We start from the raw sequence: 72089 nt of genomic DNA on the forward strand, positions 1-72089 counted from the left end.
GCCAGGATGAAGTGGATCCGCTTCCTCCACTCATTCCTGATCTGATTCAAAACTTGTCCTGATTTATTCCTGGTCTGATTCAAAGTTATGTTCGGCTGGACAGGTTCACAGGAACCGAACCATTCCTGGTCTGATTACTATACCCTGTTCGGCATGACTTATTGCTGCTGCAGCTGATTTGTCGGGTTGATTTGCTGTGACAGAAAAATATTGTTCTATGACTAAAAAATTAGGTCTAATTCTGGCTGATAAGCTCAAGTGAACAGGGCCGTACGTAGAAGGAAAATAGGAAAAAAACTGCTACTTGCAGCTGCTAGTGCACCTGCTGTCACAGGACAAGTTCGCTACTTCACATGAAAATAGGAAACAAAACCTCACGAGCTCACGGTTGCAAGATTACATAGCACTGAAAATTTACATGAGAATAACATAGATGTCTAAAAAAAATTCAAATTACCATGCAAAGCAAACCCAACAGAATATCCAGATCCAAAACAAACATGAAGGCTGTTGAACATAAATAATAAGTTGTAAGTCTCATTTAACCAGGGTATATTGATGCCCATGGCATAAGATAAGCTTCTAAAACATGGAGAGTCAGCTATAAGTCACATGGAAGAACGTGCACCCTTCAGAACTCTCCCCATATACAGTCTATTGAAGAATCTATATGGTCCATACCACTGACCACCTAATAAACAAAAATCAAGGTACTGAAGCTTTGAAAGGAGTCTTCTACTTGTTGCATCTAGTAGTAATCTCTTGTTTCCATAAGATCATATTCGGCACAAATCTTAGATTAAATAGGTATAAAATGAAAGGGTTCTACGCAACAACTTGATAAACGTTCTGGGCAAACGAACCAAGCAAATTTATCCTTGTACTACCTCAGTATCCTTAAGTTCTCCAAAACCTGAAACATGAACATTGCACATGCAAGTGTTAATGAGCATGAAAAACTGAACCAAAGAGCCAAAAACTGAACTCTTCAGTTGGTTTACTGAACCAAATAATCTATTTACTTAGAAGTGACTAGATCAGTACTGAGAAGTATACGATGCATACTCCCTCCGTCCCAAAATAAGTGTACTTCTAGAGTGTAGGTAAAGAGATCAAGGTTAGTGAGAAATTACAAATATGCCCCTATAAAGATATAATCATTACACCTTGAAAAAAAGAGAAAGTAGAAAAAGATAAGTGAAGTTAGTTTGTTTTATATGTAGAGGTGCACTTATTTTGGAAAAAAATTTATACTCCAGAAGTACAATTATTATTGGACGGAGGGAGCAGTTAATAAGGCATTAGATTCTATATATGAATAGAAGAAAATAAAAGCCATAGCCTTGTTATTAAGGATGGCAGCCAAGGCCTATTAATAGATGCATCTTAAGGTACTTAGAAGTGACTAGCTCTACTAATGCAAATTTGCAAATATGTTGAGACAGATAAGGCCTATGACTGTCAAGTCCAGTTTTCCAAAGAAAACCAAGCTCGCCATATGTGTGCCCAGGAAGTTCACACATATAACAACATAATAGAAAATATCAGAAACAATGTTATTAAATAAAGTATACATAGCTATATTAACACTTACATCAGAGTATCGTAGAACGGTAACTAATCTTTAAGCTCCATTCTCCACAGGAACGACTGACTGGGGTAACGTATGCCAAGCACTTCAATATCCTAGGAACTCCTTCATTGTCTTCATCAATCTTCTGAGCATCTTTTCTATAGTATTGGGGTGTGGAGAAATACCAAGGGTGAGCACATGTCGTACTCAACAAATATAACATGGGGTTTATGAGGCTCAAAAGTTTGACACTGGTTTACTGCAATTAGCTTTTAATGAGTCACAGTTTTAAGCGATTGAGTAGCAACAAGTTTATCACAAGCCCACATAAACACATGATCAGGTAAACATGAATAGTAATGAATAGCATAAACAATTAACCATTAATGATTATCTATTCCATAAATGTTCTAAGACCGCTCGTGACCATCAGCACGGTAGATATATCAGTTTTACACTCTGCAGAGGTTGTACACTTTCACCATGAGCCATGATTTACCCTTTCGCTCGAGGTGATCAGCCTCTTGACCCACTACCAAGGAAGGTCGGCAGGGTTCACTATAAAGCCTTTCAAAAGCTCGTCTATCAAGTTAGGGCCGCTAGGTTTCTATGGCATGCAAATATAGAGCTCCCTTTTCCTAAGGCAGATTCCGTGCAGGCTATACACTTAAGAATAGAGGCCGCACTACACCCAACCTAGAACACACCCCTCTTGTACCATAAAGGTAACCACTAACAAGCTAGAAAAGATTCTCATACTTGATTAAAGTCAGAGCCATGTAACACTCATGGTTGTACTGTAAGCCCTGGTGGACCACTTACAGATAAGTCCTTAGGAGAGGAATCTAGAGCATCACAAAAACTATGCTCTAGCCCCCTTGTTCCTTGTTGCTAAAAAGCATCTTTTAGTGTTTATTGCATATTCTATTAGTCAAGTTATAAGATCATGGTCTTTAATTGAGCGCTAGCATTATACTACCCAATGCATAAACCCATAGGTGACAAGGCACAAGTACAAAGCTAGGAAATCCTTAGTGGTAAACAAGGTAGACATATGTAGTATGATTTGAATGATTAATAGTGAATAGGACAATAAGGATGATGCCATGCTATATTTGCCTTAACACTTGCTCATACTTCCTCATACTTTGCTTCTGGTCATCACCTTCTAATCTTCAGCGCTCACAAGCAGTTCTCGTTCGACTCATAGCAAGCACCACGCATAAGCAAACATATAAGCAACAAATAAAAGTATCTAAGAACAGTACACCACACAAGATAAAACAACGTACTAAAGGAAAGGGCTCGTAGGTACGGTCCGAGATCACAAAACATCAAAAACAGGTCTACGATTAAAAACAAACAAGTACCAGAGTTTTATATTATAAATAAAAGATAAAAGAAAAGACTATCCACATGTTTTATTTTTAATTGAACAAAATCATGTGAAGGATATTAACATAGTCAAATTATATTTTTAATTAAAATACCGAGTTTAATCTAGTCATATATTATTTATAAATGTTTAGATAATCATCTATAAGAAAATATATTTCTTTTATAAAAAGAAGGTAAACAAGTGAGCATCTAAACTAGTTTTATGTTTGAAACATGTTTAGACTAAGCAGATTACAAATTAAAAACATATTAATGTTGTAATTAATCAAGTTAACATTTGACATATAAAAGGCGGACATTTAAACTTGTATTGCTTTTAATTCGAAAGCCAATTGCATGCAAATATTGATTAAATTAAATATGTTATTTATAAAATTTACAAACATACCACACGATCAACGCCAATAACACATAAATTATGTCACTATGACCTCAACGTAACTTGAAAGAATTTGGCCCCGTTCGCTTCGCTGAAAAAATAAACCAAAACACTGTTTCGGCTGATTTGTTGGGAGAGAAAAACACTATTTTGACTGAAAAAACAAACTGAAAAAGACGGATTATAAGAGAAGCGAACATGGCCTTTAAGATGATGAAACAGCAGAAACCTTAGCGTGTAACGATTGACAACCTTTGTAGATTTGTCTTAAGTATCAGAAAGCTCTCGACACCAGGAAGTTGATGGCAGCAAATTTTTTTTATTTTTAACACTTTTTGTAAACTAATTTTAAATCTAACACTGTTTGTTTTTTCTCTCTAAAACTAACATTTTTGGCGGTGCCTATTGCCACGACGTGGCGAAACGCCTGTGCCGCGCCATGCATGGTGGTGCGACAGGAGGATGACGTGGCGTCATCGTGGCAGGGTCTGTCGCGCCACCCATCTTGGCGCGGCTGTGATACGCCATCGCTGGTGGCGTGGCAAGGCCCAATTAAAAGCCCGCGCGATGCCCCACTGAGACCGCCCTTGCCCTCAAACTTCGCTACCGCCTGCGCACCCGCCCGCCCAGCGTCGCCTCGCCTGCGCCCCCGCCCGCCCAGCCCCTGCCTACGCCCCCGTTTGCCCGGCCCCTACCAGCACCATCGCCTGTAAGCGCTGCCGCCTGCTAGCCCAGCGCCGCCGCTGCCTTCCAGCCTAGCGCCTCCTTGTCTGCGCCAGCCGCCGCCACCTCGCTTGCTAGCGTCGTCTCCTCTCCTTCGGCTCATATCAAGGTAGCTCTCTCTCTTGATTTCTTGTTATTATGAATGTTATTTTAGTTAGGGTTAGTGATTTAGGATAGTTAGGGTTAGTGATTTAGTATAGTTAGGTTAGTGAATTTGTTTATTTAGGTAGGTAGTTTTTAGGGTTTAGGTTGTGTGTTGTAGTATAGTTAATGTTTGGTTAGGTAGTTAGGGTTTAGGTTACTGTTAGTTAGGCCTTTGGGTTTAGGGATTGATTAGGTATTTATTATTTAGTTAGTTTATAGTAGTAAAGGTTGTCAGTATAGATACTAGTTTTCAGGGGTCGGTACTTAGTAGTACGTGATACGGCGATTTGGAATGGTTTGATGAACCTCCTAGCTTCAATGACCTTTGTGTCCGTTTAAATACATAGAAGTTGCTTATTTTCCTAGTGAAGTTGTTTAATATGTCTGTTAATGTTACTTTGAATATATACATGTGTTTTCATATTGTATTCCTATTGCATAACAAGTAGTTCAAATTTTGCAATGCTACATAATGTTAATTTGAATATTGTTAATTTGAATACTCTAACCCTTTGTTTATCAATTTACAATAGGATGGCCCCTCCCACGCAGCACCCATTGTACCCCCTTCTTGAGGTGGAGTACGACGAGCCGCACCGAGCACACATCTTGAGTGACACCGACGCAGAGGTGGCCTTGCCTCCTTTGAGGCCCTGCACGCACACTAGGGCGCACCAGTGGGACGAGCGTTACGCGCCGTACATACGGCGTGCCGGCTTCCTCGAGCTTGTCTGTGTTGTCAACTACGGTCTTTTGCCCCTTGACCCAACACTACTTACTGCAGCTGTAGATAGGTGCGAGTGCCTTCATTGTACATAAACATTCTTATAACAAATTTGAGGCAACTAACAGTCGTTCTATTCTTATAACAGGTGGGGGCCTGAGACCCACACGTTCCACCTACCTTGTGGCGAGATGACCTTGACCATGTAGGACGTGAAGGCTATCTTTGGCCTTCGATTGGGGGGACTTCTAGTGACAGGTGTAGTTGACAACGATCACTGGAGGGAGCTGGTGGCTTAGTTCACTAGCTTTCTTCCACCGGATGACGAGGTTTCCAAGAAAAAAAAGTGAGCAATTCAAGCCTACTTAATACTTGTATTGCTTTCCTACAGCCATTGGGTCTCATTTTCTTTGGTGAATTTTAGGAAAAGTTCCGGTGTTTCATCGTCGTGGATCACAGAGCGCTTTGATTACTTGGACCCATAGGCTGATGAGGTTCAGATCCATAGATTCACTAGAGTGTGGCTCTGGCACTTCTTTGGTGCTTTCCTCTTCTCAGACGCCTCGGGCAATACCATTAGCTGGATCTTTCTTGACATACTACGCTAGCCATGGGAGAACATAGTGGCATATAGCTGGGGAAGTGTAGTCCTAGCATGGACGTATCGATAGCTATGCATTTCCTGCCGTCGCACCTCAGGGTATGCGAACCTTGGGGGTTGCTCCTACCTACTCCAGGTTTGGTGTTGTGAACAATGGCCCATTGGGAGGGCCCTTGCTACTGGTTTACCGGTAAGTACTTCGGTGCACTATGGGGGTGATTGGTTGCCTGGCTCTCACCGTCTGGAGCCCCATCCGGCACCAAGTGGTGCACTATGGTCATGTTTGGTTCCCCTCCTCGCACGTTTTTGCCTGCTTCATTACATTCATCTGCCCCCCTCCATCCCGCATGCCTACGTCTTCTCAATTTCACCTTCCCTTGTGAGCCAGGATGGCTTCATACACGCATGGTGCAGGGGCCCATGTGTCAGACACTAAAAACTTTGATGCATGCGTGCAACCAAATACGATCTCATTTCGTACTGGACCAACAACAAAGACAACCAAACACAACAAAGTGCATAGTCTTATGATGACTGGAAAGAGCCTAGACAGCCACTCCATCCCGGCTCGCTGACCATTGAGCAACCAATCACCCCCTATATTCTTCGAGGCAGTTACATATGATGAAAATATTAATGGCTAATTCATTATTGTGTTCAATGCAGCAATGGAACAGGAAGGATACACTCCCTATAGCTCTGTATATCTGGACGCAAGCAGAGTTAGTTAGAGGGAATGCGAGGCACAAGTACAGGGAGTACACGGACGGTCTCGACATCCTGACATAGCACCAGGTTACACTCTCTTTACTATCATATATGTGTCTTGTTCGATGTACACTATATCACAACGTAACTCAATTATGAAATGTTCAGGTGCATTGGTGTCCTTGGGATGCTCTAGAGCTCGATTACTATCTGAGTCCTATCACTAGGGATGAGTCAGACGAGTATCGCTGCAACGTCCCTCTTATTTTCTTCCATGTGGTTGAGATTCACTTGCCCATCAGGGTTTGCAGGTAGTTTGGAAGAATGATAGGTTACCCACCACCGCTTTACTCCACCAACCAAGAATTGCATGAGTGCGTTATCGATTAATAACAAAGCTACAATTTAGAGGTGTGTATGGTACAACTAACAATCATTTTGTTGCAAGTATGACCGCAGGAAGAGGTACAAGACCAAGGATTGATGCGTGACACACAACGCGTACATCCAGTTGTGGCAGAATAGGGACTGGTAGCTGGTCAATGCGGGTCCCCCCACATGACCAGCACACCTTCGAAAGAGTACCTGCGGTGGCTTCACGGTCTACGAGAACACATATCAAGCCCCCATACGCTGAGGAGGCGATTGATGAAGACGACGAGGAAGATGTGATCAAAGATGTGTATGACGTTGCCGCTAGGGACGACACAGCTACAGAGAGTCCCGCTTCAAAGATACGTAGTAAGATACTCGAATGGTACAATTTGTTATCCATTTGGTATTAAGTATGTGTACTAAAACTGTCCAACTGTGTTTCTGTACCCAGTCGACACAATTGTCAAGGATGTCCAATGAAGCAGCGTTTTGGCTTCACGAGTCTAGAGGGTAGGGGCCAGGCATTCTCGAGGCTTTTGTGGAGGTAAACATAAACTTTTCCATTCCGAAAATATTTCTTTAGTGTATATGCATTTGGGAAATGCACTAACTTTAACGTCTATTTATGCAGAAGGTGAAGTGGAGCTACAGGAAGCTAGCTTAGAAGCTGAGCTGCATGGACACTCCTTGGGTGGAACCGGCAGTCCCAACGCGGTCAGGTGGCACATCTTCTGGCTCTTTAAGGACACCAGCTGGCTCTTCTTAGCCGGTGACAGGTGCCACTTCTGCAGTGTGTACACCACCACATCATAGCGCTGGGAAAGACCCTGCAAATGAGGACGACGAGGACTACGATGACGACGACGACGACCCCCCGGGCTTCCGCAGACAACACCACTAGTGGGACGATTGGCCATAGGATGAGATCGGCATGTCTCAGCTAGGTGGTGCCCTGCTTGGTACCCAAGGAGCCTCACAGGTAGTAACAAAGGTAGTCTCTTTTAATACGTAGGCTCCACGAACTAACGATAATAAAGATTATAAGCAATCATGCATATCATATACTTGTAGGGTATCAGCCGTACGCACCGGCAACGTGACCACACCGACGTTGGCTACACTCCTAATGTGTTGCCTACAAATCCGAAGAGACAGAGGCGTTCGAGGGATCCTTACACTCCTTGGACTTAGTTAGTTATGTCGAACTTATATCGAACAAATATTGTCATCCGAAACTTGCAGACTCATGAACCAATGACAATGTTATGTGGCAACTTGTCAACTTGTGCACGGACTCCATTTATTTGCTTCATATTCGTTTCAATGCGTCGCGGCAGCACTTGTAGTTGTTTACAGCACCGATAGCAGGCCGAGGAGGGAGGGAGGCGGTCGGGGAATGGAAGGGAAGGGAGGGAGGGAGGTGGCAACGGAGGGCCGGGCACCGACAGCACTTGGGAGTGGCAGGAGGGCGCGACGCGGTGGGCAGGCGGGTGTACGCGGCGCTGACACTGGTCTGGTTCTTCGCTGCGCTCCTCTTCTTCCTCATGCGTCCACGCTTGTTCGAGCAGCGTCGACCTTGTCCCATCCAAACCAAACACTACCTAGAGAAGAAATTGCTAGCAGTCACCCCTAGGATACACCAAGGGACAAGGAGACCTTACAGTGATTTTTACGAAGAGGAAGATGACCTTGTTCCCATTCGGCCGTTCCTCTTCGGGGAGAGACGGAAAGAATGGGAGACAGAGAGGGTACAATGGGTGCGCTTCCAAAATTTATCATGTTAAAAATTTGACAAGCTATAATTTTAATTGCTACTAAAACTTGTCAAACTAAATTCATTGGACTAGATTAGACTTACCAAATCTCTCACGCCTACATTTTTTTTTTGAAATAGTCTTTTCTAATTTCATCTTCATTATTCAAAATATTTTGGTAACAATTTAATAAAAGTTAAAAATAGTCTTCTCCAAGTGGTGGGCAGGCGAGGCGGCGGGCAGGCGCGGCGGGCAGGGGCGTGGACGCGGTGGGCACGGCAGGCAGGTAGGACTGGGCCGCGGGCCTTTTAGCCGGCTTTGCCGCGCCACCGGTCAGGGCGCGTCACTGCCGCGCCAAGGTCGGTGGCGCGGCAGACCCTGTCACATCACCGCTCAGCACCCCCGATCTTCGCCACGTCATCCTCCCGCCGCGTCACCATGCATGGCACGGCACAGGCGTTTCGCCGCGCCATGGCAATAGGCGCGGCCAAAAGTATTAATTTTGAAAATAAAAAACAAATAGTGTTAGATTTAAAATTAGTTTAAAAAGTGTTAAAAATAAAAAAAATCATGGCAGCCAAGGTTCTGGAGTTTTGGGAGCAGGCCAGCAGCTCAGCAGCTCGGTCAGGCATAGATGCAGCTAGTTTTTTCTGTTGGGAAAAGCTTAATCAAAGGCACGTGATGTCTAGGAGATAGAACATGCCAAGTTAGAGAGAGCAATTCAGGTTAGGTACGTAGGACATTTACCTTCCTAGGATGCTCGGTGCCTTGCAGCTTCATGGCAATGGCAATGAAGATCGAGCATCGGCAAAGGGTGCATCGAAGATCTGGTAGCTTGCTTCCGCAGATAGAGGCGTCCTGGTGCTAGTAGAGATCGAGACGCGGCTTTTGCATGACCTGGCTGGAGACGGACGGCACGAGGATGACGGAGGCGGGCCGGGTAAACCTTAGAGCTGCAGAACGGGTGGCTTGCCGGAGTTAGTCATCGGGATTGGCCGGCAGCGACACGGAGAGGAGAAAAATCTAATTTTGAGGAGTTTTCCAAACTAGGGGTTCCTATTATGGTAATTTTGGTGTGCTTTGCCAAGGGGTTGGTACATATATAAGGAGAAAAACTCCCCACCTCCACGTCAACTAGTGATATGGTACTAATTAACGTTGCACCATCCACTTACACTAATGGGCCTAAATAAACATTAAAGCTCATTAGTAAATAAATGACCTAAGAGATTTATAATAAGAATTATTGCACATGGGCTTTGAGGGTCGAAGGAAAATTGTGCTTGGATTTTTCTAATTTCAAAATTAATTAATTCATGAAATAAACATAATTCTAGAAAGTCTAGAATTACCATTTATATCACGAAAATTTCTCCGCATCTTAGAAAAATCCCTGGAAAAAAATCCTGGAGACAGATTGAAGGATGAAGAACTCAAATCAAACACTTGGAGCTATTGAAAAGATATTTTGGAGCATCTAAAAATTAGATTATGCTCGAAGAAAAGTGAGAAAAAGCTCTAGAAAATCTAGAAAAATTCTTGGAAAAACTGAAGAAGATACATTGATGATGGTTAAACTCAAAAGAAAAATTTTGAGCACCAGAAGAGGATCTTGAGAAACTCCGAATGAAAAGATTAGGATCGAGAAAGGAAGAGTTTGATTATTGGAAAAGACAGAGACGAACCAGAGACAGATAAATGACTTACTAAACACATTTTTTATAATTTTACTCATTCATAACACCAAATCAAGCAATAAGCAAACATCACATCATCCAAACGTCCGTCAAAAACTTTGAAAATTGATATTTTTCCTATAACTAAATTTGCGCTAACTCCAACTAAACTTGGTAAATTTTATATCAACATTGAAATCATTTTAATTTATTTAGTGTTTTCTATGCACAACCCAAATTTTGGGGTATGACAATGACACAAGTAAAATTAAACTGTATGCCACAAACAAAAACTGAATCTTCATGCTTACCACAAGTATAAACTGAAAGCTTGGTACTAACCGGCTATCTGCATTTTCAGCTAATGATTCTCAAAGACAGATGGGAAAATTGTACACTTGGCACTTTAACAGTTAAATCATTAAGCACTACAAAGCTCCCAGTTATGCATTGCTAGACGCAGAATAGTGAGCAGCGTACGAAATAAAAAACCAAGCTCTCAGTCTCAGTTGCTAGAATGCACATGGCCATCTATTTCCAAGAAATTTAAAGCCACACTATGTGCTAATAAGGCCGACAAGGATTAACAATGAACATGACCAGATGTGCTGCTCATTAGTTAGCAAATCTTTTCACCTCCTATACAATCGAGGAGTGAGATTTCTGACTGAGAGGTCTTGGAAATTAAAGCAGATATAAGTCAAGAACCCTAGAGGACTCTGAACTACCAGGACTCTCATCACCACCATCCTACTACCAGGACTCTCAACTAGAACTAGAGACAAGATCCAAGAACCCTAGAGGAGGGAGAGAGGACGAGGGCGAAGGGGAGAGCGAGGGAATCACCGGCGAGAAGGACGAGGAAGGGGGAGGATATAGGGTCGCCGTCGCCTCGCGCCGCCCCGTGGTCGCCCCGAGCTTCCCGCCATCGCCTGTGCTGCATCGTCGTATGCTCGCGTGCCTGCGTCATGGAGACAGGAGCCGGCACCAATTGGTAGGGTAGGAGGTCCGGTTCTGTTCCGGGCTATGGAGACAGGGAAAAGAGAAGGCAGTTTTGGTTCCAGGCCGGCCCAAAATGAACGCACATTCTAGTTTCCATCCGGATTGGAAACGGGCCACAACAATCCACCCAGAATGGGCCAATCCAGAAAAAAACGAATGAGGCCTTACTGGTGCCTTTATGTAACCCTGCTTTATCCTACTAGCTCTATTCGTGGCAATGTTTGGCAAATGGGATAGGGAAATCATATCCCACCCTCCAAAGGGTGATATTGTATCTTAGCCATCCATTCTTCACACCTTATTTAATCCTAGTCATTCATCCATTTTCCTTTCCCAATCTTTAAATATGGACACGGTCCCTAGTGTGCGACTTTATAAGAAATCGGATGTACAAATTTTAACATGATAAATCCAGTTACCTAAGTCAATTGTTAAAACTACAAAGTTGTTTGACTGTACCCACGGAACATTTTTTATACGTAATACAGAAGCAGACTGTGAGGGTCGCCGCCACAATTACGAGGCCCTCAGGAGAGTGCCACCCACACCTCCTCTTTAGGATCTTATGCGTTGAGTTATACAAACATACCCGATACAAAGTATACCAAACGGCTGAATTAGTAAGCATTCAAGCTTCCCTACCTCACTAGAAAGCCATAGGAACAAACCACACTTGATTTGGAGTCCGGATGCCCCAGGAACCATCTCCGATATTTTTGCACCTGAGCTGTTTGTCGTTTACCAGACTGTCCGCGGTTCTTGGCGGACTGTCCGCGGCGCCATTGTTCATCCCAGCTGAATGCCCTGCACGCACACATTCGTCCCAGCAGACTGTCCATGATGCACCATGGACTGTCCGTCAATTTATAGCAGCACAGCCCCAACTTGTAAAATTCATAGAAGTTGCATTTGAATTCCAAAAATTGTGAAACCAGTTTTATTGTGTTGCTTAGATTATTCTCTATCATCTAAGCATGAATTTTACACTAGAATTGCATTTTGATTTTTGCACTTAAAATATTGCATTTTAGTTTATAAAGTGCATACCTCATTCTCTCTGTCTCCAAAAATTATGAAACTTGTTTTGCTTTCTTCCTTTGAGCATGTGTGATTTATGAAACATGTTTTGTGCATCATCTCATTTCATTTGTGCACATGTCATGTCTATTTTGCCTCACATGTTCACTCAACAGTTGGAATTTCTTACTCATTGCACTTGGAGCGCAAGCCATTGCCTAGATATACTCCTACGCATCTTGGTAACACACCAACGCGATCTCATACACATTCAAACACTCTAGGTTGAGTTTCGGATTTCAAGTTGATAGAACAATGCACTGTTAGCCAGCTGACGGAGTGTCCGTCGCACCGGCGGAGGGCCCGCCAATTTACAAAGGTCACTTCCCAAGCAAACCTGAGCGTACCCAGTTACTACCAGAGTGACCGGAAATCCTACTGGAGCGTCCGTTGAATTATAAAGTTGTAACCCGAAGTTAGCAAGTCTCTGTCCAGCCTCTACGGAGTGTTCGTCACCCCTGATGGAGGGTCCGTGATGTCAGTCCACCACAAATTTCACTAAATACTAATACCCACGGACTGTCCGTACCTTCCGACGGATCATCCATCAACCCAGGTCAATAGCACATATATCCTATGCCACCTACACATAGCATATATGATTGAACCCTAACCAAGTAACAACAATGCATATCATCTCGTACCATTTACTTTATGCATTGTACTCACCCAGCATGAGCATCATTTTTATTTGTTGCACCTTGCACTCACCTAAGAGTTGAACCACACAAGCCCCTCTCATGTTGCACTCTCATCTCTCACTTGCATGTCTCATATAATGTCATGCATACATAGATATCTTATACATGTGCATACATATAGGTACACGACATCGGAGAGACGTCAAGTGGTGTTCCAAGCTATGGGAACTTTGCTCATCTAATAGGCAGGCACCCCACTACTATAAGCCCATTTTGAATACGAATTACTTGTCTCATTATGAGTCGTGCATTGCATCCAAACATTGTTTTATAACTCAACTAAAAATTGCCTCACCGCCTTGGACTCACACACTAGACAACTAGAAGCCTTTTATATCAACAATTGGGTTGGGAATGCGCTAATGCTATGCTTAGTTGTTACCTACGGTAGAAGATGAGTTTGAGAAGGGAACTCACTCTCGCGATTGTAGGAGCTTCACCAGGATAATTAATCACTTAAAATTTGGGCGGGCATTAACTTGATTCATAGGTATTCAAATATGACTAGGACAATTATAAATCCTTTCAGCAGGTCTTTCCCTATTCAAAAGAGAGTCTGAATTCTTTTCAAAAATCATTTTGTTTCCAAAATGAATTGCGAACGATTTATCAAATAAAATGCTTACAAAAAGATTTTGTTATTTAAAATCTTGATCTGTTCTAGTTTCAAAAGAGTCACTTTAAAAAGGTTTTGGGAAAACCAAATTTGTTTGCGAAAGCTTTACCTTTCACAAAGAGAAATGATTTCAAACCAATTTGTGAACAAGTATCAAAACCTTTTTGATATGGACTCATTTCTAGAAATGATTTGTTTTATTAAACAAAGGTTTTCCAAAAGACTTTGGTTTCCAAAACCTGCCTCAAAGGACCAACCCCAACTTGAGATATAACTCGATGGTCAACTTGTTACTTACTCTTTACTCGTGCGAGGGGTAAGGTCGCTGTGAGTGTGGGATCTCAAATGACATAGCTCATGGAGCAGTTAAGAACTGTTCATTGGGATAGTTAGTCCAAGTAACCACTCGTATAGACCACATATCACATATGGGGGTGGTCAGATGAGTAACTTATTGCGACTAGTTTGTTTATTGAGCTAGCACGAACGTGGCATTAGGTAGATCATGGTAGCATTACCTGGGAACCAATCAATCCCTCTGTGGACATTCTTGGCCGGATTAGGGAAAGGTTGGAGATGTGAGGCAACCCTTACTCGGGCATGGGTATGGTGGTTCATCCCATTCTCCATGTGGGTATAGTTGTACCCTCTACGCAGAGTCTTTCAAAAGCTTGAAGTCCCTCGGGACAGAATCTTACCGGTTGTTCTTACTTCTAGACCCATGGTAGTGTTGGGTATGGGAATACTTGCTTTGAGATGGATGGTGATGTTGATCACCTCGGTTATGCTTCATCACCTTTCATCACAAACTTATGATTGCAAATCTTAGAGATTGGTCACTTGCATTTCATCCTTTAACATACGCTATGCTTTTTCTACAAATGTACAAATTCCTATTAATCCCTTCTGCATCCACCAAATATATGTTGGAATTAAGTCTTACAAGTACGCAATGTACTCACGGTACTGCCGTTAAGTTGTTTTGAAGGTAAGGGACTGTTGGCGGTCCTTAAATCATATTTTCAACCACCAATCTTCGTATAAAATCCTAACATATAGACACCAAACCTAGAAATAGGGTTTTAGAACTAACACTTTCCACATATTTTGGTATTTGATCTTTTGCAGAAGGACATGTTGGAATTACACAAGAAATATACCTAAAGTATACAAAAAATACAATAATACAAATACCCAACATGAGCCCAAGGGGATAGAGGCCCACAACCAAGCAAATCAGGGCCCAGAACAAGTGGAGAACAAGCCCAAAATCCAACCAAACCAACTCAAATCTATGCAACACCACCATGGGCCAAGTACAAGAGATCACAAGAGGCAACCCAACAAAACTAGACTCAAGGTGGCCCACCTAGGGTGCGGCCACACCAATGGTGCGGGCGCACCCGTGGTGGCCTGCCTCGAGCCCAACCTTTCTAGGTCGGTTCATACCGCCTCTCCTAGGATGGTTCAGAGGGTGATGACCAGGTTCAATGTACCTAGAACATCGGTTTCCACTTTCCATGAGGAGAGGAAGCACTTTTCAAAGACCCCCTCACTCCACCTATAAAAGGAGGCCATCCCCTCCTCATTTCAACAACACACAAGAGAACACAACATATTTTCACCATGAAAATCACTCCTATCCAATACCAGTCCGCTTCAAAGGGTGAGTTCCCTAAGCCACCTCCAAACCTTTCATCTAGTAGTGAACTCTACCCTGGCTTAATAGCCATGGTTCAGGCACAACCCTTCTTAGGGCTTGATCATGAAAACCCTTGCCATCACCTATGGAAGTTCGAGGAAATGTGTTCGTGCCTAAGCATCTCGGGCATGACATAGGAAACTCTAAGGTGGAAATTGTTTCCTTTCTCTCTCATAGAGAAGGCAAAGCAATGGTACATATTTGTCGTAGAAAGTACGAATGGGGACTAGGATGAACTTAAACACAAGTTTTGTCTTGCATTTTCCCCCATGTCACTTATCGACTCTCTACCAAGGGCAATCCTCGACTTTGAATAGCGTGAGACGGAGTCTATAGGTGTAGCTTGGGCTAGGTTTTCAGCATTACTACACACTGGCCTAGACTTGTCTTTACCCGATAGCATATTGTTGCGACTCTTTTGTTTGGGTATTGACATGAAAGCTGACCTATGCCTAGACATGACTGCCGGAGGTAGATTTACACACAAAACTATGACAGAACAAGTTGAATTCCTTAAGCACTTCATAGCCAAACAAACTTCTTCTGTCATAAAACTTGTCTAGGCAAAAGTCATGTTAGGTGTTGAGGAGTCCTCATCAGTCGATTCCAAACCTTTAGCATCATTAGGTTCGACTCATGAGCCCTCATCCGAACCACGAACACCGAAGGAAAGAGTACTTCATCCTTTAGAGTTTCCTATCAAATTCAAGGATTTTGGCAATACCTTGAAACACTCCTGGCATGAAAAACACATAAAGGAAGTTTCCCCCAAGGTAGAACTATAGAAGGAATGGTTAATGGAAGTGAAACATTCTTCCAAAGCAATTCGGATTCTTTCACCTTCCACGACCATGACTTGTTCGTTAAGGGGAACAGTTGTGGATGCCCTACGTAACCCCATAGTCTAGGACTAGTATCATGTCAGAATTCCTTACGAAAAATCTTTTAGGCAATATACCGCTAGTCCTGACCAACAAGCTTTTCAAAAGTCCCTCGGGACTCATCTTTGAATGTTGTGGGATTGCTAGGGCCATGCCAGTCATAATTGATGAAATTGAGGTTTTCATAGATTTTCACATCTTTGCCATCCTTGAGTTTGAGCTTCTCATAGGCTACCCTCTTGAAAATCTTATTCAAGAAAAATATCCCCATGGGAGCTTTAGTGAAGAGTTTGGGAAAACTACCTCCGCCACTTATCTAGAAATCCTAATGGCAGAGCATCTTACCAATCATGATCCGTTCAATGAGGTGAAGTTCATATCCCCATTCATTTCACATAGGTTTCCTTGCGAAATAGAATGTCCTTCATCACCCTAGCTCAAACTTGAGCCATGTCCCTCTGGCCACCAGAACTGTTGTTCTCGATACTGGTTGACATTCAACGTTGCCCTTACATGATATATCTGGTAAGAAAGATGTAGGGGACCATGACGCCTAAGTGGGGGGCGGGGGTAAATTAGGCAACTTAAAAATCTACTTCTTAACTATGGCCTCTTGTTCTAACCCTAGCAAAACCTATGCAAAAAATAAACTATCTAAATGTGCAACTACGGTTTTGCTAGTGTGTTGCTATCTCTACCGCAAAAGGAGTAATACAATCAATGTAAATGCGGAAGCTAAAGAGCAAGGTAGAGATATGCAAACTCCCATCGATGACTCTGGTATTTTTACCAAGGTATCAAGAAGCGTGCAAGCTTCCCCCTAGTCCTCGTTGGAGCCCCTCACAAGGAATCCCTCGCAAGGGCCAAGCTCCTAGTCGGGTAACTCCGTGGATAGCCTCGAGCCTTCCCCATGCTCAAGTGGGTCTCCAACGTGCCTTCTGGCAAGGCTCTCCTGGATGCTCCTGACTGTCTTCACTATCAAGCTTCCGGCCAAAATGACGTGGCCTTGTTCCCTCCGGTACACGGTGGCGGCCACACCACAAATGCGGTTGGTGTGATCTCGCAAGACTACAAGCCCCTCCGATGTACAACAATAGTGCGCACAAGCACCGAGTGGTAAGAGGTATGCAAACATCACTAAACACTAGGCCTAAACCTAGAGCAAGAGCATAAGCGGTGGTCTAATCAACCTAAGCACTTCACAAAGCACCTATGCTAATCACCTAATGAATCACTAAGCACTATGCAAGTGGAGATCACTAAAATGGTGCATCAACACCCTTGGTATGTTTCCTTAGCTCCACACCTCTCAAATGGCCGGTTGGGGGTCTATTTATAAGCCTCGCTGAGAAAGTAGCCGTTCGGGACAAAATCCTGCTTTTCTGCTATTGACCGAACGCTGATCACGTCCTGACCAGACACGTCCGGTCGTCCCAACCGTTAGAGCCGCGATCAACTAATCGGATGCTGCCAGCGTTCGGTCACATGCCACCGGATGCGTCCGGTCGCAATTTCGCCGCTCTAGAACCTTTCTGTACTCGATCGGACGCTGCTGTTCTGCGTCCGGTCGATTTGCCACCAACGTCCGGTCAATGCTGAATGTGTTACCGGAACGATGAATAGTACTATTGGTGCATCTGGTTGATTTTAGTACTCAGCATCCGGTCGATGCTACTGACGCCTGTTGTTGCCTAGCCTCTTGATCGGAGCTTCTAGTCACCTTTGTGAGCTCGTTTCTTCATGATCTTGCATACGGCTTGGTTCCTATCTTCGTGCTTGGACCTTGCTTGATATCTTGGGTCTTCTCTTGTGCTCCTAGGGTTTTTCTTACGGTGTTGATCATCGAATCATCACGTCACCTTCATCCAAGTCATGTCTTGCACCCTATTGAACTACAAAACAATCACTTGCAAATTCATTAGTCTAACTTGGTTGTGTTGGTCATCAAACACCAATCCAAAGTAAATGGGCCTAGAGTCCAATTTCCTTACAATCTCTCCCTTTTTGGTGATTGATGACAACACGACCAAAGCAAGCAAATAATAGAATTTTGAAATTTGAAAACTACCTACTTGCTAGGATGCAATGCAAGGGGCAAGGTTGTATGATGCTAAAAGGTACTACTTGTAAAACTAAAGAATACCACATAAAAACTTATCTTGCCCTTGCAAATGTCCCCATGTGGCATTATGGATATAAGCCTTGCTTCCTACAAATTCTCCCCATTACATAGGATAATCCATAATCCACTATCCTCCCTTTCTCAGGACCATTACCACTTGTAGACCATTACCACTTGTAAATTATTATGATCTAGCTTTTGGTCCTACAAATTAATGCTTGCTTTTGGTCTTCTAAATTCTCCCCCTTTGGAATCAAACACCGAAAAGGAAGACATTAGTAGCATAAGGGAGGGTCAAACTTTGTGATCCTTTGTGTGTAGAGTGGAATAGGTCACAAAATTTGACTCTCAGATTATATAGATTAAGCTCCCCCTAAATATATACATACATATGGTAGAAGGCAAAACATATGCATAATTGGCAAATTATTGCACAAGGGAATTTAATCTATATAATGCATGGAGAAAGGATATAAATATCAAAATGAAATCAACATGATGATATTGGTTTAGAAATACCACATGTGGAAACCAATTTGATTTCTACCACTTGCAATAGGTGGTGGATATTTGAAGTATGATGCTTAACTCCGGGGACTCCATTTTCCTTGCAATGGGACTACTACACACATGATAAGCTTGAAAAGGTGTTAGTCTCAAAGCATCCAACTTGTAGAGTAACCTCCCCCTAAATTTGTGCACACAAGTATGGAATACTTGTAGGAAACATGCACATTGATTTTAGAATAAAAAATACCACTTGAAAGATGACATCACATGAATGTGAGAGTCATTTTCGAAGGCGATATTCGGGAGAAATTATCTACAATTTGGACTTTGGCACATATTAGATGAATAATCGAAAGACAAGCTATGTGCCGTGCTCCTAAACAATTTTAAACCATGTAGGATTGCTCCAAGGGATAGAGTGAAACCGAGCAAGCCTACCATATGATATACCTAGTGTATGAATGACAAAAGATATAAGTAAGCAAATGCAAACCTAGGCATGAAATGTAACTAGATGCTTAAAGATGCCACTTGTAGGAGATTAAATCTAGTACCAATTGAAGCAAATTGAATCTAGTTACCTAACATGGGAAGGGGAATTTGGGTTCATAGTATTCACTAACCCACTTGGCAATGATTTTGTCCATCATGATGCACCCCATGAAATTCATCCATACATTGCCAAGTCTCCAAATTCTCTGATGTCCATTGGACTTCTCACTTCCCTTTCGGGATCCAAACCTTCTGGGTGCTCTTCATGTTGGAAATGATTTCCTTTGGCACCCAAAAGCGTTTGATCCCTATTATTGACTTGCTTGTTCACCTTGATGGCCACCACCTTGTCATTTTTCTTCTTCTTTAACAAGTATGGTGTGGAGGCCTTCTTGTCCACCTTGTTGGTGTATGTGTTGGAGAGCTTGCTTGTTTGCTTTTTCTCTTTCTTCTTTGCTCCTCCCCCATTCTTCACCTTGCTCTCATAGGACTTGTGACCTTCCTTGTGGCACATGTAGCAAACCATAGTTTGTCCTTCATCAAGCTTCTTCACTCCCTTGATGGTGTTATCTTGATGAAGTTGGGCTTGCTTCACCTTGCCTTTCACTTGAGTCAAGTCCTTGGTGAGGTGAGCTACTTCTTGCTTGAGTTGCTCATTCTCCTTTGCAACCTCTTGTGTGCATATATCTACAACAACTTTCTCAACCCAAACTTGGTTGCACAAAGATGAGTCTAAACATAAATTATTACAAGAAGTAGAGGCATCCTTTTTAGACATGTTAAAGATAGAACTTTTCTTTTTATATGCCTTGGTGGGGGTTGTACTAATGGCTTCAACATTAGCAACTTTATTAGTTAGCTCATCACAATGTTTGCACATGGTTTCCATTTTAGCAAGCAAACTTTTATAAGCATCTTGTGAGCTAGCTAACTTTTCTTTTAATTTTTCATTTTTCTTTACAAGTTGATCATCATTGATTGTGCATGCATTTGTTGTTGCACTAGCCTCAAGTTGCTCAATTTTAGTAGATAGTTCAACATTGAGATTAGCAAAGTTCTCATATTGTTCAAGCAAGGTTTTGTATTGTTCAAGCAAAGTTCTCACTAGAGGATGAGCTTTCATTACCTCATGCCATAAGGCACACATGAGAAGAGCTTGATGATGAGTGCTTGCATCCTCGCCTCTTGTGATGGTCTTCTTCACTTAAAGAATCATCCCATGATCTTATTGATGTGAGGGCTTGGTTCTTGCATGCCCTCTTCTTTGTCTTGGGTGTGGGCTTGTTTGAACAAACTTCCACAAAGTGCCCTGACTCGCCGCATCCATAGCATCCTCTCTTTCTTTGCTCATTTCTTTGATTGGTGAAAATGAGATCTTGGATTTGGATGGACACACCCTTGACATTGAGCTTTTGGATCATCTTCTCCACCTTGTTGATTAGTTTGATTGATTCTTCATCAAGGTCGGAGGTGGAGGAGGAAGATTGATCATCATCACTTGAATCTTCATCATCATCATCATCATCCTCATCTTCTTCTTCATCTTCACTTGAGGAGCTTGAGCTTGAGCTTGTCTCAACTTGCTTGCCCTTCATTTTCTTTTTCTCGCTGCATGCGAGAGCTTTGCCTTTGCATGATGAAGAGGCTTCTTCTTGACCCATCTTGCGTGATATTTCAAATGCCACTATCTTGCCAATGACTATGGCCGGAGTCATGGTGCTCAAGTCCTCCATGTTGTGAAGGATGGTGATGATGCTTGCATATTTCTTTTGTGGTAGCACGGAGATGATCTTCCTCACGATGTCCACATCATCTAGCTTCGTTAGTCCTATTGAATGGAGCTCATTGATAATTAGATTCAAATGAGAATACATATCACGAATAGGCTCATCATCATTCATTGTAAAGGAATCATAATTTTGTTTAGTTAGACAATATTTTTGCTCACGGACATTAGATGAGCCATCATGGAGCTCTTGGAGTTTTAACCAAATTTCATGTGCCATATTTAAAGTGAACACTTGGTTAAACACATCCATCCTAAAAAATTCAAACAAGCAATTCTTAGCTCTAGCACTGAAATGTATTTCCTTCTCTTCACTCTTTATGGGTTTATCGAGATTTTTAATGGGTTTCATCCCATCATGAGTGACTCTCCAAACTCTCAAATCAACCTCCTCAAGGTAGCAAGCCATTCTAGCTCTATAGTAGGGGAGGTTAGTGTCGTCAAAGTGCAAAGGCCTAGAGGTATCCATCCCAACCACTCTAAATAGCGTCGGCTCAATGACGGTTAAGCCAAAGGTCTAAATTGAGCCAACCGTCTCTGATACCACTTGTAGGGGACCGTCATACCTAAGAGGGGGGGGGGGTGAATTAGGCAACTTAAAAATCTACTTCTTAAATATGGCCTCTTGTTCTAACCCTAGCAAAACCTATGCAAAAAATAAACTATCTAAATGTGCAACTACGGTTTTGCTAGTGTGTTGCTATATCTACCACAAAAGGAGTAATACAATCAATGTAAATGCGGAAACTAAAGAGCAAGGTAGAGATATGCAAACTCCTGTCGATGACTTTGGTATTTTTACTGAGGTATTGAGAAGCGCGCAAGCTTCCCCCTAGTCCTTGTTGGAGCCCCTCTCAAGGGCCAAGCTCCTAGTCGGGTAACTCCGTGGATAGCCTCAGGCCTTCCCCATGCGCAAGTGGGTCTTCGACATGCCTTCTAGCAAGCCTCTCCCTGGATGCTCCCCACCGTCTTCACTATCAAGCTTCTGGCCGAAACGCCATGGGCCTTGTTCCCTTCGGTACACGATGGCGGCCACACCACAAACACGGTTGGTGTGATCTCGCAAGACTACAAGCCCCTCTAATGTACAACAATGGTGCGTGCAAGCACCGAGTGGTAAGAGGTATGCAAACCTCACTAAACAAAAGGCCTAAACCTAGAGCAAGTGCATAAGCGGTGGTCTAATCAACCTAAGTACTTCATAAAGCACCTATGCTAATCACCTAATGAATCACTAAGCACTATGCAAGTGGAGATCACTAAAATGGTGTATCAACACCCTTGGTATGTTTCCCTAGCTCCACACCTCTCAAATGGCCGGTTGGGGGTCTATTTATAAGCCCACTGAGAAAGTAGCTGTTGGGGACGAAATCCTATTTTTCTGCTACTGACCGGACGCTAATCACGTCCTGATCGGACATGTTTGGTCGTCCCAACTGTTAGAGCTACGATCAACTGATTGGATGCTGCCAGCATCTGGTCGCAATTTCACTGCTCTGGAACTTTTCTGTACTCGATCGAACGCTGCTGTTCTACGTTCGGTTGATTTGCCACCACTGTTCGGTCAATGCTGAATGTGTTGCCGAAATGATGAACAGTACCATCGGTGCATCTGGTCGATTTCAGTACTCAGCATTCAATCGCTGCTACTGACGCCTACTGTTGTTGAGCCTCTTGATCGGAGCATCCAGTCACTTTCATCCAGCGTCTGGTCCAGTGTCTAGTCATCTCTATGAGCTCATTTCTTCATGATCTTCCGTACGGCTTGGTTCCTATCTTCGTGATTGGACTTTGCTTGATATCTTGGGTCTTCTCTTGTGCTCCTAGGGTTTTGCTTATGGTGTTGATCATTGGATCATCACGTCGCCTTCATCTAAGTTGCTCCCCACCGTCTTCACTATCAAGCTTCTGGCCGAAACGCCACGGGCCTTGTTCCCTTCGGTACACGATGGCAGCCACACCACAAACACGGTTGGTGTGATCTCACAAGACTACAAGCCCCTCTAATGTACAACAATGGTGCGTGCAAGCACCGAGTGGTAAGAGGTATGCAAACCTCACTAAACAAAAGGCCTAAACCTAGAGCAAGTGCATAAGCGGTGGTCTAATCAACCTAAGTACTTCATAAAGCACCTATGCTAATCACCTAATGAATCACTAAGCACTATGCAAGTGGAGATCACTAAAATGGTGTATCAACACCCTTGGTATGTTTCCCTAGCTCCACACCTCTCAAATGGCCGGTTGGGGGTCTATTTATAAGCCCATTGAGAAAGTAGCCGTTGGGGACGAAATCCTATTTTTCTGCTACTGACCGGACGCTAATCACGTCCTGACCGGACATGTCTGGTTGTCCCAACTGTTAGAGCTGCGATCAACTGATTGGACGCTTGCCAGTGTCTGGTCGCAATTTCACTGCTCTGGAACTTTTCTGTACTCGATCGAACGCTGTTGTTCTGCGTTCGGTCGATTTTCCACCACCGTTCGGTCAATGCTGAATGTGTTGCCGAAATGATGAACAGTACCATCGGTGCATCTGGTCGATTTCAGTACTCAGCATTTGATCGCTGCTACTGACGCCTACTATTGTCGAGCCTCTTGATCAGAGCATCCGGTCACTTTCATCCAGCGTCTGGTCCAGTGTCTAGTCATCTCTATGAGCTTATTTCTTCATGATCTTCCGTACGGCTTGGTTCCTATCTTCGTGATTGGACTTTGCTTGATATCTTGGGTCTTCTCTTGTGCTCCTAGGGTTTTGCTTATGGTGTTGATCATCGGATCTTCACGTCGCCTTCATCCAAGTCATGTCTTGCACCCTATTGAACTACAAAACAATCACTTGCAAATTCATTAGTCCAACTTGGTTATGTTGGTCACCAAACCCTAAAATCCAAAGTAAATGGGCCTAGGGTCCATTTTCCTTACAAAAGAAAACAATGCCATGGACATCCCTGTAGTACCAACTCTAGAGTCCAAAAGGAGGAATTCCATAAATGACCATGAAAGTTTCACTTTTGAGACCCCTCGCATTTTATGCTCACTGTCAAAGTCTCTAGAGTTTGTTTCACTTAGCGCCTATTGCTTCTACGAGGATTGCAACCAACTCTTGATCCTCGTCTCAAAACCTTTTAAGAGGATGGTTGTGGATGCTTTTGTTTATCACAAGTATTGCAAATTCTATAGTGGCATTGTGGTACGAACCCTATAGCTTGACCATTATTGCTAACTGTTTGGTGGTAAAGCTTGGAACTATACCACCATTGATAGCTGCAAGATAAAGTTCCCACGGTCAAGCTTAAGACCATAAATTAAGCACTACTAGGAGATACCCCAGATTATCATGAAAAAATATAATAATAATAAAAAACCTTTCTTATCAATAAAAGCAAGAACATGTTTTCAAGTTAGTATGCACATTCGGGTATTCTTGGTTGCTAACCCTTTCAGGTTGAGACTAAGAAGGACAAGGGGCATACCATATGTAATGTCCCGCCTTTATGAGGCCAGGCTCGCTTACATCTGGCAGCTTTCCTAGGACATAGACTACCCTCACAGACCCACACAAGTCTTTTCTATGCACTTTGTCCTCACTCGTGCGCACCCGGGAAAGATTTCCCAATCTGTCATCCATATTGAATTTGCTCTAGGCCAAGCACGCTTAACCTCAGAGTTCTTTAGAGATGGGCTTCCGAAAAAGAAGTTGCAACTTGTTGGTATGAGTATCCTATTAATCCTGTTAAGCCTTGGGCCAGGATGTTATATCCTCACCCCCTTAAGAGACCGACGTCCTCGTTGGTCAATCCCAAGCTAGGAATGTCCCTTCTTGGCCACATCCATGTGTCCAGTGCCAGCGCATGTGCCATGCTGTGTGACCACTCTAGGACCACTCCAGCCATGCGCACCATGCCTGCACAACTACGACACACGCGCCTGTGAAACCATGAGAGTCGGCTCTGATACCATTCTATAACGTCCTGCCTCTATGAGGCTGGGCCTGCTTACATCTTGCAGCTTTTCTAGGACATAGACTGCCCTCACAGACCCACATAAGTCTTTTCTGCACACTTTGTCCTCACTCGTGCGCATCCGAGAAAGATTTCCCGATCGGTCACCCATCTTGAAATTGCTCTAGGCCAAGCACACTTAACCTTAGAGTTCTTTAGAGATGGGATTCCGGAAAAGAAGTTGCAACTTGTTGGTATGAGTATCCTATTAATCCTGTTAAGCCCTGGGCTAGGATGTTTCACCATAGCAGAACCGATCAATTTATAAGAGTACAAGTACAATGATAGCTCGCAAGCGGTTGCACTGTCATACTTGAGCCCATATAAACCCGGTAGTCCGTCAAGTACCATGAAGATTCTCGATTCAACCAACATACAACCAAGATCATACATGATTCAACATACATGTCACATGTTACATAAAGTTCACAAATACAGTTCATCCATCAGAGTACGAATTAAAGTTACTACAAACCACATTCAGGTAAGATAGTAGCAGAAGCAAATTAAAAGTTTGAAACCAACATCTGCAACATTGTTTAAATATAGTGCTAGCTCATGATGACACTTCCACAAAAGCATAAGGGAGGGATTAATAAGAGATACCTGCCCAGGGCTTACTCCTTGTCCACGGTGGGACAGAATCAGTTCTTGTAATAGCCATGATAAACTATACCATCTTCAACAATGGGAATAAAACCCTGAGTACGAGAAGGTACTCAGCTAGGCTTACCCATCATAAACCAAAAATAAAGTGACTCCAAGGATCATGCAAGGCTTTATAAGTGGAGCTAGCTTAACAACATTTTGCATAAAAAGCTTACCAATTCAAGTATATAGTTATAATTCGGTTATCAAGTTAATTATAGCTATTTATCTCTAGATTAGCAACTAGCCTGTACCAAACATGTGGTATATCATTTAGTAGCATACAGTAGTAACCATAGCTAGTATAATAATTCCATGTTCATCATAACCATTATTCCATAATACAATTACTATGATATTGGGACTAGCCAAGTTTCTCACGGTCTGGGAGAGATGGCAATTCAAATCGATTTCAACCAGCTAGGAATTTATTCCTAACACAAACCTAGGCAGACCAGATCAATGGTCACCTTTGGTACAACTTAGGTCCACATTTCGTGGGTTCGCCAAGCACCGCACAATCTAGGACAACCAGCTGCCAGGACGTTCTGGCCTAGCCTACCATTAGGCTCACGTCTGGCTCCCCACACATCCTTACTACCATCCAGAGTGCGCACCTTTATAGAATGGGGCCTGGCCTGAGTTGAGCTACTCGGCTTCATGGTCGGAATGAGTTATCCGACCAGCTAAGTGAGAGGCATGTGTTCAATATCGACAAAAGTGCCAACAATGGTACGATCCTTAATCGGCACAAACAGAATCACATGAGTCAACCTACACATAGACTTTGCCTGGTCTCCAGTTACATTACCCAATGGTTCTATTCCACGATAGCAAATATAGCCAACCGTGCCTTGGTATCCACCTATATCTCGCAAGTGACAGGAAATCATTGGACTTCTACCGATCTAAGCATGGCTAAACATATATTCAATCCTAGACCTACACAGGGTTAAAGGTATATTTATCTGGACAAGGTAGTTCTATGCATCAAGTGTTTCCAATCAAATCTTATAACTTAATGCATTAAACATAAAGGACTCAAGTGAAGTTTTGTAAAACGTAGGAGACTTAGAATGCTCTAGGGCTTGCCTTTGAGGAAAGAGGTTGGCCTATGATCCGGGCACTTAGGGAGGTCCTCAAGAGTTTGCTCCTCTTCTTCTGGAGCTATGGCTTGAGGTGTTTCCTACTGTTCCTCCTCTTCTTCTTCATTGAACTCCAAAAGGGTTATCCCTTCGGACTATCCTATATGCATGAGCATGAAATAAGATATCATGAATGCATATATAATGACATGTATAATATGATATGATGTGATGAATGCATCCTCATAAGTGTTTTAAACAGCATTGCATTAAGGTGATAACAAGTTATATTTACTTTTACTGAGTAGGTGCATATCTCTTCTCTAATAACTTAAACAAACACTTATGTAAATCATTTTCTAGACTACAAGATATCAACCACTTTTTTTAATCATAACTATAGTTATGCACATCAAAATAATATGGTTGTGGACATTCTAGAAATATTATGAAATTTCCTACAACTTTATTTTAATCATCTCAAAGTGATTCAGCAGTTATCTAGATGAAACAATTCAATCCTTCAGATCTATCCAGAGAGCAAGCATTTCTGATAGCAGATTTCTAACAGCTATACTTATTAAACCATAAGTCCTATGACTATGAAAATTTAACACAAGGTAGATAAGTAAGTTATCTACAACTTTGTTATTAACTATCTTTATAGAAAAGATCATTATCATCATGAAATTATCAGCACAACAGAAACTATATATGCAGCCATCTAGTTAAATTATAAGGCAATAGTTAACTAGTTGCCTATAAACAAATACTTCTAAGCCTAACTAATAACACCAACAGATCATATGCATCACAAGCACCATAGAAAACATCATGGTTAAACATAAATAATTTATTTATATTCATTTATTAATTTCCTTAGATAACAAGATGATTTAAAGGATAAATATTTCCAGCTCTTATTAAATTCTGAAATAATTATAGTAGCCTACAAATGACCTTAGTAGTCCACTATAAAAATTTCATGACATTTCGATAAGTGTAGCTACCTCTACGAAAATGACAAGTTACATAGGCTTATTTTAGCAAAAATAGTTTAGCATAGTGAAAAGTGTCAGGCAATAGATTTAATATTTTTCTTACTTTTCTCCTAGCATGAGAATACTGTGTAAAAATTTGTATGCTCATACGTTATATATTTTTACCGCAATTAATTTCACTAGAAACTAGCAATTAATTAGGATTAAATATGAAGACCATATTACAAGTATGCTTATTGTAGGTTTAATATTTTTCGTAGCTAAATCATGTCAACACAAGACCAACAAAATTGGAATCATATTTTTATCACTTTCTTATCTCAAGTTATCCATTTTATAAGATATAAACTACTTTAAAAGCACTTATCTTGCTCAAATTAATTCATCAAGAAAATACCCTAAACAATATATTTCATATTTTTATCAAATAATACACTTCATTACGAATCCAATAAAATTTGGTTCACCCTATTTGGACAGTCCTAGCTCTAGATATGAATTTTTGAAGTTTGTAACTAAATCTATGAAAAAAAATTAATAAAGAAAAATCAAATTTCAAATCAGGCGTTATTGCTAGGTGCACCCGGTGTATACACCCCGCTATGACTGATGACTGGAACCTATAGGTCAATGGGACCCACACGATAGAGAGACAGAGTAGAGCATTGGCTTGACTGGCGGCGAACTCGCCGATGGCAAGGTCTCTAGCGGTGCGGTCGTCACTGACGTGTTCCCCATCACATTCCGCATCTAGTGAGCTAGATGGTCGAACCTCTAATGATGGTTGACTATGGTGATGATGCTAATGGTGGACAGCGGTGCTGCACTATGGCGGGCTCATTGTCTCCGGCGATGGCAAGCCAAGGTGAGCACTGCTATGACATCTATGAACCCTAGCGGAGCTCTATGATGCAGATCGAGCCACGATGAAGCGATGGTGAGCTTCGGCCATGTGCATGGTGGTACGGCGGCGCACAGAGCACGATGGTGGTGTCACCGTTCCAACGAGACAGTGGCTGAAGGTTGGTCTCCATCATCGGGGAAGGTGCAACACCTCTAGGCGACACGGTAACGGGTACCAGAGTGGGCTAAGGGCGGTCGGTGAAGTCGTCGGTGGCTAGCACGTGCTTGCAGCCATGGCGGACGTGCATGGCGACGTCGTGCGTTCCCGCGTGATGGTGGCGGTAGCGGTTAAATAAACAATGACATGGGCATCTATGACCTAAGGCGATAATAGAACTAGGGAGAAGGAGGTAAGAGGAGCAGTGGATAAGGCTGGCCACTGAGCTTAGAGCTTGGAGATGCTCTGTGGCCATCGTGGTAATGGTGACGTGTAATGTGTCCTTACCCTTGCTCGAATGGTGGTGCTAGCGGGTTGGGAAGGTGGAGGTGGTGTTGGTGGAGCTGTGCGTATGAGCTATTGGACAATGTCGTAGTGGCGGCAGTAAGCGAGCTCAGCGGAGGTGTGGTGGCGATGGCGACACTGTGGTTCTGCTTTGGCAAGCACGAGAGTGAGAGAGAGAAAGAGAGTGAGGGCGTGAGTGAGGGCAGGGACGCGTGGTAGCCTCTTCAGCGCACGCCTGGCCATAATGCGGCCTAGCCCTGGCACGTGTACGCCATGGGTGGCCATGCCCTATGGTCGATTGACCATGACGCCGCGCTGCTCCGAACGGTTTCAGGCCTGCAATAGACGATTGATAGAGCAAGTTCATGTACATGTAACTCCTAATCCGTGGTAAATCAATGAAAATGGTATTAGTGAAAGTTGTAGAGCTATGTGAGTACTACAACTTTGCTTTAATGATCGTGGTCTAATTCAAACTGGTTTCCAAACTACATTGCTCCAAATTGGGCTACATTGAAACTAAAAACCGGTTAAAGACAGCGAAATTTTAAGTTTTGAAAACAACATTTTGTTGATACTTGTGAGCTCTATTTGACCATGTTAGACACTGAATTAGCTCATGACCCTTAAATGAAGTTTGTTACCCATGACAATAACTACAACTTTTATTTAGGCCATATAGCCATGCAAACACTCTAAGCTATTATTCAACTTCAGTCAAACTAACATCATGAAAATGGCATTTCAAATGAAACCAACACTTAGAACCAAATTTGGTCTATGTCATGAATATAAACATTGTTCCATGTACCATTCTAGGTGTGTCTAAGGTGTTTTCATGACCTCACCACCATCTCATACATTGGTCATACATGATTGCAAGCATAAGCATATATATACAAAATCAACATTTCATGTGACAATGTATAAGAATGAGATGAAATTTCATATGCTCATGTTCATGAATGCTTGGATGATGCTTATGCTCATGAAATGCAAGTGCCAAATGCAAAGCTTAACATTGGGGTGTTACACATACGATGCTAGAAAACATGAGAGTTGCATCAAACTAAATGCCATGATTCCCTTTGGTGATGGAATACACTCAAGAGGAGACCCCGACACTACACACTTAACTTTTATGCAAAAGTCCAAGTGTGGGGGAGGATGTCTCACCAAAGATAGCCTTGGTTAAAAAGAGAAAAAAATGTCTACTCTACCTTCCTATAAAAAGAATATATTATGAAAAAAGAGAGGAAAGAAGAAGAAAAAAGATATATATATATATATAAGAGAAGGAGGATTCTCCTATTCTAGACCTTTGCTATCACTATGGCTCATGGTCCATACACCTTCGGATACGTGTATTGAGAGAGAGGAGGACAAGACACCTTCGGATATAGCCATTGATTATAAGGTGAGCTCGTTCCAATATTTGCATAGTGATTTTTGGTATAATTCACTTGCTTCCACATGTACATGTCATTATTTGCTTGTAGGTACAAATGTGTCTCAAAGTGCAAGTTCATCAAAGTTGAACTTCCAGTTCATCAGCGGCCCGGCAATGCTTCATTAGGAAGGTCATAACTCATCTATCCGGAGTGTGATTGCGGTGAATGAGCATTTGATGGAAAGCTTGTTTGATAAGCTTTCAAATAGATCTGGTCCCATCTCAATATCACATCAGCAAGGCCACCAAATCATCAAGACATGCTGCCATTGTTTCTGCCAGGAGCTACATCGTCACCATGGGCTTGTTATTCACGCTTGGGACCCTGGCCTAAGTTGGAGTATGCCCCAAGGAGATGGAGAACACATAAAGTAAGCCCTTGGACGTCCTCCCCCTTGGCCACCACCTTAGCAGGCAAGCAAGGGCATCCAAGCCAAGTTGGAGGCCCAATCCAAGTCAAGTTCAAGTCCATCTCGGGCTCCAGGAGCAGTCTATAGTAAAATGGACGCCCAGCTCACAAATGGACTCTATTTTCGATGATCCACATATGGATAGAAAGATAATTTGATAAGTGAACCAATGAAAGTTGTCCTACATAAAAATTCCTTTACAATCAACGAGAATCATCAAAACAATTTGATGTCCAAAATCTATCAGGGCGCTGCGTCGTCATCTTTTGGGCTGTTTGGACCTTGTAACGTGTTGGGACTTAGTGACGTGAATAGGGGTCCTTGGATGCCCCTTAGGCTATATAATAAGTAGTCACCACCTATATTAGGGTTTGCGTTTTGCTTTAGATCAATCTGTCTTTGAACAATCACCGTTATCGGTTTGTGAAACCCCACATTCGAGTGCTAATCATACATCCGCAATTGTCACTATACTTGAGTTGTGTTTATCTTTCTTGCATGTGTTCTTCGATTCGCAACAGGGATTAGCCTTCTTGGTGAGGTCAACCAGATCGTGACATGGTTGATAACTAGAGGAGACATGGTGCTAAGGTTGCAGGGTTCAGGGCTTTGTGATCTGAAGCCAGATCGGTGTGTCGCTCTTCGACCAAATTGATAGTTATGTTGAACCTAACAGAAGATCAGGAATCTCACTCCCATCACACTAGTTGTGTGTGTGCAGCCTAGCCATAGTGATAACTTGAGACAGACCATATACAATCCACTGCTGTATCAGCGTCAAAGCTTCCATCTAGAAAAGCTACTGGTAATAACACTCAGGTATACAAAGGTAAATAAAATGTTCACCAACTCCCTTACTTATATTTATCTTCATGTGAAAATAATTGCTCATACAAGTTCATGATTCTTTTGCTTATGATAAATGCTATAGTTTGGGTATTGTCGGTGTTTCAAACAAACACCGGCTAGTAAATTTGTAATTGTTGCACGTTAGGCTCGGATGGTGCACTAAAGGACACAAGGTTTATACTAGTTCAGGCTGAATGTCCCTATGTCTAGTCTGCTGCCTGCTCGTGTTATTAGTACCAAAAAAGGTTTGTAGTAGGGGGTACAAATAGCTGAGAGAGGGAGAGGTCCTAGGTCTCTGATGGAATGGTCGAAAGGGCGTCAAGAGCTTGGTCACTGCTTGGCTGTATGCGTGATGCGTTGTGTGTGCGGAACCGATCCATCAAGAGTTGGTCCCTTTGGCGTGGGGCCTTGCCCTCCCTTTTATAGACCAAGGGGGGAGCAGGGGTTATAGATGGGAGAAAGAGGAAAATGCCGAAGGTATCGAAGGTCCTTTGAGGGAGCCGGGTCCTCCTTTTTCTCTGTGCCTGCCCTGCTTAATACGGCTGGCCGTGTCAGAGGTGGTGTGTTCACTGATCTTCGTAGGCCATGCCCTGGCCTCATTTAGCAAGTGGGTGCATCCCATCCTATGCCGGCGGATGGTGCGGCATGCCGGAGAGCTGAGCTATGATCCCTCAGGGGGTAAAACGGGAAGTGACCATACGTCCATCACTGTAGATGATGTGATTTCTATCTTGGACCATAGTGGCTGTCGTATGCCTATGTTACTATCCACGCCCAAGGACTGAAGGCGGTGCCTACTACACTGTGGGATAAAAGTCAGTGCCTACAACACTATTCGAGCATTGTTACGTCGGAAAGGGCTTAAAGTGCCTGTCCCATCGTATCCTGATGGTACCTTCTTGTAGGCGTGCAGGGCATGGTCCTCGGTACTGTGTTTGACTTGAATGTCCTGTCATACCCTGTGCTTATCATCATGAAGGAGTAGGGTGTGATCATCAGGCAAGGTGGAGCCCATCCTCGGATGTTGAGCGAGGCAGAGCCAGCCCTAAGCCGTCGGATGAGGTGGAGGCCAACCCGAGGTAGAGGCCAGCCCTCGAGGGTCGGGCGAGGCAGAGCCCGCCTTGGGCGTCGGGTGAGGCGGAGCCAGCCCTTAGCCGACAAGCGAAGCAGAGGCTAGCCCTCGGGTGTTGGGCGAGGCAAAGCCTGCCCTCGGGCGTCGGTCAAGGCAGAGTCTGCCCTTAGCCATCGGGTGAGGTGGAGCCCACCCTCGGATGTCGGGTGAGGCAGAGCCAGCCCTTAGCCATCGGGCGAGGCGGGACTAATCTTCCATCGTTCGGGCAAGAACCATAGTAGTGTTCTTGTCTGACTAGAAGCATCAATGTTCGATGATTATTAGTTCCACCTCATTGGGTACCCCGGTATTAGGTCACTGACAGTAGCCCTCGAGCCCCTAGGTGATTCAGATAGAATCGCTCAGGCGGTATTTCGATTCACTAGAGGGTGCGTGCGAGCGCACCCAATGGGTGTAGCCACCGAGCCTCGAGTGATTCGGATAGAACTGCTCGGGGGGTAATTTCGAATCCTTCGTGGGTAAGGCTGTGGGATTCAGTTTTTGTTAGCTGGATAGTTTTAAGGGAACCCTGGTATCCTGTTCACGAGGATTTTGTCTAGGGTCAGCCTGGCTGGGACTCGATTGTGAATTGAGACCCCCCTACTGCTGGTGTACCTAAGTCCTGGTCACTTGCGGGCCCATCCCTCGTTGGGATGGCCATCGAGACTATTGGGCCAGCCCTTGTACCTATATTCCCTCGGTGGGAAAAAGAGTCCCGGTCTGTTTGGGGATGGCAAACCGTTCGACGCGATTTTGGTGGGAAAGGATAGGGATCGTGGGCGTGTATCCCACGACATGACACGGCAGTGTGTCATGGTAGGCTCAGAGATCAAGGTAGATGGTTGCCCTTCTCACATCTATCGCCCCTATAAAACCACGAGGTTCACCCCTAGGGTTCCGTACTTTGCCTTCGCATTGTCAGCCTCTGCCACCAATTGCTAGGGCCTCCCGCACTCGCATCGTGGCCGCCGTCAAGCTCACATCTGCATCACAACCACCATCAAACTCACATCCGGCCCCCTCCTAGTCATTTTATTGGAGTCGTGGAGCGGATCCAGCATCACCCCTCATCACTTGGAGGGCCTCATTCGCCGTGGCCTCCTTCGCCTACTGACCACCACCGAGGAGTGGCGGCTGCTCGGTAATGAGGATGCACCATCATCGCCCAAAGGGTATGTCATGTCCTTTGCTCACTTCCATGAGCGGGGATTCGCCATAGCCGCTCACAAGTTCCTTCGGGGGCTATTAGATTACTACCAGGTGGAGCTACAGCACCTTACCCCCAATGGGATCTAGCACATGGTGGCATTCATTGCCCTATGCGAGGGGTTCTTGGGGATTGATCCTCACTTTGACCTATGGCGGCATCTCTTCACCGTCAATCTTCTAAAGAAGTGGGTCGACAAGCAAGAGCTACGCGCGCTGGTGGGATGCGTCAGCATTCACCTCTGCAACAACCGAGCAGAAGCATACCTATTAATGCATCTATCGACCTCCAACAAGGGGTGGCATTTGCAATGGTTCTATGTCAAGGTTGACGCTGCCGCCCCCTGCCAGTTTTCTCTGGGCGCGTCATCGAGGAGACCCCAGGGTCGTGGAAGTGGGGTGTCCCGGTCAAGGAAAAGAAGAACCTGAACAACCTTCTCGCTGCCCTCCAAACTTTGAAGGACAGGGGTGTGAAGGGATCGGGGATCATTGGCACTTACCACATGAGGAGGGTGGCACCGCTGATGGCGTGTGTGCTTCCCCTACACCAAATGGCGCCTGGGGCATCGTTCGAAGGGACGACACTTGTTGGCGAAGCGCTCCCTCCCTTTGATGTAGCGCAGCACATCAAGGAGGCGATGGAGCCTTCGAAGGACACTGCTAGAAGTTGTCCTTAATTTTGTGTTTCCGATGTCGGGGCATCCCCCTAATGCATCTAGAACCGAGGTTTATTGATTTTGTAAGTATTCTTTCTCCATACTCCTTTTTACTTGAATTTCTAACCCCTTAAAGCTGACCTTGGGATGGTGGGACCAGCCAAGGTTACTGTTCTTCAAGGAAAGCCCAGCTCCATTGCCGAAGGATCGGACCCTAGCGAAAGCGAACCATATTGCGGCCAAGTGGGACAAAAGGATGAGGGAGCTCAGGAAGGAGCTGCTACGGAAGCAGCAAGCGCATGATCAAGGAGAGGAGATAGATAGTGATGACGACGATGATGAGGTAGCTGCCGACATGGATTGGGAAGTACTAGAGGACAAGGATACGCTAACAGACGCCCACCAGTCCATGCAGGGACCCTTCCCGTTCCACGCGGAGCGAAGCGAGTCCATGAGGTCAGTAGAGTCGAGCCTGTCCTTAGGTCCAGGTGGGAGTCGGTGGATCCGCCGCCACACCCAGGGTGCCAGTGGAGGATTGGTGGATGGGAGGGGGCGGATCTGCCACTGTCCTCGAGGTACTGATGGAGGGGGACGGCTCCATCGCTGTGCCTCAGAGATAAGGGAGATGAGCCCCCTGCTCGGGAGCAGGGGGTAGGCTCAAAATGGTCCCACCCCGACGAGTTGGGGTAGGGGTCTAGGGGTTCATCCCCAAAATGTTCCCACCACCCAAAGGCGTCAGAGTAGGTCATTGATTCCCCTATTTCCCCCCCTTTTATTCTTCTATTTTGACCAACTTGTACCTCTTGTAGGTTCTTGTGACGAGGCCACTTTCTGGGGGCTAGCACCCAAGAAGAGCCTTGCCCTTCACGGTGGGACGGACATCGTTGCCCTGATGTCGCTCCTGTTTCGGGCAGGAGCGGTGCTAATGCTGTGGCCTCATTGGCTGGTCTAGCGCTGCCTGTGGTGGCACCCGTGCCCTCAGTGGTTGTTGAGCAAGCGGCGGCAGAGGTGACTCCTCCATCTGCGTTGGAGTGAACGGAGCTGCCGTCCATGCCGGTGGCGTCCTCCATGGCGGGCGTGGCACCATAAGCCAAGGGTCTGACATCGCCAGTGGAGGTGGCCATGACTATGCCAAGGTAGGAGCCGCTGGACGCAGCCACGGTGGTGTTCGAGGGGGCGGCAGAATCTGTGCCACCGGAGGCCTAGGTGGAGGTGACCGCGATCGCGACAAGCCTTGCACCGCTGGATGTAGCGCAATCCGCGCCATCGGCGGCCCAGGCTATGGTGCATGAGGTAGGCCGGATGGTGGAGGACATGGCCGGAGGATCTCCGGACATCATGGTGGTGGTGGAGAGGCCTAGTAGGGGGTCACCCTTGGCCCTGGTGTTGGGGGGCAGCTGCTTGCCCATGTGGGGTGAGTCACCGCTCCACTAGATGGATCCCCAAGACACAATGTCGACTCCCTTCTTGCTCGATGATGCTGCCAAGAGCATAGAGTGGGGGAGTCTTGATGAAGGGATCTTGATGATGATGGGCATCCTGGATTAGGCCTAGGTCATCCTGCGCAATGTCATCATTCCGAATGGCTGGGTATCCGTTTGATCTTTCATCTCGTTTTCTTCTTGTCTTCATGTTTTTTGTATTTTTGACACTAAGTCTTCTTTTCAGTCCCTCATTGCTCATAGTTAGGAGAAATCCTGGTTCCTCTGTGAGCAGAAGGTGGAATGGGACCACCTCACCGAGGAGGCCCGGCTACACGGAGATTTGAGCACCCAGCTCACCGCTGCCTAGCAGCGGGAGACCAAAGTGCGTCGGGACATAGAGGAGATCCATGGGATGTTTGAGGACCTATTGGCGAGGGTGAAGCTGGACGAGGAGGTGGCACCAGGGTCTAGAAGGAGCGGGATGAGCTGCTCCAAAAGGAGGCCGATGCCCACCTAGCGGGCCATCGAGCTCCTAGAGGAGCTAGAGATGGAGCGGGATCTCAAGCTGAAAGCCGAGGATAGGTCCATAGTGCTGCAGCACAGAGCAAACTAGGATGCTAAGGTGATTGCCCAGCTACACAGGGAGCAGGACAAGCTGCTCTGGACTGAAGAAAGACTTCGCTCGGAGTGCAGCACGGCCCATGAGGAGCGCGACTAGGGCCGTCTGAGAGCGTGATGAGGCATGTTGGGAGGCCTAGGGCCCTCCGGGCGGATCTTGGGGACATGGTGGATCGAAGGCTAGAGGTTGAGGAAATTTATGCCGGGCTAGGCATGGAACTCGCCGAGGTGTGGGGGACCCTTCAGGTTGAAAGCGATTAGCATGATCTTCTGTGCTCTACCATCATGGTGGTCTACGACGACCTACAGGTGGTGCAAGAGGAGGGGACCAGCTCTTTTGCGACTCATGCCGCTGGTATCACGGCGCGGGTGGGCCAGCTTGAGGAGGATGTCTTTCATGCCAGGATCACCCAAGCCTTCACTGTTGCCCATTATCATTATGATTGGGAGATCAACTTGGAGGTAATGAGCCATGGCTTCGCGCCTGGCTATGAAGACCTCGAGCTAGATGAGATTGAGAAGGCGGTGACTCCCATTGCACGGAACCTGGTGGATAGGCCGAAAGACATGGTTCTCCCTTCGATGAAGTAGTTAGTTAAATAAGTTTGTTAAATATTTATCTGTAATATGTGGACAAGTGTCGGTACTTTCATGTCCAAAAATAGATTTGTGACTTTGTTTCGCAATTTCATTTCGTTTGTTTGATCTGACCATTTCCCTTTTTTGCGATGAAAAAAGATTTATGTGATCTGACCCTTACGCTCGTTAAGACTGCAGAGCCCGAGGTGTTCAGGGGAAATTTTGATTGTGCTGGTGAGCAAAATTATTGTAGCCATCTAGGGCGTGGGCTTTTTGCGGTCCTACCTATCTATTCCCCTGAACCTTGCCGCCAGTCTCGACACGAGGAAAAGGTCTGATGTAATGACTATTTCGAAAAAAGAAAGGAGGTACTCATACCTTTGTCAGTCCCCGAGTGAGATTCGACCCCTTGCGATCGCTGGGGCCTGAATGTTACTAGAGACCGGGGTGAGGGTAGGGAACTTAGTCTTGCATGTACCCTTTACTTGGGATTTTAGCGATCACTTGCGTGATCATGCAGTTTTGGTCTTATTACTGGCCCAACCTTCCCCGAGCCCTCACGCATGGTGGGGATTTGATCAAGGCCCGACTCATTTTGTGACTGTCGCCCCATCCATAGTTTCCATAACTAGAGGGGTCAAGGCAACATCACTTGCCTTGACGGCTTGAGTGACGCGCTTCATGAGCTCTGCTAACAGGGATGTTTGGATGGAATTCGATCCCATTTGCTTTGCGATAGGGTTGGCAAAGCCCTCAGGTGGTGTTCCGTTGCTCCTTGACCTACCTTCCAACAGATTCCCCCTCAATGGGGATTCTATGGGCTCGGCTAGAGGCTGGATTGAACTAGAAGGTTGAGATGACCCTTCCCACCTTAATGCAGGGTTGGGTAAGGGCCACTGAGGCTCATCTACATTTTTCTCCCCTGGCTCTTGTTGGACGCGAGGCAGCCTTAGACCCTTGATGGGTTAGCCTTCGAACCTTGGGCTCTCGATCATGGATCGAGCTGGCTTAAGCCCCCGGGCTCATTAGGGTCTATAAGGGGTCGGCTGTGTTTCACGCGTTACCCCATCCCTAGTTTCCGCAACCAGAGGGGTTGAGTTGATGACACTTGCCTCGATGGCTCAAGTGTTGTGCTCAATGAGCTCGCTAACTGGGCATGTTCATGTGAAATCCGGGTCCATCATTTGCTAACAGGGTTGGCAGAGCCCTCATGTGGCATTTCACTACTTCTTAACCCGCCTCCCGACAGATGCCCGAGCTGTTCAATAGGCTCAGGTGGCCCATTGGCCTCTCCTCGATGGAGATTCTATGGGTTTGGCTCGGGGCTAGAATCGAACGAGAAAGGTAAAGATGTCCCTATCCTCTCCTGAGCGGGGTCGGGCAAGGCCACTAGGGGCTCATCTCGGTTTTTCTCCCCTGGCTCTGTTTGACACGAGGTGACCTCGAGCCCTTCATGGGCCAGCCTTCGAACCTCAGTCAGTCGCTGCTCATATTGAATGAGGCGGCTACCGCCTCGTGACACAACACGAAGTGTTGGAATGCAGCGATTTGCATATGCAATGTTTGGATGTATGGATTCAATGTATAACTTAATTGAAATGAAGGCAGGGGGTCAGTAATGTTACCCTAGTGGTGTGAGCAATGGGAAGCTCTTACCAAATATGTCAGTGCGGGGTTTGGGTCCGACTGTTTGCGACGAGGTTCGGTGTAACCTGCATAAGCATTGCCATTTTTCATTTTTATCTCTCGGCGGTGATCCTGAGCCATTCGATTGATTTAGACGACCTAACAGCTTCTCCTCGAAGGAGATTCTATAGGAGGACCCCCCAAACCCTTCTCAGGAAGGCGGGAGCTAAAGCTTGTGGTGCGGGGAACTATAAATTCAGGTTATGCTAGGTGAACAAAAACACTATAGCCATCGGGGCGTAGGGTCTGGCGGTTCGTCCAGTTGTATTCAAATTTTTTATACCCACATGCCGTGCTTCCGGTTTTAGACGTAAGGAGGGGTCAGGCAAAGAGGATGTCTAAATAGGTAGACACCCTCAGCAGCCCCCGAGTGGTGTCCGTGCCCCTACTGTTGCTGGGGTCAGAAACTCGGTAATGAAATTAATGCGCAAAGTAAGAAAATAGAGGTGCTTATCTTTCTACAGGTTGTTCGTTCATCATTTCGCCTAGGCCTGTTCGATCGACCTAGGAGGCCCATTGGGCCCCCCCTAGATGGGGGTTTCATCGTCGGGTCATTCCATGGTCCTGCCTAGGGAAGCAGAGAGTCGCCTGCATGCGGGTGTGCCCTGGTTCTCACGCCCGGCGCGCATTAGTGGTGGGCCACTCCTAGGCAACGTCCTGTTTGACTAGGTGACGTCTCATCGACCAAAGCATGTCCCATTAGTTCCGGTGCATCCCCTCTGGTTCCCGTCAGGCATTGATTTCCCATCTGCATTGAATAAAGGAAGGAAGAGAGTTTTCTGCCCCTAACCTTTTGCCTTTCCTCAGCCGTCGCACCTCTTCCTTAAATAGGGAGGGGGAGGGAAGTTCTCATCCCATTCTCTTGCCTGTTCTTGGGCCGCTACCTCTTCTCCTTACTTTCCACCGAATGCGTTCCTATGTCACGGTGGTTCTAAGTTAGAGAGGGTAATGCCAGGGAGAGAAAAACTCATAGATCCGCTCATGAATCTAGAGCGCAATGTCGAGCTGGAGGTCATCCAATGTAGATGAGGTGGTGCAGGCCGCCTTTGCTGAGAAGGGGCCACTACTACCAAAGGAGGAGGGGCACTAGAGGGTGCCGAGCGTCATTGGCCTTGCCTTGGTGGGAGACACCCCCACCTAGGTGCCGTTGTTAGGGTTATGGCTGATGATGATGGCATAGTCCCTGGACACCCCGGCGGAGGTGCCATTGTTAGGGTTGCGGCTTATGATGATGGCATAGTCCCTAGATGCCCTAGGGAGGGCACCACAGTCGCTGATGTGGTGCTCGACATTGCAGATGATGGTGCCCTCAAGGATCCCATGGAGGGGTAGGGCATCAGTCGATGGAGAGCATGGCACGGCGACCGTAGCAGTGCTCGTAGTAGGGCTGGTCAAAAACTATAATCGAATAAGTTTGTGGGGGAGCCCCTGAGTGAACAGTCTTTTGTATTTATGAATACATTAGTCCTTTTCGTGATGGGATCACTTTATAAGTGGTGAATTTGTGCAAAAATGAACAAATTTTCATCTTTTGTTATGGCAAACAGTTTTTCATATTCCTCTTTTTTCTGTAGAAGAGGTTTTGGTGCCTTCCGACCCTTCCCATGGTTCAGGTCACAAAAACTAGGAGTGCAGGTGAATCAATTCTGATCACGCTGGTGAGTAAGGAGGTCATAGCCACTAGGGCCAGTGGGTTTCCCACTAGTCCTACCAGTTGTACTCAGAATTTGTTCCTGAAATCTTAGCCCTTAAGACTTGTTATGAGAAGAATGGAAAACTTAGAGAATGTTTGCAAAGGTAACATAGGAAGTGTTTGTAAGATAAACGTACTTATATCACTTATATCAGCCCCCGAGTGAGGTCTGACCCCTCGCAATTTGTAGGGGTCGGATGTCACTAAAGATCAGGGATTTCTGAAGACAAAAACTGATAAGGGAAAGTATGCGTTTATTAAGGGAAAAAATGATGTAGCTGCTCAATGTTCTAGGCGTTGGTGAAGACCTCACCGTCGATGGTTTTCAACTTGTAGGCGCCTAGCCGGAGTACTTCTATGATGACTTGCGGCCCCTCCTAGGGTGGGGAGAGCTTGTGGCGGTCCTTGTTGCTCTCCATGAGGTAGAGAACCTAGGTCCCTCGACGTTGAAGGCTTGGTCCCACACCTGTCGGCTGTGGTACTGACACAGCGCCTGCTGGTATTTGGTCGAACGGAGGAGGGTGATGTCACGGGCTTCGTCTAGTTGTGGGATGCCTCGGCTCCCTATTCATCATATGCTCTAATTCTTGGTGCTCCATAGTCGAGGTCCATCAGGAGGATGGCCTCAGAACTGTAGGCCATGAAGAAAGGTGTGTAGCCGGTGGCCCGACTAGGAGTTGTCCTTAGGCTCTAGAGCCCCACAGGGAGCTCGGTGACCCAACATGTGCCAAACTTGTTCAACTAGATGAAGATACTAGGCTTAAGGCCCTGTAGAAGCATGCCGTTTGCGCGCTCGACCTGTCTATTCGTTTGGGGGTGCACGATGACAGCCCAATCGACTCGGATGTGTTGTTCATCGCAAAATCAAATGAATTTCTTGCTAGCAAACTGCGTGCCATTGTCTATGATGATGGAGTTCGGTACTCTGAAGCATTGGATGATGTTGAGGAAGAACAACATAGCTTGCTCGGACTTGATCGCGGAGATCGGCCGGGCTTCGATCCATTTTGTGAACTTGTCCACGGTGACAAGCAAGTGGGTGTAGCCCCCAGACGCCTTTTTGAGAGGCCCAACTAGACCGAGCCCCTAGACCAGTGAGGGGCCACATGATGGGGATCATCTGGAGCGCCTAGGCCAGGGAGGTGAGTCTACCGTGCGTAGTACTGACACCCTTCGTAGGTGCATACGATTTGCTTAGCGTCGGCTACTGTAGTGGGCCAATAGAAGACCTGTCGGAATGCGTTCCCAACCAAGGTTCTTGGCATTGCATGGTGGCCATAGACCCCACCGTGGATGTGGCTCAGCAAAAGTTTTCCCTGTTCAATGGGGATACAGAGCTGTAGGATCCCGGTGTGGCCTCGCTTGTAGAGTTCACCCTCCACAAGAATGAAGGATTTAGCGTGACTTGCGAGTAGTCAAGCCTCCATCTTGTCCGTCGACAGCATGTCATGGAGGAGGTAGTTGAGGTAGAGTGTTCTCCAGTCATCCAGAGGGTCAGGGCTCTATCGCTGGATCCTCTTCAAGCTCCATGACACCGGGGCCAAGTGGAGCCATCGATTGGTCAGCCCATGGGGCTGGATTAGATGGGCCATCATCGGCCCGCTCTTACCCTTTGTAGCACACCGAGGGTTTATGTTGGTCACTGGCGAAGATGCCTGCTGGCACGAGTTTTTGTCCAAATGTCGCCTTCGCAAGTGCGTCAGCCGCCTCGTTAAGGTGCCTTGGGATGTGATTGAGTTCAAGGCCATCGAACTTGTCTTCTAATCGTCCGACTTCTTGGCACTATGCAACCATCTTGGCATCATGGTAGCTTGACTCCTTCATGACTTGGTTAACGACCAGCTAAGAGTCACCCCGAATGTCGAGGCATCAGATGCCCAACTCGATGGCGATGCGTAGGCCGTTGATGAGTGCTTTGTATTCAGCCACATTATTTGATGAGGGGAAATGGAGCCAAACCATGTACCTCATGCGGACCCCGAGGGGTGATACGAAGACCAACCCTGCGCTGGCCCCACCTTTTCATCAGGGATCCATCAAAGTACATTGTCTAGTACTCTTGATCGATGACCGCTGGTGGTGTCTGGACCTTGGTCCATTCGGTGATGAAGTCAGCCAATACCTGGGATTTGATCATCGTTCAAGAGGCATATGTGATGCCTTGATCCATCAGCTTGAGTGCCCACTTTGTAGTTCTTCCCATGGCGTCCTCGCTATGGACGACCTCACCAAGGGGGAACGACGTCACAATCATCATAGGATGTGACTCGAAGTAGTGGCGTAGCTTCCTCTTGGTGATGAGGACGGTGAAAAGGAGCCTTTGGATTTGGGAGTAGCATGTTTTAGAGTCAGATAGTACCTCACTGATGAAGTACATAGGGTGCTGGACCTTGAGGGCATGCCCCTCTTCCTCCCACTCTACTACTAGGGCGGCGCTGACCACCTGTGTGGTGGCCGCTATGTATAGGAGGAGGGATTCTCCTGTCGCTTGGAGGAACTAGGATCAAGGACCTTGTCAGAACTAGTTTGACCATGTCAAGTGCCTCCTAGGCCTCGAATGTCCACTCAAAGCGGTCGACTTTCTTTAGGAGTTGATAAAGGGGGGTCCTCGTTCACCAAGGCATGAGATGAATCAGCCAAGGGCAGGTGAGGCACCCTATGATTCGCTGAACCCCCTTTATGTCCTGAATCAGGCCCATCCATTGTGATGGCTGAGATTTTCTCTAGGGTTGGCTTTGATGCCATGCTTAGAAACAATGAAGCCGAGCAGCATACCCCTCGGTACCCTGAAAACACATTTCTTGGGATTGAGTTTGATGCCATTCGCCTAGAGTTTCGCAAAGGTTTGCTCAAGATCGGCAATGAGGTGGTCAACCTATTTGGACTTAACTACGATGTCATCAACATAGGCGTCAACGGTTCACTCGATGAGGTCCCCGAAGCATCTGAGCATACATGGCTGGTATGTTGCCCCAACATTCTTCAGACCGAACGACATCGAAACATAGCAGAACGATCCGAAGGGGGTGATGAAAGATGTCATGAGTTGGTCGGACTCTTTCATTGTGATTTGATGGTAGCCGAAGTACGCATCAAGGAAGCAGAGGGTCCTCACCGCTGTCGTATCATCCGCCGCATCGAGGATGATAGCCACGTCAGGCTCCTTCCCTCAGGTCACTGTAGGTGCGTCTGTGAGCGTCATGATTGTGGCCAAGACATTGATGTACCGGGATTGCAGCGCACTGCCCGCCGCCTCGTGGTGCTTGGTGGACTGATGCGTCCTTGGTAGGGCACATCGAGGGCGTACACTGGCTGGCGTCAGGCTCGTGTCGCCGAGACAATGAGCTCTCCGCCTACTGCGCTGCCGCACGCTCATGTAGCATGCAAATTTCGTAGTGGACCCGATGATCCTTAGGCGTCGTGGCCTTTAGAAGGCCATGAAGTAGGGCTATTGTGGCGGTGATGTTCTGGCTTGCCCGAACGAAGTGAGGGTGGGTTTCACCATCGGTGATGATCCTTCAGTTTACGTCATGGGCCATGGTGTGTGTGTGCCCACCATCTCTACGGTGCTTGATCTCCTCATCGACCTCCACATACTCCCGAACAGCTATTGTCTGGCCTCATCTATTTCCCACTTTTGGGCTCTTAGCTGCTCCACCTCTACATGAGGTGGGGCCGCTATCCCCCTCTTAGTTGCGCCATCAAGGTTGCCTGCCAGGGTAGTCTCCTCTGTGGAGACGCTTTCGATGTGTCCCTCAGAGGTTCTTGCCATGAAACATTCCTAGGAGGGATGATGGCTCCCCCTTCTAGAGTCAGAGCCAGAGTCCAACCCTGGCCCCTCCATGAGGAGGCCATGGAGGGATTCCATAATGCTTTCAATTATCCCTACGAACTCGTTGTTTATGAGGGACGGGATCGTGCGCTGTGCCTCAAGGTGGCTAACAGTCGCTATGTCATTGCAGAGACCAAACGGAAGCACCGTCGGGGTGCTCTGTGCGAAGTGTTTTAGAGAGAGGGTGAGGTAGCGTGGGTCCTCTCTAGATGGTTGTGGTCCAAGGGAGACACCGGGCTAGTGCTTAAGCCTCCTGTAGTTGAAGTTGATAGGGGGAGAGAGACTGGACGGCATCAGTGGGCTAGCGCCAACTCTCCTCCCAGCGTGACGATGAAGTCTAGGTCACCGAAATGCACATGCGCTCCCGGGACCCAGCTGATTGCGTGGTTAGCCATCCGAGGCCTAATTTGGAACGCACAAAGGCCCCTACCTGGCGCACCAACTATCAATGCTTTGAACAAACACCGGCTAGTAAATTTGTAATTGTTGCATGTTAGGCTCAGATGGTGCACTAAAGGACACAAGGTTTATACTGGTTTGAGCTGAATGTCCCTATGTCTAGTTTGCTACTGCTCATGTTATTAGTACCAAAAAAGGTTCATAATAGGGGGGTACAAATGGTCGAGAGAGGGAGAGGTCCTAGGTCTCTGATGGAATGGTCGAAAGGGCGTCAAGAGCTCGGTTGCTGCTTGGCTGTATGCGTGATGTGTTGTGTGTGCTGAAGTGATCCATCAAGAGTTGGTCCCTTTAGCGAGGGGTCCTGCCCTCCCTTTTATATACCAACGGGGGAGCAGGGGTTACAGATGGGAGAAAGAGGAAAATGCCAAAGGTATCGAAGGTCCTTTGAGGGAGCCGGGTCCTCCTTTTTCCCTGTGCCTGTCCTGCTTAACACGATAGGCCATGTCAGAGGTGGCGTGTTCATTGATCTTCGTAGGCCATGCCTTGGCCTCATTTAGCAAGTGGGTGCATCCCATCCTACACTGATGAATGGTGTAGCATGCCAGAGAGCCAAGCTATGACCCCTCAGGGGGTAATACCGAAAGTGACCATACGTCCATCACTATAGATGATGTGATTTCTATCTTGGACCATAGTGGTTGTCGTATCCCTATGTTAGTATCCGTTCCTGAGGACTGAAGGTGGCGCCTACTACACTATGGGACAAAAGTCGGCGCCTACAACACTATTTGGGCACTATTACGTCAAAAAGGGCTTAAAGTGCCCATCCCATTGTATCCTGATGGTACCTTCCTGCAGGCGTGTAGGGCATGGTCTTCGGTACTGCGTTTGACTCCAATGTCCTATCATACCCTGTGCTTGTCATCATGAAGGAGCAGGGTGTGATCGTCGAACGAGGTGGAGCTCGCCCTTGGACATCAGGCGTGGCAGAGCCCACCCTCAAACATCAGGCGAGGCGGAGCTAGCCCTAAGCCATCGAACGAGGTAGAGGCTAGCCTGAGGCGGAGGCTAGCACTCGAGGGTCGAGCGAGGCGGAGCCTGCCTCGAGCATCGGGCGAGGTGGAGCCAGCCCTTAGCCATTGGGTGAGGCAGAGGCCAGCCCTCAGGTGTTGGGCGAGGTGGAGCCCGCCATTAGATGTCGGGCAAGGTGGAGCCAGCCCTTAGTCATCGGGCGAGGCAGGACCAATCTTCCATCATTCGGGCAAGAAGTGTAGTAGTGTTCTTGTCTGACTGGAAGTGAAATGACCCCGATTTCTGTGAAGGGAAATCCACAGCGTCGAAGTGTAATAAGACCATTGTAGATCATATTACCCAAATTTCAGTCGAATATCCCAACCATACAACGATAATATCAGAGTACAAACAGTGTGGAATTACATAATTTATTACATCACCGCATTGGCGGAATCAAAAGTAGCATTCATTCAGAACAACTTGAAGATAAGATCGCCAAACTCGAGCGTAGGCACGAACCCTTCATCCATTAAACTCCTCAGAGCTATACTCCTCAGCAGAACCTGTGTGCCAAAATTTATCAGTACAATTTGTACTGGCCACTCCCATCCCTATGAGCATTGCTTTGTGGAAATTGGATGCAAGTTGGACATAGTCAAAGGAACCTATAAAGCTAGGGTTTCCTATGCATTAGCATATCAAGTAAATAATAATAGTTTGTCAAGTTTTAACACCATTCCCACACACATTCCACTACATTCCCTTTTCCGAGCTAGGTTTCGATCCTAGGATTGATATACCACCATCTCCGTATCATCACCATACCATACCATCGCTCAGTCGACAGGCCAACTCCCTCTCGGCACTGTCTCAAGGCCCGTAGCCCCTGGCTACCACCGACTCTCTCATAGGGGAAGAAGAGAAGGACTCATCTCACTATCTAGTTTAAGCGAAACCCAGGAAAGGTCCATAGCCGACAAGCTAGCACATGTATCGATTGATCAACCATACACTCTACAGAGGTTTTACATAACCACAAGATCTGCCTTCCTCGCTGACCGTCGTCAACTAGGCTGATTCCGGCCGCTTGCTAGCCTAGGATAATGCCACTCTACCATTCAGCCCTGGTTCACCCCAAGTCAAGTCTAGGGTGGCTGAAACTGTGAGTCATGAGCCGAGTCCACAAGGTCTCCATGAAGTCTCAGAAGGGTGTGGGGGAAATCCTCCGCGCCCCATACCTCCTTACACTATCCGCTATCAACCTAGCAGTAGTGGCAATATCCTACCAAGTAGTCCAGCCGTCCCGCACCATATGGGGCGAGTGGTACGTAAGGCTTCCCGGTGAATCTGAGTACTAGTAAGTCCTTAGGGATGACCAAGCTAGAATGTCTTCATCAGGGTTTCCATTTATCGTGCCACCACACCACCTCCATCTTGGGCTCCTCCCATCACAGGTTCACACCCCAAGTCCACCTCATATACCATTTACCCACCACAGGTATCCATTTCTAGGGGTGCCTAGGTAGCATCCCATAGCAAGACTTGCCCTAGGCTCGTCGTATACCCCAACTTGGTCGACACAACCCTCACCCTCCATGCACCCAAGTCACACACGCAACACTCTCCCCATAGTCCAGATAACACCAGTTTCCACCACGCATCAATGCAGTGCAAGCGTGGTAGAAGTATTAAGCAGTGAAATATAGTAGCAAGCGTGTGACTAGTCTAACAGTATTGTGAGTAGGGGTAAGGTTGCGTCAAGGTAAAGGCCTTCAATTAAGTATACTACCATGCAAGTCCTATTATAATATGACTGTAGCAGTAAAGTAAAGCAATAGCAGTTCTATATTAGCCATGCGTAATAGGTGCTATGAGATTGGGTGGGATGTGGCACCTTTAGTGTAGTCGTCTCTGTTCTCCTCATGGTACTCACGGTCCTCGTCCGTTAGGTTCTCCTCCGAGTCTGCATCGTTCGCATTTATAGTCGCGTTAGCGACGTCTATAGAATAGCACAAAGAAGCAATGGAAATTCAAAAGAGCCAAATGCACTCAAACATGGGTTCATTGCATAGAGCTTGTTTTTAGATGAATTTTGGTCCTGGTTTCGTATTTTGCGAGGTCGTATGAATTAGTTATGAATTTCTAAAGTTTAAATCATTTCTGAAATTGGATTAAAGGCTGAATTAATCCTAGGCTGACACGTGTCATGGTGTGACTGGTCCACATGGCATGCTGACATCAGCATGATGTCAGCATGTCATCATCGTGTCGGTTTTGAGCTAACAGGTGGGGTCCAGCTGACGTCAGCATGACATCAGCAACATCATCAGTTCTGACAGGTGGGTCCAGGGACTCTTGGGTCACTGACATGTGGGTCCAGTCAAGTCAACGTCAGTCAACGGTGAGTCAATGGTCAACGGTCTACGGTCAATGGTTAGGGTCACTAACGTGTGGGGCCAGGACTACTGACGTCAGTAGCTGATGTCATCATGACGTCACCCTGGCTGGGTTGGCTTCTGATGTGTGGGTCCCGTGTGATGTCAGCATGACATCAGCATCTAACATGTGGGTCCAGAGCATCTGTGCTACTGACGTGTGGGGCCAGGTCAATGGTTAATGTTGACCGGTCAATAGTCAATATGGGACGGGTCTTAAACAGGCCTTGGTGGGCTCGGGTTGGACCGGTGTGGGCCGGCCAGGCCGGACACGTGGCAAGCTGTGATGCTGCCACGTCACTGCCGTGGGCTCCTACTAGGCTTCGCTTCTAGGCTGTGGGTGTGAGCGTGGCTCATGGTGGACCAAGACGCGCTGGTCCATGGACCGTGTCCTCTTCCGGTGAACCACGTCCACTCTTCCTTTCTTCTCTCTGTGGTCCACGTACACCGGGTTCATGCATGTGTGGCCGGCGAGGGGAAATTTCCCCTGCTTCCTTGCCGGTGTGCTCCTAGCGGCGACGTGCTCACCGGCAAGCTTCTACAGCGGTGCTAGCACCCAATTGACGTGGGGAAGAACACTACCAGGTCTCAACGACTGCGATGGTGGGGTCTAGGTTGTGGTCGAGGCTTCCCAAGGCACTGGCCATGGCGAACGGTGGCTCGACATGGCGGTGCCCATCGGCATGGCATGGTCAGGCTGTGGTGGTGGCCAAGAGCGTGTTTGGCGGGGCTCGTGAGTTTCCCATGGCTCCAGCAAACAGGGCGAGTGAGTTAGGGAGGCGCTAGGCGCTCCTAGTGGTACTGGCCATGGTGGTTAGTGCTCTAGCCGGTGGTCTGGTGCTCGGACCGGTGGTCTGGTGCTCGGAGGTGGTCTGGTGCTTCGGTGGTGGCTGCACCAAGGCGGCGGCATCGTGAGCGTGGCATGCATGCTCAGCTACGGCGTCCGTGGGACTTGGAGAGGTCTACAGCGTCCAAGGGCTCGGGGTGGTCATGACGTGCGCGTGAGTGTGCTGTGCTTGTGTGCCTAGAGACCGAGGATGGCCTTGGCCTACGTGCTCATGGTATGGGGCGCCATGGCCAAAGTAGCATGGTCTGGCGGTGAGCAGGGGAAGAATCAGGGGCTCATCGTGGGTGCTGTGGAAGAGAGGATGGCGGTGCAGTGGCGAGTTGCAGCCATGTAGCTCCGAAAGCAGTGTTGTGCAGTGTCGTCCGCTCCGGCTTGATCCATAGCGGTGCTCCGAACTCTGGCGTGCTCCTAGTCCTCCTCCTGGCAGTGGCTCCATTCTCCTCTCTTGAACTCCTCCTCAGCCTTCTACTCTCGGTGTGAAGTGGTTGGCCACCAAGTGGCGGCGGGGTGATGGGACGAGCGCTAGGGCAACCGGGACTGGGGGCTCTTATAGCCGAGCTCGGCCATGGAGCCTGGCGTTTGACGGCTAGAGATTGAGGAGGATCGGAGGCATGCATCTCATCCAATGGCCGTGCAGTGGTTGCAGTGGGCGCGGCGCCAAGGGGACAAGGCCATGCCCCTGGGCGTGACCCCCTAGCCCTCCCCTACCACCGCTGTCGGGGCTCGGTCGACGAAGGAGATCGGCGTGAGCGGTCAGGGCGTGGCATGGAGAAGATGAATAGGAGAAAGGCTGACGCGTGGGGTCCAGCGGGCAGTGGCAGCGAGCGACGCAGCAGGGCGCGCGGGTGTGGGTGACACGCTGGGCTGCAAGCTGGGCTGGCCATGCGAGTTGGGGCCGGTCGGTTGTCTGGGCTGGTTGGGCCGCGAAGCCAAGCAGGCCTGGGCTGCGAGGCCTTCTCTTCTTTTCTTTTCTTTTCTGTTTTTCTTTCCTTCTTCTTTATTTGAATTCCATTTTGATTTTTAAATTGGATTCCAAATTGGTGCACCATATTCATTGGAGTTGTTAAGCATATCATAACTCAAATGGAAATCCAAATCATATTTTGAATAATCAATGTATGCAACACTTTATTTGTTAGAATTTAAATAAACACAATTAACTAATGACATGCCATGCTTATGTGTTAACTTGGGTTGGGGTTAGACCTAATGCATCTCTTAGGTTGGGTTACTATACATGACACTCATCATCGCATGGGAGTTCTAAGAAAAATTTTGTAGTTGGTATTTTTAGTGTGTGGATTTTTGGGTTGTTACAGTCCTACCCTCTTAACAGAATCTCGTCCCCAAGATTAAAGCGTAACGTACTCTTCGAAGAGGTAAGGATATCATAGCCAGAGGTCAGACTCTTTCTCCCATGTTGCTTGTCTCTCTGTGTGATTACTCCATTGGATCTTGCACATAGGAATAGTTTTTCTTTGGGTCTCTTTGGTATCTCTTCCTAAAATTCTGATAGGATGTTCTTTATACTCAAGTGTAACTTGAATGTTAAGTGTACCAGTCGGGATTACTTCATCGAGCACTCTCAAACACTTGTGTAGCTATGAGACATGGAATACGGGATGTACACCTATCAATTCCTTGGGTAGCTCAAGTTTGTAGGCGAGCTTTCCAATCCTCCTGCAAATCTTGTATGGGCCAACAAATCTAGGGGCAAGCTTTCCTTTCACATGGAATCTGATAGTTCCACGTAGCGGGGATACTTTGAGATAGACGAAATCTCCCACATTGAACTCAAGTTCTCTTCTCCTTTTGTCAGCATAGCTCTTGTATTGACTTTGAGCAATCCTCAAATTCTCCTTTACTTGCGCAACTCCTTCTTCTGCATCTTGAATCTTAGCAGAGTCAAAGAATGATCTTTCTCCTGGTTGGGACCACATCAAAGGTGTCTTACAAGGTCTGCCATATAGAGCTTCAAATGGCGACATCTTGATACTGGCTTGGTAGCTATTGTTGTGAGAGAACTCTGCATAAGGTAGGCATTTCTCCCAATCAGAGCCATAACTCAGTACACTAGCGCGAAGCATGTCTTCTAAGATCCGATTTACTCGTTCTGTCTATCCATCTGTCTATGGGTGATAAGCGGTACTGAAATCGAGTTTGGTTCCAATGGACTTGTGTAGAGCTTCCTAGAATCAAGACACAAACTAAGGACCACGATTAGATACAATGCTAGAGGGAGCTCCATGCAACCTGAGAATATGCTCAACATATAGATCTACTAATTTTTCGGCATTCATCTTGGTCTTAACTGGTACAAAGTGAGCAATCTTGGTCAAACGATTGACAATCACCCAGATAGAATCATTGCCTTTCTGTGAACGGGGCAATCTAACTATGAAATCCATGGATATGTTCTCCCATTTCCACTCGGGAACATCAAGAGGCTTCAGCAAACCTACAGGCCTTTGATGTTTAGCCTTGACTCTATTACAGGTGTCACATCGTGCTGCATGTCCTGCAATGTCTGTCTTCATGCCTTTCCACCAGAAGTGTTTATTCAAGTCTTGATACATCTTTGATCCTCTAGGGTGAATACAGTACTTGGAATCATGAGCTTCTGATAGAATTTTCTCTCATAGTACTGGGTCAGATGGAACACAGATTCTATTCTTGAACCAGATGGTTCCTTGTTCATCTTCCTGGTGGTTGGTCTTGTAGCCTAGTTTCATCAGACCACTAAGATATTCAATCTCTTCACAACTTTTCTGAGCTTGATGGATGCGATCTGTGAGATCATACTGTATGCGAAGCTCATTCAACAAGTCATGCGGTAGTATCTCAAGTTGGAAATCATCAATCTCTTCTTTGAGCTTAGGTGGTACGGATTCAATGATCAAGGCATGACAGTAACTCTTGTGACTGAGAGCATCTGTGACTACATTAGCTTTTCCCGGATGATAGTGAATTTCCAGGTCATAGTCCTTGATCAACTCTAGCCATCGGCGTTGCCTCATATTTAGATCTTCCTGAGTGAAAAAGTACTTCAAACTCTTGTGATCCGTATAGATATCACACTTGTTGCCTATCAAGTAGTGTCTCTAGATCTTCAAGGCATGCACAACTGCTGCTAACTCGAGATCATGAGTAGGGTAATGGCTCTCGTGTTCTTTTAACTGTTGAGACACATTTGCTATCACTCTCCCATCTTGCATCAGTACACAACCAAGTCCTTGGCGGGACACATCACAATAGACCACGAAATCCTTACTGATATCAGACAATGCTAGCATAGGAGTTGTGGTAAGCTTCAGTTTTAGTTCCTGGAGGCTTTGCTCGTACGCGGGCGTCCATTCAAACTCCTTAGTCTTCTTTAGAAGATTGGTCATTGGACGGGCGATCTTGGAGAAGTTCTCAATGAATCGGCGATAATATCCAGCCAATCCCAAGAAACTTCTAATTTCTATCACATTACAGGGTTGATCCCATTCTTTCACGGCTTCAATTTTGGCTGGGTCAACTATGACACCTTCAGCTAATAGTACATGGCCTAAGAAGGCAACTTCCTATAGCCAAAATTCGCATTTGCTGAACTTTGTGTAGAGCTGATGTTGGGCTAGTTTCTCAAGCACCGTTCTCAGATGATGTTCATGTTCTTCAGTGATGGATGAATAGACAAGGATGTCATCGATGAATACCACCACAAACTTATCCAGATCATCCATGAAAACCTTATTCATCATGTTCATGAAGTAGGCGGGAGCATTCGTGAGTCCAAAGGACACCACAGTGAACTCAAACTGTCCCATACCTAGTCACAAAAGCTATCTTCAGGATGTCACTCTCTCGAATCTTCATCTGATGATGTAACACCCTAAAAATTGCATCTTTTGAAATAGAGTTAAAATGATTTATTTATGAATTTTGTGCACATGAATATAGGAAATAAAAATTTTCATTAAATTAAAATACATTATAAGGTAGCAATATGTTTGATGCATACATGCTATTGCATTTAATTTTATTGGTTGAGTGGTTTTAGTTTAAAAGTCAAAATGGTTAAAATGTTTTGAAAAGAGTTTGAAAATGGCTTTGAAATAAAAGAAAAGAAAGAAAAGAAAATTAGAAATAAGAGTATTTTTTAAGTTGTAAAGTTTATCTTGGAAAGCCTAACAAAATTGTCTATTTTTATAGGAAGTATATTTGAAACCATACTCGAATTTGATTTGATTTTGGCTTAGGATTTGAAAACTAAATAGGAAAAAGAATTTGAATTGGAAAAATCTCCCTTCCTTCCTTTTTGGCCCAACTCCAGGAATAGGCCCAGTCACCCTCCCTTCCTCCTTCCCATTTTTCCTAGCCTTGGTCCACTTGGCGGCCCGCTCTTCCCCCTCCCACGCTCAGCCCAACAGCCTCCTCCCCTTTCTTCCTTCCTCCCGCGCGTGGCCCAGCTGGCTCCCCATCCGCTTGGCCTGCTCCGCCTGACTCGCTCGGTGGCCCAGCTGCTGCCCCGCTTCGGCCTACACCCGCATCGCACGCGTCGTCCGCTCCTCTCTCCCCCTCACTGTGCTGCCAATCCTACATGTCAGCGCCGCGCCTGCCTCCTCTTCCTTTACTTTCTTCTTCTCGTTTCTTTCCTTCCTTCCTCACCGCCGATGGCGTGCCACGGATGGCAAGCCGTCGCGCCCGCATGGCAAGTGATCGGAATCACCGCGTGCCTCGCTCCCTTTCCTTCTACGCCACAGCCGCCCACCTATAAAGCTCCAACCGAGCCCCATCTTCTTCCCTCCCCTCCGCCCCTCTCCATTCACCGCCGCCAGTGAATCCAACCTTCCCGAGCACAAATGCCATTGCCGACGTGACCTCGAGCACCGCCGTACTCACCCACGCCCGTAGGAACCTCCACCTCTGGTTTTTGGTCACATTTTGGTTAGATTCGCCCTCACCCACATGCCTTTTCTCTCTCCAGTCGTGGTCGCCATCGATGACCCGCTTCAAAGCCCCCCCGGACGCCGCGACCACCACCGTCGACCCCACGGTGAGCTTCTCTGCCTCCTGGTGTACTCCGTTCGTCAACAACCACGCTAGAACTTTGTATCCGCAAGCGCCGACGCCGCTGGCCATGGTGCCCTCGCCGGTGTCACTGTGCAGCCACCGGTATCACCCGCACGCACCCTGCGCCGTCGGATCTTTGGTGAACGGCCAAGATTAGATCACTAGGTTGGATTAAATGATCGGTCCACCATGGACCCGTGCACCTGGGCCACAGCGTTGTGTCAGCCTAGTCCACCAAGCCACGTCATGCACCGCACCAATCCTATGCTGCCGCGTGGCGCACAGTCAGCAGCCTGAGTCAACCCAGCAGTCAGTCGCGCCTGTTTTACAAAATAGACCCTCGGTTTTTAGTGAATCAACCCGTAGTCCCGATTAGTTCAAAATAATTATTTTTCAGCCCCAATTTTATTCAGTTAGGACCCTGTAATTTCCAGAAATAGTATGCCCAGTTCAAAATACATTTAAATTCAGATTTTTAATTGTTTTAATTCAAATTTGAGTTCAAATATTTACAGGAATGCCATTGAATCTTATTTCATGCGTAACTTTTACGTTTTAAGTCTGATTTGATCCGTTCGAATTGCGTTAGGACCGTATTTATGTTATCTACATGTTTATACTACTGTTATGCATGTTTTCAACACTTGAAATTCATGAGTAGATTTAATCTATTATTTAATTAAAGTAAAACTTGTTAAATCATAACTTATTTATTTAAACTCCAAAAAAGTCCGTTCAAGTTGTGTTTGTTTCATAACATCGAGATCTACGTATTAGTAATGATGTTTACTATATTACTATTTCATAAAAATCATAGTTTAAATCATATCTTGATTAAAGATTATGCAACTAGGTTTTATACATAAAATATGATTTGTTTTACCTTTGTTTTATAATCTAAATCTAAAATTGACTTAAATCAATCCATATTGTTTATAAAATATGTTTTATATATGAATTCATATAGTTAACATAAATGAAGCCTATAGTTTCTTTTCCACGTATTAAGCAAATCTCTCGGTAGTTGTAACTTTTCAACCGTAGCTTCGATTAGCGTGCTTCTCGTGACTGTGTGTTTGTAGTGATACATAGAATCGTATATCAATCTCTTTTACTTATTTTTCTATGATTGGTGTACTGTTCTAATATAGATGCAACTATATTCTATGCATGTATGTGTATGGATGTTTGTGTGGTGTTCTACGATTGTCCAGTCGGTGAGATACACGTGGTGATCAAGAAGAAGAAGAAAGACATCAAAGAATAAAGCTTATCGAAGGATCGGTGTGTAAGGCAAGTATAGCATGGGACTATCCTTGTTACCTATTCACATTTAAACACTTAATTCATATTGCATGTGTCTACCTTGGCAACTATAGTAAATTCCCTAGCTAATTGATATCCTTGATTCCTTGACACCTTTGGACAATGCATTGGGATAGTTTTTGCTAGTGCTTAATCAAAACCATGATCTTGTAACTTGACTAATGATATATGCAATAAACATTAAAATATGACTTTTTAGTAACATGGAACTAGGGGGCTGAAGTGTTTATATGCTTTAGATTCCTCTCCCTAAGGACTTATCTGTAAGCGATCATCCAGGACTTACAGTACAGCTGTGAGGGCCATATGGCTTTGGCTTTAGCTCAGTATGAGGATCTTTTCTAGCTTGTTAGTGGTTACCTTTCAGGCGCAGGGTATGTTTCCTTTGCTGCTAGGAAGTGTGTACCGTGCTACGATGCCCACGCTTGCCACTCCTAGAGATGGGCCACATACGCCTAGCGGCCCTAACATGTTAGACGAATTCTTTGAAAGGCTTTATAGTGAACCCTGCCGACCTTCCTTGGAAGTGGGTCAAGAGAATAGCTACCTCGGGCGAAAGGGTAAATCACAACTCATAGTGAACGTGTACAAACTCTGCAGAGTATAAAACTATTATAATAGCCGTGCTCACGGACACGAGCGGCCTTAGGACCCTTATGGAATAGAGATGATCACTAATGGATGATGATGCTAATAATTAACTATTTATGCTATACATTATTCATGTTTACTTGATCATGAGTTTATGGGCTTATGGATAAACTTGTTGCCAACCAATTGCTAAAATTATGATAAACAAAGGCTAATCGCAGTAAACCAGTGTCAGCCCTTTTGAGCCTCATGAACCCCATGATATAATTGTTAAGTACGACATGTACTTACACTTGCTTTATTTTCTATACATTGGATAAAAATCCCGGATGAGTACCAGATTGCTGGTTTTGGAGGAGTTAGGCTTGTGGTCAACTAGTCAGTCATCCCTGTGAATTTAGAGTCTTCGCCAGAAGATTGGAGTCAACTTTCTGCTGTCTATACTCTAAGGTTATTTTCTTTTTACTAATACGTTATGTAATAAGTATTATCTTTTGATATTACCCTTATTTGTGGCTATATTTGAGATTTGACTTCCTGGGCTCACATATAGTGTGTATCTGGTTTTGTCTTTAAAACTGGGTGCTACAAAGTTGTATCAGAGCAATGCTGACTGTAGGATGCAAGCCTAGATAGAACTAGATGTTTTAGCATGCTTTTATCTTGCTTAGTTCTTGTTTTCTCTCCAACCTTGTTATTTGCTAAAATTTATGCTCACTTCAGCCTCTGTCTATTATGAAAACTTTGTCTCTATTCTCAATCCTCTATCTTTGTCTATATAGATGGATCGTAATGAGGAGACCACTGGTATCAAAGGTCAGAAGGACCAAGCTACGTTGTCCTTGACTGCATTCAATAAGGAGAAGTTTGTAGCTATGCAACAACAAGCACCAGAAGGAGTGACTCAACCTAGGAGTTTTCAACAGTGCTTGACACAAGGTCAAACCAACATACCAAAGGTACCAGTGAAGAGACAAGTAGCAGAAGCTTGGAAGAATGTAAAGTCCAACGAAGATATTAGAAGAATGACACATGAATGCCAGGATTACCCACAGCAGAAGCAAGAACAGAAGGTCTAGAAGAAATAGGAGCAAGGAAATAAAGCAAAGAAAAACTACATCCAAGGAAGATTGAATAATGTGGATATGACTACTACTCATGGAGCTAAGGAGGTTGTGTATGGTATCATTCAAGTAAACTCAGCTTTCACCACAGTGCTGTTTGACCCCAGAGCTTCACATTCATTTATCTCTAGTGCATATGTAAAGGAACATAAGATAACTATGCTTCCAATGAGGAGACCAGTGATAGTTAAGACCCCAGAAGGAGAAATGAAGGCAAACCACAAATGCCCAAGAGTTAGTCTTAACATCAAAGGAGTAAAATTTGAAGCAAATCTTATTGTATTAGAGTTAGTGGACATTGATGTCATTCTTGGAATAGGATGGCTATCTGCTTGTAAAGGAGTGATCAAGTATGCCCAGCGTTCAGTGCTTCTAACCGCACCATCAGGAGAAAGAATTGAGTATGAAGGTATTCAGCATGTACTTGAGGACAATGTGGATAAGAAGAGAAAGGAGATCTCAACAGAGTTAGAATTGGAAAGCAATCAACATTTGAGTTCTATTACATTGTCACATCCAGCTCCAATCCCTAGTCAGTTAAACTCAGACTCTAAAGAATTAGAAGTTTCTCAAGCTAAGGTTACTCTAGTCTTTCCACATGAGGTATGCATAGTTGGGTGGACAATCACCTACACGGAGTTTCAACCCCGAAAGATCAAGCGAGCTAAAAAGCGGTCTAGTCAAACAAAGATGAACTTACAGAGTCAGCAAGCTAACAATACTCTAAGCAACAATTCTGTGGAGTATGACATCACTAAGGATCCAGCTAAGAGAAAGTGTTATCAGTGCCAGCAAGAAGGACATTATGTTAAATCTTGCCCACAGAAGAATCAACAATTACACCAAGGAAGTAGTCAAAGTCAGATCACTACTAGACTATTATCAGAAAGTGTCAGTGATAACCAACCTAAAAGAAGTAATTGGTGAGAGTGGTGAATGAAGAAGTCATGCTAGACTATCCAAGATCCTTAGTTAAGAAATAGGAGTTGTGCCCCTTATGTAATAAAAACGATAGTATCGCAAGTGAGTCAATGAATGAGTTATGCATTTTTAAGTGCTTTGTCGAATTGTCATTATGTTTATGCTTGTTTTGCATCTTTGTAATGATTGCAATGATCTTGTTGGGTGTTCCTGCAATTTCATTTAGTTCATAGGTTTAAGGTATAAGGATTACTAAAATAAATAGTTGGGTTACGGTTTTCTTCTGTTTTTCCTATCCCGTCTTTGGAGCTGCCTGTCTTTATCGGTTCATATCTCTGATTTTGGACGATAAAAAAAACCCTGAGGAAATCCTGAACAACAGTAGACTTCAATCACAAGATGATGCAAGCTATACTTTGGTGTCCCCTAGTTTGTCTCATCTTAAGGGGGGTAGCCAAGTCGAAGAATTGGTAAGATGAAGTATCATACGTTCGAGTTTGCACAGCAGGAAATCAGAGTGCGCAGCAGAAGCGTGGTGGTACTCAAGGATGTAAAAGAGAACTCAGAGTATTAAGTAATGAGGTTTGGTTATAGGAAAGTTTATCCAGGACCAGCAAGATGTTGATAAATCTACTAGAAAAGTTTTTAAGTTAGTTTGGATCAAGAAACTTCAGTCAAGTGTTTGAAGGAGTCCAAAAGGTCAAAGTAAAACCTGAGTATTAGCTTGTAGATGAGGACGAGAGCTTTGTATCTACAATAATGCATCTTGTGAAGGTGTAGGATGTGTCCTTATAAGCATGAGTTGAACTAACCTGTTATCTGGAGTTATCCATTACGATGCATGGAAGTACCATCTTCTTGAAGGTAAAAGTAATATCTAGGAGGATCACAAGAATATATAGGATACCTTCACTAAGTTAGTCTTTGAGCTTGTGATAACCTCGTTGGAATGAGATTAATTATGACTTGGAAAAGTGCTATCACTTCAAGAAGTGAAGTCAAGACTGATGCCCTTAGCAACGGAGAATTGTGCTAAGAAGGTTCGAGTAACACCAAGGATTAAGAGTTGTATTCCCAGTTCGAGCAACTTCACTAGGATCATTAATATCTTAGAGATTGGTGGTAGATTCTCTTTAGGACCAAGAAGATAAGGAAGCCTTGTTGGATGGTGAACATATGAGGAAAGAGAATTATGGCCTAGAGATTAGGGTTACCTGAGAGTTGTTCCAAGGTACCTGTCAAAATTTTGGAATTAGTTAGGCGAATTACTTGGAGTAAGGGCAACAAGTATGCAAAGTAAAGTGGATCTTTATCAAGACAATGGAACTGCACGAGAAAGCAAAGAAGAATCCACGGATGGAGTATTCCCATCTCTTAGTCGACGTCTTCTGAATCTTGAGGACGAGATTCATCTTAAGGGGGGTAGAATTGTAACACCCTAAAAATTGCATCTTTTGAAATAGAGTTAAAATGATTTATTTATGAATTTTGTGCACATAAAATATAGGAAATAAAAATTTTCATTAAATTAAAATACATTATAAGGTAGCAATATGTTTGATGCATACATGCTATTGCATTTAATTTTATTGGTTGAGTGGTTTTAGTTTAAAAGTCAAAATGGTTAAAATGTTTTTGAAAAGAGTTTGAAAATGGCTTTGAAATAAAAGAAAAGAAAGAAAAGAAAACTAGAAATAAGAGTATTTTTTAAGTTGTAAAGTTTATCTTGGAAAGCCTAACAAAATTGTCTATTTTTATAGGAAGTATATTTGAAACCATACTCAAATTTGATTTGATTTTGGCTTAGGATTTGAAAACTAAATAGGAAAAAGAATTTGAATAGGAAAAATCTCCCTTCCTTCCTTTTTGGCCCAACTCCGGGAACAGGCCTAGTCGCCCTCCCTTCCTCCTTCCCGTTTTTCCTGGCCTTGGTCCACTTGGTGGCCCGCTCTTCCCCCTCCCACGCTCGGCCCAACAGCCTCCTCCCCTTTCTTCCTTCCTCCCGCGTGTGGCCCAGCTGGCTCCCCATCCGCTTGGCCTGCTCCGCACGACTTGCTCGGTGGCCCAGCTGCTGCCCCACTTCGGCCTACGCCCGCATTGCACAAGCCGTCCGCTCCTCTCTCCCCCTCACTGCGCTACCAGTCCTGCATGTCAACGCCATGCCTGCCTCCTCTTCCTTTCCTTTCTTCTTCCCATTTCTTTCCATCCTTCCTCACCTTCGATGGCGTGCCATTGATGGCAAGCCGCCGCGCCTGCATGGCAAGTGACCGGAATCACCGCGCGCCCTGCTTCCTTTCCTTCTATGCCATAGCCACCCACCTATAAAGCTCCAGCCAAGCCCTGTCTTCTTCCCTCCCCTCTGCCCCTCTCCATTCAGCGCCGCTAGTGAATCCAACCTTCCCGAGCGCAAACGCCATCGCCGACGTGACCTCGAGCACCGCCGTACTCACCCACGCCCGTAGGAACCTCCACCTCTGGTTTTTGGTCACATTTTGGTTGGATTCGCCCTCACCTGCGCGCCTTTTCTCTCTCCAGTCGTGGCCGCCATCGACGACCCGTTTTGGAGCCCTCCCGGACGCCGCGACCACCACCGTCGACCCCATGGTGAGCTTCTCCGCCTCCCGGTGTACTCCGTTTGTCAACAACCACGCTAGAACTCCGTATCTGCAAGCGCCAACGTCGCCGGCCATGGTGCCCTCGCTAGTGTCACTATGCAGCCGCCGGTATCACCCACACACGCCCTGCGCCGTCGGATCTTCGGTGAAGGGCCAAGATTAGATCACTGGGTTGGATTAAATGATCGGTCCACCATGGACCCGTGCACCTGGGCCACGACGCTGTGTTAGCCAGTCCACCAAGCCACGTTGTGCACCGCACCAATCCTATGCTGCCGCATGGTGCACAGTCAGCAGCCGAGTCAACCTAGCAGTCAGCCATGCCTGTTTTACAAAATAGCCCCTCGGTTTTTAGTGAATCAACCTGCAGTCCTGATTAGTTCAAAATAATTATTTTTGAGCCCCAATTTTATTCGGTTAGGACCCTATAATTTCCAGAAATAGTATGCCCAGTCCAAAATACATTTAAATTCAGATTTTTAATTGTTTTTAATCAAATTTGAGTTCAAATATTTATAGGAATGCCATTGAATCTTATTTCATGCGTAACTTTTGTGTTTTAAGTCCGATTTGATCCGTTCGAATTGCGTTAGGACCGTATTTACGTTATCTACATGTTTATACTACTGTTAGGCATGTTTTCAACACTTGAAATTCATGAGTAGATTTAATCTATTATTTAATTAAAGTAAAACTTGTTAAATCGTAACTTATTTATTTAAACTCCGAAAAAGTCCGTTCAAGTTGCGTTTGTTTCATAACGTCGAGATCTACGTATTAGTAATGATGTTTACTATATTACTATTTCATAAAAATCATAGTTTAAATCATATCTTGATTAAAGATTATGCAACTAGGTTTTATACATAAAATATGATTTGTTTTACCTTTGTTTTATAATCTAAATCTAAAATTGACTTAAATCAATCCATATTGTTTATAAAATATCTTTTATATATGAATTCATATAGTTAACATAAACGAAGCCTATAGTTTCTTTTCCACGTATTAAGCAAATCTCTCGGTAGTTGTAACTTTTCAACCGTAGCTTCGATTAGCGTGCTTCTCGCGACTGTGTGTTTGTAGTGATACATAGAATCGTATATCAATCTCTTTTACTTATTTTTCTATGATTGGTGTACTGTTCTAATATAGATGCAACTGTATGCTATGCATGTATGTGTATGGATGTTTGTGTGGTGTTCTACAATTGTCCAGTCGGTGAGATACACGTGGTGATCAAGAAGAAGAAGAAAGACATCAAAGAATAAAGCTTACCGAAGGATCGGTGTGTAAGGCAAGTATAGCATGGGACTATCCTTGTTACCTATTCACATTTAAACACTTAATTCATATTGCATGTGTCTACCCTGGCAACTATTGTAAATTCCCTAGCTAATTGATATCCTAGATTCCTTAACACCTTTGGACAATGCATTGGGATAGTTTTTGCTAGTGCTTAATCAAAACCATGATCTTGTAACTTGACTAATGATATATGCAATAAACATTAAAATATGACTTTTTAGTAACATGGAACTAGGGGGCTGAAGTGTTTATATGCTTCAGATTCCTCTCCCTAAGGACTTATCTATAAGCGATCATCCGGAACTTACAGTACAGCTGTGAGGGCCATATGGCTCTAGCTTTAGCTCAGTATGAGGATCTTTTCTAGCTTGTTAGTGGTTACCTTTTAGGCGCGGGGTATGTTTCCTTTGCTGCTAGGAAGTGTGTACCATGCTGTGATGCCCACGCTTGCCACTCCTAGAGATAGGCCACATACGCCTGGCGACCCTAACATGTTAGACGAATTCTTTGAAAGGCTTTATAGTGAACCCTGCCGACCTTCCTTGGAAGTGGGTCAAGAGAATAGCTACCTCGAGCGAAAGGGTAAATCACAACTCACACTGAATGTGTACAAACTCTACAGAGTATAAAACTATTATAACAGCCGTGCTCGCAGACACGAGCGGCCTTGGACCCTTATGGAATAGAGATGATCACTAATGGATGATGATGCTAATAATTAACTGTTTATGCTATATATTATTCATGTTTACTTGATCATGAGTTTATGGGCTTATGGATAAACTTGTTGCCAACTAATTGCTAAAATTATGATAAACAAAGGCTAATCGCAGTAAACTAGTGTCAGCCCTTTTGAGCCTCATGAACCCCATGATATAATTGTTAAGTACGACATGTACTTACACTTGCTTTATTTTCTATACATTGGATAAAAATCCCGGATGGGTACCAAATTGCTGGTTTTGGAGGAGTTAGGCTTGTGGTCAACCAGTCAGTCGTCCCTGTGAATTTGTAGTCTTCGCCAGAAGATTGGAGTCAACTTTCCGCTGTCTATACTCTGAGGTTATTTTCTTTTTACTAATACATTATGTAATAAGTATTGTCTTTTGATATTACCCTTATTTGTGGCTATATGTGAGATTTGACTTCCTGAGCTCATATATAGTGTGTATCTGGTTTTGTCTTTAAAACCGGGTGCTACAGATGATAGCCTGGATCTAAGATCAATCTTGGAGAAATACTTGGCACCTCGAAGCTGATCAAGCAGATCATCAATCCTTGGTAGGGGATACTTATTCTTGATGGTGACTGCGTTCAAGTTCTGGTAATCAATGCACATTCTCATTGAGCCATCCTTCTTCTTGACAAATAGAATAGGGGATCCCCAGGGTGAAGCACTGGGTCTGATATATCCCTTTGAGATGAGCTCATCAAGCTGTTTCTTGAGCTCGGCCAGTTCATCAACTAACATGCGATAGGGTCTCTTAGCAATGGGTCCTGTTCCTGGCAAAAGATCAGTGATGAACTCTACATCATGGTCTGGTGGCATACCCGGTAATTCTTCTAGGAATACATCAGAATAGTCTCTAACCATAGGCACATCATGAACTGTCTTCTCCTCTTTCTGTGATTCTGAACTAGTTTTAAGGGCACACATGATAGAGGTGGACTTTCCAAACTAGGGTTCACATCTAATGACTTGGCCTGATGGGTGGGTCACTTGGACATATCTAGGTGAACATGATATGATACCCTAGTGAATGGTTAACCAATCCATACCTAAGATGACATCTAGGTTTGTGGAAGGTAACAGGGTTAGGTCAGCTTTAAAGATAAGACCCTCAATGGTAAGACTCACTCCCTTATAGATGTGGGTGCACTTTAGGTCTCCTAAAGGTGAGTTGGTGATGATAGGCTTTTCACGTGGGGTTACAGGCAGGTCATGTTCTCGTGCAAATTTGGATGATATGTATGAACAGGTTGCTCTAGAGTCAAATAGAACTGATGCAGTATTGCCATTAACTAAAAACATACCATACACAACGTTAGGGGCAGCCTATGCTTCCTCAGCGTCCAGATGGTTGAGACGTCCATGGGTGGCAGATCCCTTGAACTAAGACTTCTGAGTAGCTGAGTTCTATGGGCATTCAGTGGCTTTGTGTCCTGGTTGGCCACAGGCAAAGCAGGTGAAAGGCGTACCACCTATAGGGGTTGGTGCGGGTGCCTTCTAGTTTCTAGTGCTTGGTGCAGAGCGATTCTGTGCTGGGTGTTCATTCACTGAGCGGGGATGGTTGAAACGATCCTAAGTGTTACGGTCCTGAGCATAACGGTCCTAGGTGTAGCGATCCTGAGCAGGGTGGGAGTATTTGGCGGTGTAGCCTCCACTACCCCTACTCGATCCAGGGTTGTCATCCCTGTTGTGGCAAGAGCGTTCCCTAGATGGTGCATCTCTGTGGAACCTCTTGCGATCACGACCATGGAAGGACTCCAAAGGCTTATGCTTCCTCTCCCTGTACTCCTCTCCAGCTTTAGCCCAATCTTTCTCGATCTAGATGCAGCGATCCACCAGAGCACGCAACGTGTTACTCTCAATACCGCCAAACTTTAGCTTGATGTGTGGGTTAAGTCCCTTGTGGTAATAGTATAGCTTCTCCTTCTTAGAGTTCACAACATAAAAAGGTGCATAGCATAGAAGGTTGGTGAAACGAGTAGTGTACTCAGTCACCCTGTCCTTTCCCATCTTGATGTTGCGGAACTCCTCAGCTTTGGCCTCCATGATACCCTTGGGAATGTGATACTCAATGAATGCTTCAGCGAACTCATCCCATGAGATGTTGGCAGGGTCCTCATGGGAATCACTAAAACTGTCCCACCAGGCACGTGCTGCACCTATGAGCTCGTGTGCGGCTGCTCCAACACACTCATCATCGGTGAAGGTAGTGAGGTCAAGCTTCTTCTCCATCTGTTTGAGCCAGTCATCGGCTACAAGCGGGTCAGGGTCGGTGCCATCATAGGTAGGTGGCCTTAGCTTCAGGAATCCTTCTAGCTTCCTTTGGAAGTCATTCTGCTGACCTCCCTAGCAATGGTTTGCTCCTTCAATAAGAGCTGCAAGAAGCTAGGTCCATTGTGCCATCAGTTCTATCAGGTTCGGTGGTGGTGGTGGTAGAATGTTCTCCTCAGGTGGTGGAGTATTCTCTAGGTGGAAGGGTATCCCTCCACATCCATGGCCATGGCCATAGCCATGGTTCTTGCCACCATGTCCCCCATTTGGTTCAACTAGGTCAGGGGTGGGCGCACGTCCACGGTTCATTAGGTGATTGGATCGGCGGTTCGACATCTGTAACACGGATCATAGAGAATTTAGTGCTCGTGCCATAAGTGCTTATAATTCAATATGATTACATGATTTTGACGATTTAAAGAAAAACATTTATACTATCCAACACTCATTACAAAGAAGCAATAAGATCCATAAGATGCAATAAGATCCAAAACATTCATTACATGGGTTTTATTACATAGCATCATCTCCAGTAGCTACACTTGAAGACGTGTGAGAATCGTACTACGCATAATGTCTCATAATACATCTCATAAGGGGTACATCATGGGGTACAACTTATGGAAGCTACTGACATGAGTCATGACCACGTAGGGTCATTCTACTCTAACTCGTACACCGTAGCTGGGATACGACTGTTCTCGATCTCGATCTCCTCGTCTGACTTGTGAAGTCGGGACACATACTTCAAGGCCTTAGCGAGCTCCCCAGTAGACTTGGCTCTAGGTAGAGTAGGGCAGGCGCATAGGTTGAGGTGAGTTAGGGCTAACTCAAACTCCTCTATCCTAGGCTTTGTCTTGCTGTGAACCTCCTTGGGTAGCTGATCCCACATACCCTTCATCTCCCTAAGGTGCTTCCTATCAGACTTCTGCCAAGCCTGCCATGTCCTCTCACACTTGTCCTGTAGGTACTCGGTCTGCCTGAGTGCCTTGATCAGGTGACCCTAGTTGCAAATGGCCTTCTTCCTAAACTCCTCTAGCTCTTGAGTCATGGTCTTATTCCAAGATTGGATCTTTAGCATATCAATCCCCTTGGATCTCTCTTTGTCTCCTCTGCGGCTGAACTCGGCCTTCTTGTCATCCAACTCACTTTGCAACTCCAAGACCTTGCTGTCAAGGTAGCAGTTCTTGTTGCCTAGGTCGGCTGCTTTGTCCTACAAGTCAGCGACCTTGGCTCTGTGGACTTCCTCATGATGGTTGAGCTCGTCCTATAGCTTGGCAACTATCTCTAGTAGACTAGCTCGCTCCTGTGCTCCGTGCGAGTCTCACTCCTAGTACTCCCACTGAAGGGCCTGGTCCTGACGTCTCCTCTGCTCTAGCTGGGTCATGTACCTATCCTACTCTAGTAGGTGGATAGCTGAGATGCAAAGGCATCTATCCTCCTCGGCAATGATAACTCTACTGGCTGCGAAACTCTGCTCACTGGGGGTAAGGCTAAGGTCAAGGGCCTAGGGAAGTAGATGGAACTCGGTCATCTTTAGGTGCTCGTAGTGGTCCCTCATCACTCTGCGAAGTGCCTTGTGTGAGATAGCTCGCAGTCCCTCCTCGACTATGTCCTCTATAGTTAACTCGGTGGAAGCTAGGATAGAAGGTAAGGTAGTGCTAGCTGGGAACTCGACTGAGGTGACAATCGGTCCTTTGATTCTTCCTTCCTGAGCTGGCTTCCTAGTGCAGGTGACCTTGACAAGCTCATCGGGGACACCTAACGTGACAAGAACTTGGTAAAGGGTCTGTGCAAAACCCCCGAGCTCACATAGGTCAAAGGTAAGCTTGGCGTGGTCTAGAGGTAGCGGCCCTAGAGGCAGCCAGTTGATGTTCGTTGCCATCTACATGTTTTAAGGAACAGGTGTTAGCAGGTCAATAATAGATAAGCCTTGCATAAAAGTAAATGCAGGGTCGGTATATAACCAAAAGAAGGGCTGTTCACGTCCTATTCTATCATCCATTTCTAAGGGTTTCATCCTATGGTCAAGTATGGCTCTGATACCAACTGAAACAACCCCGATTTCCGTGAAGGGAAATTCACAGTGTTGAAGTGTAATAAGACCGTTGTAGATCATATTACCCAAATTCCAGTCGAATATCCCAACCATACAATGATAATATCAGAGTACAAACAGTGCAGAATTACATAATTTATTACATCATCGCATTGGCGGAATCAAAAGTAGCATTCATTCAGAACATCTTGAAGATAAGATCGCCAAACTCGAACGTAGGCACGAACCCCTCATCCGTTAAACTCCTCAGAGCTATACTCCTTAGTAGAACCTGTGTGCCAAAATTTATCAGTACAATTTGTACTAGCCACTCCCATCCCTATGAGCATTGCTTTATGGAAATTGGATGCAAGTTGGACATAGTCAAAGGAACCTATAAAGCTGGGGTTTCCTATGCATTAGCATATCAAGTAAATAATAATAGTTTGTCAAGTTTTAACACCATTCTCACACACATTATACTCCATTCCCTTTTCCGAGCCAGGTTTCAATCCTAGGATCGATATACCACCATCTCTGTATCATCACCATACCATACCATCGCTCAGTCGATAGGCCAACTCCCTCTCGGCACTGTCTCAAGGCCCGTAGCCCCTGGCTACGACCGACTCTCTCTCATGGGGGAAGAAGAGAAGGACTCATCTCACTATCTAGTTTAAGCGAAACCTAGGAAAGGTCCATAGCCGACAAGTCGGCACATGTATCGATCGATCAACCATACACTCTGCAGAGGTTTTACATAACCACAAGATCCGCCTTCCTCGCTGACCGTCATCAACTAGGTTGATTCCAGCCACTTGCTAGCCTAGGTTAATGCCACTCTACCATTCAGCCCTGGTTCACCCCAAGTCAAGTCTAGGGTGGCTGAAACTGTGAGTCATGAGCTGGGTCCACAAGGTCTCCATGAAGTCTCGGAAGGGTGTGGGAGAAATCCTCCACGCCCCATACCTCCTTACACTATCTGCTATCAACCTAGCAGTAGTGGCAATATCCTACCATTTATCGTGCCACCACAGCACCTCCATCCCGGGCTCCTCCCATCATAGGTTCACACCTAGGTCCACCTCATATACCATTTACCCACCATAGGTATCCATTTCTAGGGGTGCCCAGGTAGCATCCCATAGCAAGACTTGCCCCAGGCTCGTCGTATACCCCAACTTGGTTGACATAACCCTCACCCTCCACGCACCTAAGTCACACACGCAGCACTCTCCCCATAGTCCAGATAACACCAATTTCCACCACGCATCAATGCAGTGCAAGCGTGGTAGAAGTATTAAGCAGTGAAATATAGTAGCAAGCATGTGACTAGTCTAATAGCAGGGTGAGCAGGGGTAAGGTTGCGTCAAGGTAAAGGCCTTCAATTAAGTATACTACCATGTAAGTCCTTTTATAATATGACTGTAGTAGTAAAGTAAAGCAATAGCAGTTCTATATTAGCCATGCGTAATAGGTGCTACGAGATTGGGTGGGATGTGGCACCTTTAGTGTAATTGTCTCTGTTCTCCTCACGGTACTCACGGTCCTCGTCTATCAGGTTCTCCTCCGAGTCTGCATCATTCGCATTTATAGTCGCTTTAGCGACGTCTATAGAATAGCACAAAGAAGCAATGGAAATTCAAAAGAGCCAAATGCACCCAAACATGGGTTCATTGCGTAGAGCTTGTTTTTAGATGAATTTTGGTCCTGGTTTCGTATTTTTCTGAGGTCGTATGAATTAGTTATGAATTTCTAAAGTTTAAATCATTTCTGAAAATGGATTAAAGGCTGAATTAATCCTGGGCTAACACGTGTCACGGTGTGACTGGTCCACATGGTATGCTGACGTTAGCATGTCATCATTGTGTCAGTTTTGAGCTGACAGGTGGGGTCCAACATGACGTCAGCAACGTCATCAGTTCTGATAGGTGGGTCTAGGGACTCTTGGGTCACTGACATGTGGGTTCAGTCAAGTCAACGTCAGTCAATGGTGAGTCAACTGTCAACGGTTTATGGTCAACGGTTAGGGTCACTGACGTGTGATGCTAGGACTGCTAACGTCAGCAGCTGATGTCATCGTGACGTCAGCATGACGTCACCCTGGCTAGGTTGGCTTCTGATGTGTGGGTCTTGTGTGACGTCAGCATCTGACATGTGGGTCCAGAGCGTCTGTGCTACTGACGTGTGGGGCCAGGTCAACGGTCAACATTGACTAGTCAACGATCAATATGGGACGGGTCTCAAATGGGCCTTGGTGGGCTCGGGTTGGGCCAGTGTGGGCTGGCTGGGCCGGACACGTGGCAAGTTGTGACACTGCCGCATCACTACCATGGGCTCCTACTGGGCTTCGCTTCTAGGCTGTGGGCATGAGCGTGGCTCACGGTGGGCCAAGATGCGCTGGTCCATGGATCGCGTCCTCTTCCGGTGAACCACGTCCACTCTTCCTTTCTTCTCTTTGTGGTTCACATACACCGGGTTCATGCGTGTGTGGCCGGTGAGGGGAAATTTCCCCTGCTTCCTTACCGGCGTGTTCCCGCCGGCGACATGCTCACCAACAAGCTTCTACTGTGGCGCTAGCGCCCAATTGACGTGGGGAAGAACACTGCCAGGTCTCGGCGACTATGATGGTAGGGTCTAGGTGGCGGTCGGGGCTTCCCAACGCACTGGCCATGGTGAACAGTGCTTGGCGTGGCGTGGTCAGGCTATGGTGGTGGCCAAGAGTGTGTTTGGTGGGGCTCATGAGTTTCCCGTGGCTCCAGCGAATAGGACGGGCGAGTTAAGGAGGCGCCAGGCACTCCCAGCAGTACTAGCCACGGTGGTCGGTGCTCTGGCCAGTGGTCTGGTGCTCGGACCGGTGGTCTGGTGCTCGGACCGGTGGTCTGGTGCTCGGAGGTGGTCTGGTGCTACGGTGGTGGCTATGCCATGGTGGCGGCATCGTGAGCATGGCATGCATGCTCGGCTACGGCGTCCATGGGACTTGGAAAGGTCTACAGCGTCCAAGGGCTCGGGGGTGGTCGTGACGTGCGCGTGAGTGTGCTGTGCTTGTGTGCCTAGAGACTAGGGATGTCCTTGGCCTACGCGCTCATGGTATGTTGTGCCATGGCCGAAGTAGCAAGGTCCGGCGCTGAGTAGGGGAAGAATCGGGGGCTCACCGTGGGTGCTGTGGAAGAGAGGATGGCGGTGCAGTGGCGAGTTGCGGCTGTGTAGCTCTAAAAGCAGTGCCGTGCAGTGTTGTCCAGCTCCGGCTCTTCGAACTCCGGCGTGCTCCCGGTCCTCCTCCCGGTAGTGGCTCCATTCTCCTCTCTTCAAACTCCTCCTCAGCCTTCTACTCTTGGTGTGAAGTGGTTGGCCACCAAGTGGTGGCGGGGCTGATGGGATGAGCGCTAGGGCAACCAGGACCAGGGGGCTCTTATAGCCGAGCTCGGCCATGGAGCCCGGCTGTTCGACGGCTGGAGATTGAGGAGGATCGGAGGCGTGCATCTCATCCAACGGTCGTGTGTGGTTGCAGTGGGCGCGGCACCAAGGGGACAAGGCCATGCCCCAGGGCAGTGACCCCCTGGCCCTACCCCTGCCACCACTGTTGGGGCTCGGTCAGCGAAGGAGATCGACGTGAGCGGTCAGGGCATGGCATGGAGAAGATGAATAGGAGAAAGGCTAACGCGTGGGGTCCAGCGAGCAGTGGCAGCGAGCGACACATTAGGGTGCATGGGCGTGGGCGACGCGCTGGGCCGCAAGCTGGGCTAGCCGCGTGAGTTGGGGCCGGTCGGTTGTCTGGGCTGGTTGGGCCGCGAATCCGAGCAGGCCTGGGCTGCGAGGCCTTCTCTTCTTTTCTTTTCTGTTTTTCTTTCCTTCTTCTTTATTTGAATTCCATTTTGATTTTTAAATTGGATTCCAAATTGGCGCACCATATTCATTGGAGTTGTTAAGCATATCATAACTCAAATGGAAATCCAAATCATATTTTGAATAATCAATGTATGCAACACTTTATTTGTTAGAATTTAAATAAACACAATTAACTAATGACATGCCATGCTTATGTGTTAACTTGGGTTGGGGTTAGACCTAATGCATCTCTTAGGTTGGGTTACTATACATGACACTCATCATCGCATGGGAGTTCTAAGAAAAATTTTGTAGTTGGTATTTTTAGTGTGTGGATTTTTTGGTTGTTACAGGAAGCGTCAACGTTCGATGGTTATTAGTCCCACCTCATTGGGTACCCTAGTATTAGGTCCCCGATAGGTATATTCGAATATTCGTATACCCATAGTTTTTTTAGATTAAGCATGGTTCTTAGGTTGAAATAGCGTTCTTCAATCAACATTTGACATGCTATTAAATTTTGGTTAATGAACTCAGAGTATTATTTTTCATAAACAACAGAGGTAATCTTTTATGGAGATAAATCAGGGCTAGAATTACACTGCAATTTTATCTTAGCCTTGCTTGAGTTATGCTAAAAAGATAAAAAGTTGGGTGAACAAATAAAAAAAGTACTACTACTAATAATAAAATAAAATTTAGGCTCCCCGATAATTCAGCTGGAAGAGCCCTTGTTTGTTTCCATTTTTGTTTTCCTAATAAAAGTAGGTTCAAAAAATAAGTGCGAGGAAGATGATCCACACAAGCGTTCAAAACCTCCTCCACAAATGAGGCACAATAGAACAACAATTGCAAACTTGGAAAATGCTTATGTTGCATAACAGCGAATGGTACATCATGCAGAAGGGCAGGACATATAGCTTCAGAGAGGATTGGCTGAAACTTTTTGTTTAGTCAAACCACCTTTGATTCCCCATAACTCCTTTCTCTACAACATTGGTTTGTGTAACTCTACCCTCAACTCTCCTAAGTTTTTAAATTTAAAA

Source organism: Miscanthus floridulus, chromosome 19 (genome assembly GCF_019320115.1).
Source record: "Miscanthus floridulus cultivar M001 chromosome 19, ASM1932011v1, whole genome shotgun sequence".
NCBI lineage: Eukaryota > Viridiplantae > Streptophyta > Magnoliopsida > Poales > Poaceae > Miscanthus > Miscanthus floridulus.